Raw genomic sequence first — 71005 nt, forward strand, 5'->3', positions numbered from 1 at the left:
ATCCCAGCAGAAGATCAGGAAGTTGAGGGAGGCATTATATAAATATGCAGTCCATAGTCACTCCAATCCAGTCAGGGACCAAATGCAAATAATAATAATAATAATAATAATAATAATTTATTATTTGTAACCCGCCCATCTGGCTGGGTTTCCCCAGCCACTCTGGGCGGCTTCCACAGAAACCAAAAATACAGTAAAATCACACATTAAAAACTTCCCTGAACAGGACTGCCTTAAGATGTCTTCTGAATGTCAGGTAGTTGTTTATCGCTTTGACATCTGATGGGAGGGTGTTCCACAGGGCGGGTGCCACTACCGAGAAGGCCCTCTGCCTGGTTCCCTGTAGCTTTGCTTCTTGCAATGAGGGAACCGCCAGAAGGCCCTCGGCGCTGGATCTCAGCGTCCGGGCAGAACGATGGGGGTGGAGACGCTCCTTCAGGTATACTGGGCCGAGGCCGTTTAGGGCTTTAAAGGTCAACACCATCACTTTGAATTGTGCTCGGAAATGTACTGGGAGCCAATGTAGGTCTTTCAAGACCGGTGTTATGTGGTCTTGGCGGCCACCCCCAGTCACCAGTCTAGCTGCCGCATTCTGGATTAGTTGTAGTTTCCGGGTCACCTTCAAAGGTAGCCCCACATAGAGCGCGTTGCAGTAGTCCAAGCGGGAGATAACTAGAGCATGCACCACTCTGGCGAGACAGTCCGCGGGCAGGTAGGGTCTCAGCCTGCGTACCAGGTGGAGTTGGTAGACAGCTGCCCTGGATACAGAATTGACCTGCGCCTCCATGGACAGCTGTGAGTCCAAAATGACTCCTAGGCTGTGCACCTGATCCTTCACGGGCAGTTACCCCATTCAGGAACAGGGAGTCCTCCACACCTGCCCGCCTCCTGTCCCCCAAAAACAGTACTTCTGTCTTGTCAGGATTCAACCTCAATCTGTTAGCCGCCATCCATCCTCCAACCGCCTCCAGACACTCACACAGGACCTTCACCGCCTTCACTGGTTCTGATTTGAAAGAGAGGTAGAGCTGGGTATCATCTGCATATTGATGGACACCCAGTCCAAACCCCCTGATGATCTCTCCCAGCGGCTTCATATAGATGTTAAAAAGCATGGGGGAGAGGACGGAACCCTGAGGCACCCCACAAGTGAGGGTCCAGGGGTCTGAACACTCATCCCCCACCACCACTTTCTGAACACGGCCCAGGAGGAAGGAGCGAAACCACTGTATAACAGTGCCCCCAGCTCCCAGCCCCTCTAGACGGTCCAGAAGGATGTTATGGTTGATTGTATCAAAGGCCGCTGAGAGATCCAGCAGAACTAGGAAACAGCTCTCACCTTTCTCCCTAGCTCGCCGGAGATCATCAACCAGCGCGACCAAGGCAGTTTCAGTCCCATGATGAGGCCTGAATCCCGATTGGAAGGGATCCAAATGGTCCGCATCCTCCAGGCGTGCCTGGAGTTGTTCAGCAACCACTCGCTCAATCACCTTGCCCAAGAATGGAAGATTTGAGACTGGGCGATAGTTGGCCATACTGGCCGGGTCTAAAGATGGCTTTTTAAGAAGCGGTTTAATGACTGCCTCTTTCAGCGGATCTGGGAATGTTCCCTCACAGAGGGAAGCATTCACCACCCCGCAGAGCCCATCGCCCAGCCCTTCCCAGCTTGCTTTTATTAGCCAGGATGGGCAAGGATCAAGGAGACAGGTGGTTGGTTTCATGTGTCCAAGCAGCCTGTCCACATCCTCGGGGGTAATGGATTGAAATTGATTCCATGCAACTTGTCCAGACAGGGCTCCAGCACTCTCCCGCCCCAGCCCTGCTCCCACGGTGGTGTCTAGCTCCTTCCGAATATGAGTGATTTTATCTGCAAAAAACTTTGCAAAGTCGTTGCAGGAGATCTTGGGGTCTTTGCAAGGCCCCGGTGGTAAAGGTGGTTCCTGCAAAGAGAAGCAGATGCCCCGTATGTACCCAAAGCAGAATGAGGAAATGCACTTTTTCAGCATTCCCCCCATCCCCCCCGGAAGTGCTGTGCATGCAGATGATGGATTGGGCCAATCATATGTTTAGAAAGTCATCTGGTGGGTTAAACTATTCTCCACTCTTCTGTCCTCTCTGAACAGATGTTTGGCAGAATCATTGCTTTTTGAAGAAGGCTCTGAATAGATGCAGCCCTGGCCACTATGTGGCTACAAAGTTGGAGTGGGGCCAGCCATTGTTCTTAACCTCATTTATGAATCACAGACAATCCTGGAAGAATTCAGAAAAAGTTGTGGATGCATCCCCCTTGGGCCTAATTAAAAGCTGCAGATAAAATAGTAGTTCAATTGTGATATGACATCAACTTTGGCAAGAAGTCCACAAAGCTAATAGTTATGTATCCTTTGGAGGAAATAATTTGGCCTCCCAGGACAAGACTTCTGGTGGAGCTTAATTGTTGCTGAAAGGAGTGGTTGGTCTCCAGGTGTTTGGAACCAAGTATGTATGCTTGAGATGATTGTAAGATGCAGTAATATACATGTAATTCCTTCTTACAGCTTCCTGTTTGGTGCAAGAAGAAGCTGAGTTTCATATATGGTCAGGTGGCACAGCTTTTCTTCCTTGGGTTGAAAACATAAATGTTTAAACTCAAGAATCCTGTGGTACTGAAGGTTGGTAAAGAAGCTCTAACCTTGTAGATGATGTAAATGTCATGAACTTCACCATTGCTCTAGTGCAGGCTTGCAGCAATAAAATGAATTCATCTTGAAATCAACAGGGTAAGCGTACTTAATTGCTTCTCACCTCTGATTTCCAAGTTGTGCACTCATTACAGTACAAATGAAAATAAAGGCTGTTTCTGCAGCCTTGACTCAAAACAGAACATATTTGTTTGCTTGCTTATCAATCTGAGAACTAATGAGTACTGTTGTGCTCAATTTGCACGTCTTTGCCTTTAAATTTTTCAGGGAGGTAACACAGAAAAAATATTGGGGAGAGTTTCTGGTTAGGAAGCCACTTCTGGGTTTGAATACAGGAAAGTGGGGAAGTCTGTGAGGTTTCACATGTCTTAGGGTACCTCCATATGACCGGTTTATGATGCATACTAGGGTTGCCATGTGTCCTCTTTTTCCAGGACATGTCTTCTTTTTCAGGAGTAAAATTTCTGTCCAGGTGGATTTTTTTTAAAAAAATTGCCAAAATGTCTCTGGCTATACTTTCTGGATGAGACATAGACACAACTGGTGGCTGAAGACTTGCTTTCCTCTTCTCTTCTCCTGCCCCCCTCAGCAATATATTATAGCTTCTATAGCTTACATATAGTAGCGTTATTAAAAATGAGAGTCGTCACAGCTACCTCTTTTTTGCTCTTCAAAATATGGCAACCCTAAATATACTGATTTATTTGCAGGGAGCATTCATCCTTTCACGCATTTCTCCATCAGCTTTCAGGAAGCATCCCACAACGAAACAGGAAACTTGGGTTTGTGCAATTAAAGTGGGTTAAACATTCTGTTGCCCTAGTGCAATGAACCTGCTTTTAAAAAAGCAACAGACTTTCTGTGGTGATGGGTAAACCCATTGAAAAGTGTGGAATGAACAAATGACTAAAGGGATGATGTGTCAAAACAAATCATGATGGATGCACAGTAAAGACCTGCCATAATCTAAAGGCTTGCCCATACTTCTGCTTGCCCATGCCTAGAAAGCAAGGGACTGAGTGGTTTTCTGCTTGTCCCATGCTTTCCAGTTACAGGACCAAGCGGTTTTGCCTTTGCCTAGTCACTTTCCTTTGGAAAAATCACTCTATAACACTAAATCAGAGCGAATGTCAATCTGGAGAAAACTTGATTTACGTTTTCTCTGATTCGGCAGTAAACAGCAGGTTTTTCTGGGGGGAAACAGCAGAGCAAGCAGAAATGTGGATGAGCCCTAACTTCTGTGTCAGTTTTGTACAAGCAAATCAGGATGAGTGCTCAAAAATCTATATCTATGTTTAAATTGGATTTGTTGCACTATGGTGACAGAGCACTTTAATCCACTTTAATTGTGGAAACCTGAATTTCTGGGTATGCACTTGAACCCTTCCTGTAAAATACTGACAGTCTGGAGGCACCCTTAAGAGATTTTATGAAAGCCGTGGAACCTACTCTTGAGTAAGCACTCTGGCTTGCTGGGTGGGGTGCTTACTCACTTGCAGATCAACTTGCAGGAAAGGTTTCTTAGCTTATTCATAGAAAAGCTTTGTTAGAAGGCACTCCATTAAGCAGAATTGTATATCAATTTGAGAGCTTTTTCAAGCATTTCTTCTACTCCAATACAAAGAGAACCAGAATTTATAGAAGCCTTTGCCATGGAATTCTACTCAGTATTGATCCAGATTAGATTCCAATGTATAGTTAGCAGAGTAACAACTTAAACACGTTGCAGGATTCCCAAAAAATAGACCAGAGGCAATTGTATTTCATCTAGCAGAGCTTTACTGCTATTGAAGGCAAATGAGCATAATGGTCACAAATCCAATACATTCAGGATTGGCACCACCCATAAGAATTCCAGTTGCAGCAGACTTAACTTAAACTTACAATAACTTATAATAAGTCTGAACCTTAACACTAAGCATACTATGTACAGAACACCACACCAGACGGAAAAGAGATAGAAGGAGAGAGTGAAACCCAGGCTCCTTCTGGCCTCTTATTATAGTCAGCATGACCCTGAAGAATAGATAACAGAACCAATTTAAGCCAGCTGTACTCAGCTTCTCTGAAGAAACGACCCAAACACCATGAACCTTCTGCTTGTTTCTTTCACACAGAGAAGCTTCCAGAACCCGCTTGAATTAATTAGAATAGGAAAGATCAATACTTTCTGCACTAAGAAATGCAAACTGACCGGCTTTTCTAGAAATCACCTACAGAATGCCACTGATTATCTCAGCAGAAAAAATGGGTTAGTAATAGCTGTTTTGGGGGTGAGTGGACACACACACACACACACTAGTTGATGTCAGACTTGCCATGCAATATATTTCTGGATTTCAACTACTCATTAACACCAGACGTTACAGAGCAAACTCATCTCTTCTCATTGCAGGTGATGCAGAACATAAACAACGTGACAGAGTTCATCTTCTTTGGCCTCACCCAAAATGAACAGATTGAGAAAATATGTTTTGTGCTCTTTCTCTTCTTATATTTGGTCATTGTGTTGGGAAATCTCCTCATCATTGTCACTATCTTCTTCAGCTCCCGCCTGAATTCTCCCATGTATTTTTTCCTCAGCTACTTATCTTTCGTAGACATATGTTACTCTTCCGTTACAGCCCCCAAAATGATTGCGGGCTTCCTTGTCAAAAAGAAAACCATTTCCTTCATTGGCTGCATGACACAGCTCTTTGGGGTCCATTTCTTTGGCTGCACTGAGAGCTTCATCCTCACAGTGATGGCATATGACAGGTACATTGCAATCTGCAAACCTCTCCACTATACCACCATTATGACCAGGCGGGTTTGTGGGCAGCTGGTGGCAGCCTCGTGGGTTGGAGGGCTCATGCACTCATTGCTGGAGACAATTGCCACCAACCAACTTCCGTTTTGTGGACCCAATGAGATTGATCATTATTTCTGTGATGTCCACCCTTTAGTAAGATTGGCTTGCACAGATACCTACATTATTGGTGTCATTGTGGTTTCTAATAGTGGAGTCATTGCTCTGAGCTCCTTTATCACCTTGGTTTCATCATACATTGCCATCTTGGTCTCCTTGAGGTCTCGCTCTTCTGAAGGGCGTCTCAAGGCTCTATCTACCTGTGCTTCCCACGTCACGGTAGTCATTTTATTTTTTGGCCCATGCACCTTTATGTACATACGTCCTTCCAGTAACTTCTCAGAAGACAAGACTGTGGCTGTGCTTTATACTGTGATCACACCAATGCTCAACCCATTGATCTACACACTACGAAATGAGGAGATGAAGAAGGCCATGAAAAAATTGTGGAGCCAAAAAGCGATTTCAAGACGGAGAAGAAGAATGTGACATTTATATATTTTTTCATTTAAGCCATGTGAGTTGCAATGATTAAAATAAGCAGTGGATATTGTGCTTTAGGGAAGGGCCGAGTAGAAGGTAGATTGGAATCTAGTCATAGTTTTGCAGTAGACCAGCAAGAATTTCTGATTCCCAAATTTGTAATAATAGCAAGAACAAAAATGCTCCCTCTTATTCCCAAATTATGATATTAAAGATGCTGATTGAAGTAACTCAGCTGTCAATTTGTGCTTAGATATGCAGATCATCTCAATTAGCGCCACCCCCCGAGCTGCTGCTTTGTATCTAGCAGCCATTTGCAGATATTGGTCTCCATTGTAGTGCAGTCGCTAGAGTGTTGGACTTGGACCTGGGAGATGAGGGTTCAAATCCCCACTGAATCAAGGAGGTCACTGTCTCCCAGCCTATCCTGGGTGGTTGTAAGAATAGAATCAGGAGGCGGGAAGAACCGCACATAACACTTTGAGTTCTTTGGAAAGGTGTGAAAGGTGGGATAGAAATGTAATCAATTTTTAAAAAGTAAAAACAAAGTAAATCTCCCCAGCCTTAAGTCTGTCCACCCTTCTTTGGAGAATGACCTCTACAGGTTTTGATAGTTAAAATCTTTTCACTGCAGTTTATTGAAGTTTTGTTCCATAAAAATGACATCAACTACCTGACATTCAGAAGACATCTTAAGGCAGCCCTGTTCAGGGAAGTTTTTAATATGTAACGCTGTATTGTTTTTAACACTTGATTGGAAGCTGCCCAGAGTGGCTGGGGAAACTCAGCCAGATGGGCGGGGTATACATAATAAATTATTATTATTATTATTATTATTATTATTATTATTATTAATAACAACAAAGGATGATGAAGCACGTTTTTGCTTATGTTGTAAATCAGCAGCAGTTTCTATGATTATCGATATATTCAATATAATTTTCCTTATTCCAACAAGAGACTTCAGAGAGTTCTACGGGTGGCAGGAGTTTGGGATTTATTGGGATTATCTTTTGTCCATAGAAAAAATTCCTGCCATTGACCTTAAAAGCCATCTGTAGTGTTTTCTTGTCTAGTCGCATTAATTTATGTTGTTTAGTTTATCTAACAAATCAATATGCCAAATCGTATCTAGTGATCCTCACTCATCTGATTTCCAGTTAGTGTTACCACTAGTCTGGCTGCTGCCAGAATAAGTGACATCATGACTTTGTGAGGGAGATCCATGTTTTCCTCATCAAAGATGGTTAAAAGTTCCAGGGAGAGTTCTGTCTCAATATGCCATTTTGCTACATTCTAGAAAAATGTTTCCTAATGTTTGTGTATTGTCTCTCAACTTCACCATGTATGCAGGGAAGATCCTATGTCTTTACATTCTTTTCTCCAAAAGTAAGGGATCACAGCAGCATATATGCAGCTTATTTTGGGGTGTGTGGTATCACCAATATAAAACCTTAAGTGGACTTTTCCTAATTCTTGCTAAAACTGATATTACTGTTTCCTTCTTCCATTTTTGTACAAAGTTTCCATACTTAGAGTATGACCTGAATTCCCCTCCCCATATTATCTTTAGTGTACTGATATTACGGTATATTGTTTTGCATTTTGTGTTAACCAATACATTTCTGATACTAAATCCTTAACTTGTTCCTAAATTCAGGAACCATAATTTCTCCTTTTGTTAACAATCTTATTGCCTGTGCATCCACAATAGGCAAAGCACTAAAATATAGTATTTGATTAATGTTGTGCCAATAATGTTTAATTTTTAGAAGCTGTTATTTTATTTGTTGTCTTCTTTTCAATCTGGTTCCTCAGTATAAATATTTAATGCTGTAGAAATATTTTCCTCCATTCATTAAATTAATTTATTTTTGCAATAAAAAAGTGTGTGACAACCTAATGACTCAAGGTTAATGGTGAAACACCTAAAGTCCACTTTTTGGCATATTTAATCCACTACAGAAGCATTACCTGGTGCCACCCAATAGTGGGAAAATCTTTCAGGACAGCATCTATAGCAATTAACTTGAATGCAGTACACCTATATACTGCCTTGCTAAATCAAGATCAATGCATTTCCCCCCCAAATTGCTATTCCCCCCATTTTATTCAAAGACATTGGAAATATACAGACATTCATACCTCCAACTTTTTTTTTTTTTTTACAGATCTCCTTCATTTGTTCAGTATGTTCAATACTAACTGTTGATAGGTAACTTCACTGCCTTCCTCACTTCCACATCTTATGGTTCTTTATGGTTCAAAGAAGTCACCCCTTCAAAGAGAAGATGCCTTCAAATGGAGGGCTATTCTCTGCAATGAAGGACACATGGCCATTGTGGCTGATAGAACTCGAAATGCCTCCTTGAAATTTGTATCCTATGGTATCCCATGCTAGTGCAGCTCAGAGTAGACCTATTGAAGTTAATGGGCCTAACTTGGGACCATTAATTTCAATGGGTCTGCTCTGAGTACAGCTTGGTTGAATACAAACCTATGCATTAAAAAAGTTGAGTTGTTTCTCTAATGACTCATTTTCCACTGGAAGGCATCTCAATGCTCCTGGGAGCTTATTAAGCATCTTAGTGATTTGCTAAGAGGGCTTGATCAAAGCCACATGCTTCTAGGTTCTTAGAGCACAACAGTGTGCATGTGTGCATGTGTGAGAGACAGAGAAAGAGACAGTCAGAGAAAGAGAGGGCCCCATACAAACTTCAGCTGGTCTCCTGCTGCATCGCATCCAAGGAAGGCCGTCCAGGTAATAAATGAAGGGCTGCAACAATTGATTTAAGTGTGCAGATTGCTGATTAAAGCAAAAAATAAAATAAAATGCCCATTAGGACTCAAAGTTTTGTTCCTCCTGTTATTCTAATTTTATATATAGCCTGTCTCGTTAACCATAAGGGCAAGGGAAGGTAACAGCATTTCCCCATCTCATTTACTCTCACAAAATCCCTGTAAGATAAATATTCATTAATTGCTTTGAAGAAAGGCAAGTTAAAAAGCAGTATATAAATTTGGGAAATGATCAAATTATTATTCCTATTTTACTGCCGACAACATTTATTTCCTTGTGGAAAGCGTGTACAGATTTTTTTATGCATCCCAACAGAACCAAGTTAACATAGGGCCCAGTAAAATGAGTGTATGAATGACATTCCACTGGTTCCGTCTCCCCAGGCAAGGCTCTGTTGGAGGTTTGTTAGGCATGCTTGTATCCAGTGCTTAAAAAAAAAAAAAGAATAAAACGTGCCGGTACTCACCATGAAGTTGTTAAAGTAAGTTCTACACTTTTAACATTGGGTGGGAGGAGGTGCCGGTATTACATGCCCTTAAGTACCCCCACTGCTTGCACCCTAAAAGTTACTTTTCTTCAAAGATACAGTAGGGGTAGTTTCCTTGTCACTGCAATACAATGAACCTGTTGGATTTTGGGATGACACATTCAGCTCTTTGAAGGAACAGAACTTCCATTAGGAAAAACCGTGACATTCCATCGGGGTGAGAATGCTGCCATGTTGCTTTTTTTGTCTTGCCCTCTTGCTATTGTGGGAAAAGGTGGGAGGGTTTTGCCTGTGGATGGTTGTGGGCAAAAACTTCAAATGTGATTAATGTTAAATCCGTGTCCCCTCCGCCCTTTCGTAGGGTTCCTGTCTTTGAAACAGCTGCATGCCAGTAAAAATGTGCAACTGGTGTGGATTTTCTGGTGATGTACCAACAGGTGATGTACCAAGTGTTAGATACAGCACATTATGTATTAATGTCACACCATGCACAACATGTCCCTATGATAAATTTCACTGATGTGCATGTCCCCAAATTCCTACTATAAGACCCTGATACAAAGAAGAACTTTTAATTTGATCTTGTAATGCAGGTTTCATAACTTGAGAAACGGGATGTCATTTCTGATGGCATAAGTTTGTCAAACACTAGTCATGAAAGATCTTTTAATTAAAGGCACAAAGCTTCTATCTATAAAAATATGATTCCAATGCCAGTTAATTCTAGGCAAAGTCCTCGGAATGCATTCAAAGAGATTGTTTGTTGCCCTGGTCACATTCTCCCCATAACTAGTCAGCACTTCCAATGTACACTGTACAGTGCACCGTCCATTGTACACTGGAGATTTTAGGGACCAACTGCATGTGAGATGAAAAACACCACTCAGAAGCACATCAGACATTTGAACATTTTAATAGTATGTGTGCTCCCAATCCACATTTTTCACTGGGACCACAATGCATAGTTTAACCCTTCTCTACCCAGCTGTGAGCCATCCTGGTATTAGGAAAAAAACTCTGATAGATGCTGATGGGAACTTTCTCACTAAGACTAATAGCACTGCCTGGAGTGGGATTTTCATTGGGCTTGTGGATTACCCCCCCCCAATGTTTTGTGATCCCAATGAAAACTGCCCCACTGCCCCTGCTCTTACATTTTAAAAAACCTTGGTGTCCTTCAAAGTGGTGTGTGCAGTGTCATGTACAGTTTGGCCCTTTGCAGTATGTGGCAAAGCTGCAGACAACAATGGATTCTCAGAGTTGTTCAGAATTAATGAAAGAAGGTTCATCCCACAAGATTTCTGAACTGTCACGAAAACAACTACAGTTTTCTCAGGTTTACTTAAAAATATCACTTTTAGTTGACTCTATTCATTATTTTGTCTGATGGCAGGTTATTTTAATTCTGGATTGTAATCATCTTCTCTGCTGACTTCATGGAGAACAGAAACAATGTGTCTGAATTCATCCTCTTGGGGCTTACCCCGGATCCAAACATACAGAAAGCCTGTTTTGGGCTCTTTCTGGTCTTCTACACAGCAATAGTGTTGGGGAATCTTCTTATCATAGTCACCATCAAAAGCAGCTCCCGTCTGAACTCTCCTATGTATTTCTTCCTTAGTTACCTCTCCTTTGTGGACATCTCCTACTCCTCTGTTACTGCTCCCAAAATGATTGCAGATTTCCTTGTTGAGAAGAAGACAATCTCCTTTGTTGGTTGCATAATACAGCTATTCTTCATTCATTTCTTTGGTGGCACTGAGATCTTCCTTCTCACATCAATGGCGTATGACCGGTACATAGCCATCTGCAAACCCCTCCATTACACAACTATTATGAGCAAGAATATATGTGGTTTAATGGTGGCAGGCTCATTCCTAGGTGGGTTTCTTCATTCAATAGTCCAGGCTCTCCTTACTATACAGCTGCCCTTCTGTGGGCCCAATGAAATTGACCACTATTTCTGTGATGTTCACCCTTTACTGAAATTGGCCTGTACCAATACTTACATTGTTGGACTCATGGTCATTGCCAATAGCGGCATGATATCTCTGACCAGCTTTCTTGTCTTGGCAGTTTCATACATCAGCATTCTAGTTATGCTGAGAACTCATTCTTCCGAAGGACGCCTAAAAGCCCTCTCCACCTGTGCTTCCCACATCGCTGTTGTGATCTTATATTTTGGACCCTGCATCTTCATCTACCTGAGGCCTCCCACCACATTTTCGCAGGACAAGAGTGTGGCTTTATTTTATACTATTATCACCCCTATGCTCAATCCCTTAATTTATACACTGAGAAATGAAGAGGTGAAAAATGCCATGAGAAAATTATGGAGCAAAAAAGTATTTATGGAGTGAGAAATAACAAGAGATGCAAGTTTATAACTCTCATATGAACACTGGGGACAGGGATATTCCGCTTGCATTTACGGAAGTGGCTAATTGTTACATTGAAATCTGGAAAGGCAGTTTCCCTTAAGCTACTGCTGTGTTGGTTCTATTTTAGTAATTTTTACCTGTGTGTTTGCTCATTAAACAATCGGTACAGATTGTAGCATACATGTCTACTCAAAAGCAAGCCCCATTGAGACTTACTCTCAAGTAAGTGTGCCTTGGCTGTAGCCTTAGGGTAAGCTGGGAAATATATATTATTATTTCTTTGCCAATCCTTCCTATGAAAGATTTTGACCTTCACATATTTCTTATTTGAGAAAAAGAAGCAAGAACTCTGGAAGCTTGTGTATTAAGCTCAAATGGTCAAATCAAAGCATACAGCTCACTCGTTTTGTGCCTCGTATTCTTTTAGCTCAATACATTGCCAATCAACATGTTTCATCTAATTGTGGTCAGTTGGGAAAGAGAGAGGTCAGCTTCCTTGAAGGTTCATTCAGATAGGTTTGAAACAATCACAAATTATTTTTCTGGACTGTTTGGGGGGAAACTGCACCCCACCTCTATGCTGATGGAGAACACTAATAATGTGACAGAATTCATCCTCTTGGGACTATCCCAAAATGAGCAGGTCCAACAAGCCTGCTTTCTCCTGTTTCTGCTCATCTACTTAGTGATTGTTCTGGGGAACCTTCTGATCATGGTCACTGTGCGGTCCAGCCAGCACCTCCACACGCCCATGTACTTCTTCCTTTCTGTCCTGTCGTTTGTGGACATCTGCTATTCATCTGCTGTGGTGCCCAAGCTGATTGCAGACTTGCTTGCCAAGGAGGAAACCATTTCATTTGTGGGCTGTGTTGCTCAGCTCTTTTCTGTGCACATCTTTGGTTGCACTGAGATTCTTATCCTCACAGTGATGGCTGATGACCACTATGTCACCACCTGCAAGCGCCTTCACTACACAGCCATCATGAGCAGGCGAGTCTGCCATCAGCTGGTTGTAGCCACTTGGCTGGGAGGACTTGTGCATTCAATGGTCCAGACTATCCTCACCATAAAGCTGCCCTTTTGTGGGCCTAATGAGATTCACCACTATTTCTGTGACATCTACCCTTTGCTCAAGCTGGCCTGCAGTGACACCCACATTGCTGGAACCTTGGTTGTTGGCAACACTGGGATGATTGCTTTGGGATGTTTCCTGGTGCTGGTTGTGTCCTATGGTGTCATCTTATTCTCCACACACAGTCCTCTGAGGGGAGGCAAAAAGCCCTCTCCACCTGTGCTTCCCACATCACTGTGGTGCTCATTCTGTTTGTGCCATGCCTGTTCATCTATGTCTGCCCTACTACCTTAGCAGTGGATAAAGTGTTTGCTCTGTTCTACACTATCCTCACGCCTATGTTGAACTCAATCATTTACTCGCTGAGGAATGACGAGATGAAAAATGCCACGAAGAAGCTGTGGAGCAAGACACAGAGGCTTGGGAAGCCAAAATAAATTGGGTTAGTTCTCCTGTACTTGGAATATTTGTAATCATCTGGCCTTTCGATTGGCATACTCAACAAAGATCAAACCTGTCTTTAGTGTGGAAATATTATTTAAGAAGGAGTTATAATTCAGAAACACCCCTCCCCTTTGAAGCCCCCACTCCAAATTCAGATAATACTTTGGACATCAGCAGAGAACACATTACAGATTTTTTATGAGGATCTAGAGTGGCTGTGAGCCAGAAGCCCATCTCCACTACAGATATATGCTTCAGACATAGGTGGTGAACCTCCAGTTTGCAGGCCAAACGTAGCTCGCCGGCCTTCCTCATTTCATTTAACTTTTAATTTGTATACTGCCTTTCTGTATTACTATATGCATGGTGGTTTACAAGCTGAAGAAACAACAAAGATCACACACATTATAGCAATCTAATCCAATTCAAAAAAGTCATAATAAAAATTTAACTTATATACAACTTATATCAAACAAAGTAATATTCAATAATCCATTAGAATATAGCAGTGCACAATGAAATTAAATATCAGCTAACAACGATTAAACAGAAATTCACTCTTAACAATTGCAATAAATAATTACTAAACTATAATCAATAAAAACAACAGCAAGTCACAATGCATAAAACACTGCAATACATACAAAACCATGTAAAAGGGTCAAGTTGGGAAACAGTGACACACAATTTATAGGATGATGATGATGATTAGTATTAAATCCTGAAATCCCTTTCTCCCCATTTGGCTCACAAGGCCATTTTGGAAAACCCACAGCAACCCTTTCTACACCTGACATCAGGTGTGGGATGGGTAAGGGTAGGGCTTCAAAGGAACAATTGGGAGTTTAAAGTGAGCTCCCTATTATTCCTTTGCTGGATGGGTGATGGGACTTGATGAGTGGTGGGCACCTTTGCAGGATATGGTGGGCACCATGACACCTGCAAGAACCATGCTGGCAAGGTCAGATGTAGTCAATACTGAACTAAGGTAACCCAACAGCCTGATGGGGTGTAAGGCAGGATCTCGCGTTGTTGGCATAAGGGCCCAAATTTAAGCCTCAACATAGCATTAACAGCTGAAAGGATCTCAGACCATACTGTAAATATGTGGGGCAGGGAGGAAGGAGGAGAACCGAGGAAAGAAAATCTCCCCCTCTCCAAGACATTCGCTTGAGGTGACATTCAAACCCAGGTCTGGCTCATCATGCTCCCCACACTGAGACCCCACCAGAGGTCTTCTGGTAAAGATTTCCCCCAGGCTTTCTTTCATCCACAAGATCAGACTTATTTTAATTCCCTGAAATCCTGTTTTGATTGATTTTAACATGCTTTTATACTCCCCATGTTAAAGACTTACTGAGGACTGTGTTGAACTATCACATGGTGACTACAAAATGTGATAATTCAGGGAAGAATGAATGGATGTTCCTGTGGGAAAAGTGAGAAAAAAAATATTGGTATTCACAAACTCTCTGAAGGAATTGTGCAACATGTGCAACTTTGATCATGATTTAATTGGCTTCCTCTAGGGCCATTAAATGGGGGAAAGAAAACCTTCAAAAGCTCCCCAGATTTAAAAGTTGCTTGTAAAGCCTCTTCTTTCTGATGTAGCAGCAGTAAAGCATTTAGTGTTAATTAAGGCAATGCATTCTCATATTTTGAAACGGGATTGTACATCAACTAAGAGTGCTTCCAGACTGCTGCTATTTTTGGGGTGGGATTCAGTCCCACCATGGCAAATTCAGGCTGTGCAGTTAAATCTGATTTGGAGCCCATGCACAACAAAGCTACTTTCCTGAAAGGTCAGACTTTTTGTGATGGAAAAATGCACTGGAAAGTGTGGGGTAGCACTTGCTTGGTGCAATCTTGTTGAATCCTTCCACAAACAAATCAGGCTGAGTGATCATTAAACAGGTTGTCTGGAAGTGCCTGAGAAATAATTATCCATGCTGTATCTTGAAACTGCTTAGTGATTTTGACAATTAAGCGCCGTACAATTTTTTTAAAAAAATAATTAAAAATGTTTCTTAATCCCTGGTTGGGAGCTAACAGAGACCTGATCTGCATTTCCTGTGCTTTTGGTGAGGTTTGGAGTGGCAGACCCAGACACTTCCATCTTTTTGTAGGCAAGTGAAAAGAATGGATGGTTAAAGATTGTAGTGGCACTAGATAAACACCTGCCTAGCCAAGCTTGTAAGGAAGGAACTCCACCAATCTTCATTTATTTGGAATCCAAATTTTCATGTAAGTAACAGTTTGCTGTCCTTATGTCTAACCTACCATCTGGGTTAAGATTCTGGGAGGAAATGTGAGATGTGGATGTAACAAACCAACAAACAATTGATTTTCAGGTACCTAGGCTATGCCAGAATCTTGGCTAGGACCAGGGAATAACATCCAATGCTGCTGAAAGCCAGTTAAGCAGTGGAGAAGTAAATGTGGACACGACTAAAGCACTCTCATGCAGAGAAAGCTCGCATTTCAGCACTTCACTGGAAGCGAGTGATCGTCAGAGTTGTGAGGTTGTGACAGGGAGGATGAGCTCCTGGCTGTCACCCAGACTTAGGACATCAGAGACTGTCTTCTTTCTTTCCCATTTATCTGTAACTCCAAGCAGGACACCATGGTTGTCCCACATTGCCCTGCTCATTTGCCAAAGAGGGAGAAATATTTGGCTGTCACCTTGTTAGTAGCAGAATTCCCTGGGGCACTTAGTTTTACAGAGTGAGCTTGTAATATCCTTGTGTTATTACACTGGTCAGATGTTTCCAGCCCAATTCTGCAGCTCTGTTTTCCCCATGAAGAAAAGCAAGCTTTTTGCATACACTCAGCTGACTAGCTAGCAACCCACTGAACTCAGTTTGGATTGAGTATTAGCATATAAAACTGCAAACTTTTCACTTGGTGAGTCAGGCAGCCCATTCTCTATTAACAGGGAGCTTTGGCTGAATGAAATGGAACTATTCTGAACAGTTATGTGCTTCAATGCTTAAAAGCACTAAAAACTAACTAATAATAATAATAATAACAATAATATATAAGTGTCCCATAACATGGGTAGCTCACAAAACAATGTATTGGGCTAAACTGCAATGTGCTCTATGTGGGGCTACCTTTGAAGGTGATCCGGAAACTACAACTAATCCAGAATGCGGCAGCTAGACTGGTGACTGGGAGCGGCCGCCGAGACCACATAACACCGGTCCTGAAAGACCTACATTGGCTCCCAGTATGTTTCCGGGCACAATTCAAAGTGTTGGTGCTGACCTTTAAAGCCCTAAATGGCCTCGGCCCAGCATACCTGAAGGAGCATCTCCACCCACATCGTTCTGCCAGGACACTGAGGTCTGGCGGTTCCCTCATTGCGAGAAGCGAAGTCACAGGGAACCAGGCAGAGGGCCTTCTCAGTAGTGGCGCCTGCCCTGTGGAATGCCCTCCCATCAGATGTCAAAGACATAAACAACTATCAGACTTTTAGAAGTCATCTGAAGGCAGCCCTGTTTAGGGAAGCTTTTAATATTTGATGAATCATTGTATTTTAATATTCTGCTGGAAGCCGCCCAGAGTGGCTGGGGAAATCCAGCCAGATGGGTGCGGTATGTATGTATGTATGTATGTATGTATGTATGTATAAATAAATAATCATTAAAATAGAATACAGAAGGATAAAAAACAGTTATTTATAGTTTTAAAAAACACAATGAAAACATAGGTGTTTATACTGAGTGGGAGGGTAAATATCCCATGCTTCTGAGCACGCATATTCCCTTTGACATCTACATGCACGGTGTATCTTTTCAATGAGACATACAGCAGAAAGGACCTTTTCAACAGACAGTGATAGAAGCAGAAAGCATTATGAGGGGAGGGCTGTATCTCAGTGATAGAGAATCTGCTTTGCATGCATAAGGTCAGGGGTCGGCAAGGTTTACCTTGCCTGGGCTGGTTCACTCCAGCGGAGATCCCTCTGTGGGCCGGATTGTGCATGAGTGTGAGTGTACCCACCCGCGATTTCCTGCGTCTGCACAGATGCAATTTCTGGCACTGTGGAAGCGAGTCCCCGCACCGCGCTGTGCCAGTTTAGCGCAGTGTGTGGGGACTCGCCGAGTGCGCAGCTCGGTTCGGGGGTGGCTCGTGGGCCGGTTAAACGACCCCCATGGGCCGCTTGTGGCCCATGGGCCTTAGGTTGCCTACCCCTGCATAAGGTCTTTGGCTTATTTTCAGGTAGGATTGAGATTGTCCCCTGCCTGAAACTGTGGAACATTGCTGTCTTTCAGTGTGGGCAATGCTGAGCTTGATGGACCAATCGGCTGACTCAGTATCAGGCAGCTTCCTGTGATGTGGTTTATAATGGGCTATAAAAAGAACCATATGCCATTGATTCCTGTGGCCTTTCAGACAAATCCCTTCACAATCAAGTGAGAACAACATGGGCAATCGTCAAGGATTTCTTCAAATGCTAATTCACACAATGATGGCCCATCAAGATGCCACCTCATTTGGCTCATCTACTCAGCAGAGCTCTGATTGCTCAGAAGAATGATGGAGAGAAATAGCACCACTGTGACAGAGTTCATTCTCCAAGGATTTATGGGAAACCCAACATTACTCTTTGTAGTATTTCTTGTCATGTATCTTTTTAGCTTGATAGGGAATCTAGGGATGGTTGTCTTGATTAGGAGCAGTCCTCAGCTCCATACCCCCATGTACTTATTTCTGACACACTTTTCATTTATGGATGCATGCATAACTTCAACCATTGCCCCTAAAATGCTGCTGAACTTCCTGGTGGAGAAGAAAGCCATTTCCTACAGTGGGTGCATTCTCCAGTTTTTCACATTTTGCACTTTTACAGATGTGGAGTCCTTCATCCTGGCTGTCATGGCAATAGATCGTTATGTGGCCATCTGCAAACCATTGTCCTACACAGTCATCATGTCGAAGGCACTCTGTGTCTGGCTGCTCACTGGGGCATATGTTGGGGGGATCACGAGTTCTCTCATACACACGTGTGCATCTCTAAGACTGTCTTATTGTGGGGAGAATTCTGTCAACCATTTCTTCTGTGACTTGGCTGCCCTGATGGCTCTTGCTTGCTCAGACACATCTCTCAATGAGTGGCTTCTCTTAACTTTTGGCATCTTGGTTGAAGCGTCCAACATTGTGACTATCCTCACCTCCTATGGCTTTATCATCACAACTATCACCAGGATACACTCTGCAGGAGGCCGGCTGAAAGCCTTCTCTACATGTGCTTCTCACTTGACGACTTTTGCCCTGTTCCATGGCACCATCCTCTTCATGTACTTCCGTCCCAGTTCCAACTTCTCAATGGACACAGACAAAAGAGTCGCTGTATTTTACACTCTCGTCATCCCCGTGTTGAACCCCCTGATTTACAGCCTGAGGAATTCAGAGGTGAAGGATGCCCTAAGGAAACTGATCAGGAAAAATATAAATCCTCACTGATTATTTTAATACTGTGGACTTGAGTAACTATAACTAAGTTTTGTGTATGTACGTAGGTTGGCTGCAGCGCTAGAAGTAAAGCCATAACCAGCAATGGCTGGTCTATTTGGGCAAATGGGGCCCTGCCCCACCAACCCCAGTCTATCTTCAGCCAGCCTTCCACCTGCTTGCCTTCTTACAACAGCCCAGGAGGAGGTACTGCCCATCAACTTCCTCCTCCTTATTCTAAGTATTGTCCTTGTAGAGGGGAGAATGGAAGCAAAACTAGAAGAGTTAGCTTTGCCTGTTATTGGCTCTGGCTTCACCTGTGGTTAACCTTTCTACCTTCCACCCCACCAATCCCAATGGGAATCAGTCACTACTGGCCACAACAAAATAGGAATTTACTTAACAGAAGTGTTCCTTTGTTCATGACTTCAGTTTAACAAACCCTCCACACATCTTAATTCCAGATGCATGCATAGGCATTATTTGAAAAGGAGTTAAGTTGTGTCAGGGCTCAGTGTTTTCAGTGCTATGGTTTAATTCTAAAGCATGTGAAGTATGTAACACTAAAGAGCCCTTGAGCAAGTGCAGATAATATTTCTGTCACCAGCGAACAATGACAGAGAGTGATTAGGTGATTAGGAAGAAGGGTATCAAGATCAGTTGGTGGTGTTTTCAGACAGACTCAAACTCTGACATCTCTTTTTCTCGCAGTCATGCTCAGCACTTACCTATGGTACACTTGATGACTGGCAGGTGTATGTGTGACTCAACTTCACTGAACAGCATTCAATCTGAGGTGGTATGAAAGTTCTATCTGTGTTGATGGCCCATTCACACATGTGATGTTGTAGTCATCTGGAGATGAACATGCCAGTGGGAATCAGCTCTGGGAGAGGAAATATAGTGATGAGGGAACAAGGAAGACATGAATCCCTTAGTCTTTTGAATTGTTTCTCTGCTTCATCCACACCTGACTTTAATGTTTATTTGAAGCTGTTTGCATTCCCATTTATGTAGTGTTGTTTGCATGGCATCCTGCTCAAAACAGTTTCTTTCCCCTTGGTATCCCCTCGTAAATTTCTCTAATCCAGGGATTGTGTTAGAGAAAAGCAAATACATTTCCTTCTCTTGAGTTCATCTTTAATGCATGTGTTACTTTAAACCACTAGGGGGCACTGCTTGTGTAGCAATCTAGCCAACACTTGTTTGTAGCTCTCTGTCAAAGTTAAAACCACCCCTAAAAGCTGAGCTATTTTGTTTATTGTTCTCTCTCAAGTTGTTGAGCCATAATGTTTGTTATTTTCTCCCTCTCATTTCCACTCATCCTCTAAATAGTTCCTGCATGAATAAAGCCTTTAAATTCCAGAAAGTGTAAGTGATTATTCCAATCCAGACCATCAAGCCGCAAGGTCTGCTAAGAGTTTGAGACAACAAGGCAGAGGACCATAGGGCAAATGCAATGCTGTTAATAGTACCACACCAGTTTCAAAGGGGAACTGTTTTCCACAGAAAATAATTTAGAGATCAAGAATAATTGAGAGGGAAGAAAAACATGCAAGTGGGACTGTTTCCCATTAGATTTCTTTGCCATTTTATGCCAAAGGTCTTGATGTAGGTTATATATTGACAGCTCTTCATAGTTTCATAACTAAATTGATGAGCTATGATGAGCTGTGAATATATTATAACCAAGACCTAGGATTAACCAAAAAGAAAAAGAGAGAGAAAGAAATGGAAAAGAAAGAAAAAGGGAAAAAAAGTGCCCAAGGAAGTTCAGTGGGATTCATCATCACTGTAAACTATCTCAAATGGACACAATGACAAGCTACATCATACATCATACATCATACATCATACATCATACATCATACATCATACAAAACTTAGCCTCTCCCAGATATAGAATAGTGAAGAACAAGTGTGAGCTGCAACAAAATGTTGCAGTCTGGAATGAATAGTATGGAGTGCTCAGTGTTCCCTCCTCTGCATTTCCTTTTGGCATCTTAAAATCTTGGGTTTCCCCTAAGCCTGCTGATACCTCCATCTTGTTGGTAGGTGGTGGCTTCATAAGGACCCACACTTGGAGAATGAGTTTGCTATTAGCATTCAGGATAAAATTTCACAAACACACAAAAATACAAACACAGTAAAAACGGCATCTTTTATTGGGTCAGTCCATTTGTGTAGATTAGCTTTGGTACACAGAAAAAGGTGGGTATGAGAAAGCAGGTATCATACCCTCCAAGTGTTCTGGGACAGTCCTGGAATCATGAAAGCCATTGATTTGATCCCGGAATATCCCTATTTCCCCTTGCCAGTGCTGTTGCCCACCAAGTTTGGTGAGGAGAATGAGCCGGCACTTTTCCTGGGGAGCAGCAATGAGGGAGCATCCTGTTGCCTCTCCATGGCTTCTCCATAGCCGCTGCAGCTAGACTCCTTCCTTGGGCAGTTGACAGTGGCACTGGCTCTGAGGGGCAGGCAGAGGGCAGGGGAGTCCTGGGTGGGAAGAAAGGGGGAGTGGAGAGGAGCACAAGGAGCCTTGACTTTTTTATTTTTATGCTTTGTGCATTTGTGTCTAATCTTGCCCCTCTCTTTATTTATTGGTGTGTGTTTTTCTTTTTGCAAATCTACCAAAGAATAAATTTTTAAACAGGGGTTAAGGGATTTTTTCAGGATGGTGTAGGCACGGGTGGAGGAAGGGGGGTGCGGTGGGTGCAGGCTGCACCACTGGGGGGGGGGGCGACAAAATGCCGGGCGGCACTCATCGCGAGGCCTGCAGTGTGCCTGAGCCATGCGTCTCTAGTGGGAGAGATGGGGTGGCTTGGGCGCACACAGGCTCCGCGCTGCCCAAACGGTCCGCCTGCTGCCCGCCCCCAGCTGTAGGGTGGTAGAGTGGGAGGAGGCAGGCAGACTATGGAGGCCCCACAGTGCACCCCATCCCTATGGGTGGCTTGCCCCGCCCCAGGCGCGCTGCCCCAGTCACCTGAGCGGCTTCCTCTGCTGCTGGGTATAGGGCATGTGTGCTGTATCCTATTGGTGTAGTAGTGGCGGTGGCAGGCAGGGGACTAGTTCAACTCTGTGGGGGGGGGTGCCAGCGGCACTGGGTGGCAGTGTATTTTGCTTGAAGTGGCAAAACATCCGGGGCTAGACCTGAGGAAGTATCTCACCCAGTGCTGATCTGAAGTTCTGAAGTCGTGTGCATGCACACGAAAGCTCATACCAATAACAAACTTAGTTGGTCTCTAAGGTGCTACTGGAACGAATTTTTTTAAATATTTTGTTTCGAGTACTGATCTCGTCTCTGATAAAGCCCTGGTAAGATACCAAGAAATCCTAAGGATTCCCAGAACACAGCTTTACAAACATGGCATACAACTCCTTTGAGGCAAAACTATTCCCTTTCAAAAGCCTTAAGTTGGCAAGTGCTTTTGTCAGGGCAGCCTTCACATCCTTGTTCCTTAGACTGTAGATCAGAGGATTGAGCATGGGGATCACTACCGTATAGAACACCGAGGCCCATTTGTCTTGGTCCAAGGAATAGCTGGAGCTGGGCCGAAAATACACGAAGAGCATCGTCCCATGGAATAGCCCAACAGCTGTAAGGTGGGAGGCACAGGTAGAAAAGGCTTTGCGTCTGCCTTCAGCAGAGCGCATTCTCACGATTGTGCCCAAGATGTAGATGTAGGAAACAAGAACCATGCCAATGCTGCTGGCTAAAATGCAGCCAAAGAAGATAAATACCATAAGCTCATTGTTGTATGTGTCAGAGCAAGAGAGCAATAGAAGAGGAGGCTCATCACAGAAGAAGTGATTGATGATATTAGACTTGCAGAATGGTAGTTGGAATGTACAGCAAGTGTGTATCATTGCATCCACAATGCCTATGAAGTAAGCCATAGCCATCAAGCGTCCGCAGACTCTTTTGGACATAAGGACTGAGTAGTGAAGGGGATTGCAGATGGCCATGTATCTGTCATAGGCCATCAAAGCCAGCAAAAGGCAATCAACATCTACAAAAAGGGAAAGTATATATAGCTGTATAGCACAGGCATTGAATGAAATCCTTTTGGTCTCAACTAAGAGGTCAGCCAGCATTTTGGGAGCAATGGCTGAGGAGTAGCAGAGGTCAGCAAAAGAGAGGTTGCCCAGGAAAAAATACATGGGGTTGTGAAGCTGAGGCTCAGCGCAAATTAAGACAATCATCCCCACATTCCAGATTACAGTGACGACATAAATCAGTAGGAAGAGCATAAAAAGAGGGAGCTGCATTTTTGGATCATCTGTGAATCCCAGAAGAATGAATTCTGTTGTGACAGAATTATTTCCTTGATCCATCATTTCCCTCAATCAGTGCTGGGTTCAGGATGATTCTTTCTTTTCCTTGAGAAGGGAAGAAAGGAGATTTGCGTTTTTGACCGCTCCATCCAACTTCCTTTTTGTTTAGAAACAACAGCAGTCCTGGATTCAAGATAATGGCCATCACAAGCTCAACTGCATTAGTTCAACACAACACCAGCTATCCTCCATATCCCTGGCACATCGCTGTTTCAGCCGTTCTCAAGAGACTTTTTTTTTTGAAAAATCCATAACTATAGAGGCAGATTCAAGGCTTTAGCCCCATGTACCAGAGGTCTGGTGATGCTATTGCAGACCCATACACTAAATATTTCTTTCTGAATTAGTGAACTTACCTAAGGTGTGGTCTGGAAGTTTTCCCTGCTTTCAAAAACTGAGTAGGGGGAGAGACCTTAAATGCTAGCTGCTAGGCACCTGGGACATCATCCCTGATGCTGATAAATACCCCAGATATCCATGGTTGTTTTGATTATTACTTTTTAATTGGCTGCTTGCATGCAAGAGAACTCTAAGACTTCCCTTCTGATTTTTGTATAGTCAATTTTAACTATCTAGGTCTAGTATAACTTCTACACACTGGTCTGGATTGTTTCTGTCAATGGTTTTGAGAGTTCCTCACCAAGCCATGATAACTCCTACAGATTCTGCCAAAATACTAAGGCATGCACTCTCTTTCATTCCATGATGGCATGGTACAAATTGTAATTTGTTTGCTTCCTCAAGAAATCCAGTGGAACAATGCAGGAGGAAGCATGAACAAAAGTAAAAATTGTTATGTTTGTCCTCTTTGTGCTTCACTGTCCTCAGATTATCATTTCCTTTGTGAAATGACATTGTGGGCCCAAGTACTGGTATTTGGGCAAACAAACAAACAGTCAGATAAATAAATAAGTACCATATTTTTCGCCCTATAGGACGCACTTTTTCCCCTCCAAAAATGAAGGGGAAATGTGTGCGCGTCCTATGGGGCGAATGCAGGCTTTCGCTGAAGCCTGGAGAGCAAGAGGGGTCGGTGCGCTTCTTCCAAATATTTCGAAAAACAAAGGCTTTAGTTAATGTTATTTCGACACAGTTTATATTTTCCAATCTCACTTGCTATAAGTAGTAAAAGACGGTTCTTCTGGGGGGGGGGGTTGTTAGGTAGTATCGTAGTAGGAAAAAAAAAAGTTTTATCCCCCCCTCCTTTCCATTCCGTTTCAACATACCGACTTAGCTGTTGTTCTTTGATGTTATCTTTCTTCCAATCCGTCACTCTTAGCATCTCAGTGGCTGGCTTAATTAGCAGATAAAATACCCTTTCTTCGCTCGAAGCATGTTCATAAATCTTATATCCAATCTTTTATCTTAAGAAATGGAACTTGGAGTGCTTATAGAGACAGCGTCCAGGAGATCCGAGCTCACTCGAGGGCTTTCCATCTAGTGCCCCCACCCCCTCCTTCTTTTCGAACTTGGGGGTGGTTTGTGGGCAGCTGCGGATGAACTGCATCTTCCCTTCCACTGGGAAGAAACCTGGGAGGCTGATTACTCCCATCTCAGCCTCTTAATTACCTCATGTGAGCTGGAGAGATGGCATTGTCGGCCATCTTCCGTGGTGCCCCTAGCAGAGCCCCGCCCCACCCATGTTTCCTAAGGAGGTTTAACAAACTGAAGGACACTGTCCTCCTTCTTTGCTCCTCCCAATGGAAACATGCAGATGAGGATAGTTAAGTTTCTATAGAGATTTTTTGTATTAGTGGGACTGGGGGTATTAACTATAGATGTGCAAATAGACTAGTTATTGTCTCACTTTTATTCTTGTAGATATACTCCTGCTTTAAGTGTTTACATAATGTCTTCTCTTGTATATTATTTACTACAAAGGTATGTCTTAATTATGCATTCTCAACGTATTTTTAATTTTCCTTATTCTACAGTACTTGTTAATTCAGTGCAATTCTGTTACAACTGATTTTGACAGCTTGATGACTAAGCTCTTTAGTTATGAAATGTCTGATTACCGGAATGACATCAAGCACTGAACCACTGGTATATTACAAGTGGACTCTTTATTATTGTGTTTGCAATTGTTTAAGAAAAAATCTAATTTTGAAATAAACTACTTTTGCCATTTTTATGGATGTTTATTGTTTGTTTACAGATATTATCTTGGTGATATTATCTTGTGTCGATTGCAGTAGTCATTGTAAAAGGTCATTGTAAAGGACCCCTGGACGGTTAAGTCCAGTTAAAGGCGACTATGGGGTTGTGGCACTCATCTCACTTTCAGGCCGAGGGAGTCAGCATTTGTCCACAGACAGCTTTCCAGGTCATGTGGCCTCATGACTAAACTGCTTCTGGCGCAATGGGACACCGTGATGGAAGCCAGAGTGCATGGAAACACTGTTTACCTTCCTGCCACAGCGGTACCTATTTATTTACTTGCACTGGCATGCTTTTGGACTGCTTGGTTGGCAGGAGCTATGACAAAGCAACAGGAGCTTGCCCCATTGCAGGAATTTGAACCGCCAACCTTCTGATTGGCAAAACCAAGAGGCTCAGTGATTTACACCACAGCGCCACCCTGATCATTGTTTTATTGTTATGAACTGTGAACTATGACAAACTACATCATACAAAAGTTAGTTAGCCTCTCCCAGATATTGAATAGTGAAGAACAAGTATGAGCTGCAACAAAATGTTGCAGTCTGAATAGTATGGAGTGCTCAGTGTTGCAGCCAGCCAGGCAACATTCCTTTCCCCAGGATACTCCATTTTATTTCCCCCAAGATTTCATTTCCCCTGCACAACAATCAGTCAGTATTCCGTGATCATGCCCAGTCTTCTTTGCGCTGTTCCCTCCTCCACATTTCCTTTTGGCATCTTAAAATTTTGGGTTTTCCCTAAGGCTGCTGATACCTCCGCCTTGTTGGTAGGTGTGGTCCTTTTGACTTCATAAGGACTCACACTTGAAGAATGAGTTTGCTATTAGTATATAGGATAAAGCTACACAAACCCATCAAAATACAAACACAGTAGAGTGGCATCTTTTATTTTGTCAGTTCATTTGCATAGATTAGTTTTAGGTACACAGAGACATGGTGGTGTGAGAAAGCAAATATGTACAGGGTTCTGGGTTGTTGGGTTTTTGTTTTTTGTTTTGCTTTTTTATTTTTATTTTATTATCTTCTTTCAACCCTTGGAATATAATGAGTCACATGGTCAGCCGAAGTCATTTGGCTCCTGAAGTATGAAATTTAAACCCCCACCCCAAGTTTGAGATGGCTGATTAGGGGCACCATTAAACAGCAAAGGAGCAGCAGTGATCTATATTTTGTAAAATGCTTTGAACTTCTATTACAATCAAATGGCATGCAAATATTGAGCAAAAATAAATAAATCAAATATACCAAACTGCAAAAGCATGTCTCTTTAAAAAATAGAGTGCAATCCAGCCAAAGTTAAGAACCTTTTAAGTCTCATTGACTCATTTCAACAGGGTACAGTTTAGCATTTGCCTGTCTATCCCAGTGAAATGAAGTGATTCAAATCTGCTCAACCCTGGGGACAGACAGGATCTGGGGAAATAGCTGGATTACAACATACTAACAAGATAGTTCGAAGAAGACAGAAGAGACACACATATTTTGCTGATGTATGAACTGTTACATATGGGCATTTTTAAAAAAATGTATGGTTTGTACAGCCAGTGGTTTTTCCTTTCTGCCTTCTGGGAGACGTCTCCACATTATCTGTCAAGGAACCACTGCTTGCTGTAGAAAATTCTGGGGAGTGTTTTAGCAAACATACCATTTAGTGTGAGTGGTGGCCAAGCTTGCTGGGCCTCAAAATTGTTCTAGGTGAACTGAGTGTGCTCAGGGACTTGCCCACTGCCCTCTTGCAGCCACATATAGCACAGAAAGTTTGGCAGTGGTCGGCACATTCATTTCAAAGAAAATGGGCCCACCACTGCAGTTCTCCACACAGATGAAGCATTATTCTTAAACCGAAGAGCAAAAGAAGGGGTGCTTAAAGGAAAGATTACTCATTTTTTTAAGTAGCAGGAAAGTTGTCTTTTCAGGAAGCACAGGTCTGGCCTCTTCATGAGGTGAGGTGAAGCTGTTGTCTCAGGCAGTGGATCTGGGCCCGAGGAGCACACTGTTTACCTCCTTGTCTGTGCCTGGGCCTCTGTGGTTGTGCTCCTGCTGCTACACCCTCCTTGTTGTGCCTGAGGTGCACTATGGCAGTGCTGGCAAGGGGGCAGCGGTGGCAGCACAATATGAGGGGGCAGTGGCAGTGGTGGTGGGCAGGTTCAAATCTGTGGGGAGGGGCCAGTGGCATTGGGTGGCCATGCATTTTGCTTGAAATACTAAAACATCCGTGGTCAGATGTGAGGAAGTATCTCTTCCAGTGCTGATATCCTCTCTGATAAAGCCCTGATAAGATACTTATCAATACCAGGGGTCATCAGAACACAGCTTTGCAAAACTTAAGACTCCCTTCCAAAAGCCTGAAGCTAGCAAGTGCTTTTGTCAGGGCATCTTTCACATCCTTGTTCCTCAGACTGTAGATCAGAGGATTGAGCATGGGGATCACTACCGTATAGAACACCGAAGCCCATTTGTCTTGGTCCAAGGAAAGAGTGGAGCTGGGCCGAAAATACATGAAGAGTATTGTCCCATGAAATATCCCAACGGCTGTAAGGTGGGAGGCACAGGTAGAAAAGGCTTTGCGTCTGCCTTCAGCAGAGCGCATTCTTACGATTGTGCCTAAGATGTAGATGTAGGAAACAAGAACCATGCCAAGGCTGCTGGCTAAAATACAACCAAACAAGACAAATAACATGAGCTCATTTTTGTATGTGTCAGAGCAAGAGAGCAATAGAAGAGCAGGCTCATCACAGAAGAAATGATTGATGATATTCGACTTGCAGAATGGTAGTTGGAATGTACAGCAAGTGTGTATCATTGCATCCACAATGCCTATGAAGTAAGCCATAGCCATCAAGCGTCCGCAGACTCTTTTGGACATAAGGACTGAATAGTGAAGGGGATTGCAGATGGCCATGTACCTGTCATAGGCCATCAAAGCCAGCAAAAGGCAATCAACATCTACAAAAAAGGAAAGTATATATAGCTGTATAGCACAGGCATTGAATGAAATCCTTTTGGTCTCAACTAAGAGGTCAGCCAGCATTTTGGGAGCAATGGCTGAGGAGTAGCAGAGGTCAGCAAAAGAGAGGTTGCCCAGGAAAAAATACATGGGGTTGTGAAGCTGAGGCTCAGCGCAAATTAAGACAATCATCCCCACATTCCAGATTACAGTGACGACATAAATCAGTAGGAAAAGCATAAAAAGAGGGAGCTGCATTTTTGTATCATCTGTGAATCCCAGAAGAATGAATTCTGTTATGACAGAATTATTTCCTTGATCCATCATTTCCCCCAATCAGTGCTGGGTTCAGGATGATTCTGTTCTTTTCCCTGACTTTTCCTTGAGAAGGGAAGAAAGAAGATTTGCGTTTTTGACCGCTCCATCCAACTTCCTTTTTGTTTAGAAACAACAGCAGTCCTGGATTCAAGATAATGGCCATCACAAGCTCACTGCACTAGTTTAACACAGCACTAGCGGTGGTCCACATCCCTGGCACATCCCTGTTTCAGCCTTCCTTTGGGAGGCTAATGTATATACACCCGCAAAGCCGGAGCAAAACCTACCTAAAGTTTGCCATATTTGAAGAGGTAAAAATCCAGACACAAAAAGTTCTTGAGCTTTTTTAAGGGCAATTGCCAAAGAATCCCTCAGCCACTGCCGAGCCCAAGCTGCCCACGCCAGAATCCCATCCATATGACAATCCTATCTATATCTTTAATGTACAAAGTTGTGGCCAATTTTCAATCCCAACAGTTGTCTTTTGTTCCACCTACCTTTGCTATCATCTTCGTCCATGGGAGTGTGGGGCTCTTCAAGTGTGTCCGCAAGAGAGTTTTTTTTTCTTTTGAAGAACAGTGTCAATGGAGGACAGATTCAGGGCTTTAGCCCCTTTACCAGAGGTCTGGTGATGCTATAGCAGAACCATGCACTAAATATCTCTTTCTGATTTAGTGAACTTACCTGAGATGCAGACTGGGAGGTTTCTCTGCTTTCAGAAAGTGAGTAGGGGGAGAGACCTTAAATGCTAGTTGCTAGCACCTGGGACATCATCCCTGATGCTACTGAATACCCCAGATATCTGTGGTTGTTTTGAGTAATAATTACATTTTAATTGGCTGCTTGAATGCAAGAAACCTCTAAAACTTCCCTTCTGATTTTTGTATAGTCAGTTTCAACTATCTAGGTCTACTATAACTTCTACACCCTGGTCTGGATTCTTCTTGTCAATGATAGTGAGGCCTCACCACCACTCAATGGCAAGGCTCGTGGATTCTGCCAAAATACTAAGGCGTGCACTCTCTTTCAGTCCATGATGGCAAATTGTACTTTGTTTGCTTCCTCATCAAATCCAGTTGGACCATGTAGGACCCAGCAGCAGCAAATTTGTTCTGTTTGTCCTCTTTGTGCTTCACAGCCCTCTGACGATCATTTCCTTTGTGAAGATATCACATCATGAACCTAAGTACTGATACTTGGGCAAACAAACAAACAAACACACACACACACACACACACACACACACAAACACACACACACACTACTGTGGTGTTTTAAGATGGTGGTTGAGATGCCTCTTGCATTGGCAACAAGATTTGCATGTTATATTCATGAATATCTATATGTGTATATCTATCTATCTATCTCTATCTATCTATCTATATCTATCATCTATCTATCTATCTATCATCTATCTATCATCTATCTATCTATCTATCTATCTATCTATCTATCTATCATCTATCTATCTAATCTATCTATCATCTGTCTATCATCTATCTATCATCTATCTATCTATCTATCTATCATCTATCTATCTATCTATCTATCTATCTATCTATCTATCTATCTATCTATCTATCATCTATCTATATCTATCTATCTATCTATCACCTATCTATCTATATCATCTATCTATCTATCTATCTATCTATCTATCTATCTATCATCTATCTATCTTTCTATCTATCTATCTATCTATCTATCTGCACACGTTTGAAGGGAAGCTTTGCTTCTGCACATGACTGTGGCATGATGGGAAGTTTTGCTTCTAAGATTTGCTTCTGCACATGATTCTGCACAAACCGTTCTAATGCTAAGACATTCCCTCATCACCCTAGAATGTTCAGTTCACATTGAGTTCATGAAAACATTATACTCTGACCTGTTCTTAATGCATAGTTGACCACATCTATCGGAACGTAATTGTTTAAGTCTTGCTATATCAATCACTAGTTATAATTTAATTAGGAGGTTTTCATGCCTGTCTAGTTCTGTGCTCCCTTTCCCAGCCTTTAATCTATTGGTGATTAATGCCTATATGCAACCTTTGCTTTGTACTTGTGTTAACCAATCAGCAATAAGCACATATGTGGCAATGCTGTAATATTCAATAAAAGGGACTCCCCGAGACATGCTCGAGAGATGCCTCCCACATGACACTTGCTACTCGTCTGTCGTTTATTTCAACCCAACATACGTTATCTCAGTGTCTCTGTTTTTGCAGATGTGGTGGACCCTCAGTTGGGGCGGCAGGCTCGGCCATGCCTCTTGCGTTGACCTCTCGGCAGCTTCAGTTGCTAGGGCCTCCTCCAGAGCGACCTTGAACGTTAGGTCCTTCTTGGCATAGAGGCATCGTTGCAGCTTCTCATCCTTCAGGCCCCCGATGAAGTGGTCATGAGGCATGTTCTCCAACTCTGAGAAGTTGCAGAACGGGGGGCTTGGCAGAGGGATGTCACGAACCCAGTTATGGCTTCTCCAGGGGCTTGCCACTTTGCGTAGAAGGCATTTTGATGAGCCAGCACCGAGGGCTGCGGCGAGAAGTGCCCCTTCCGCCGTTCCATTATTGTTTTGTAAGGAACAGTAGTGATGTCTTCAGGCGCAAGGAGAGCCCGGGTGATTTTGAACGTCTCCTCTCCACAGACGCTGAAGAATATCGCCCTCTTTTTGGCGTCTTCTTCGTTGGTGATCCCTTTGGTTTCTAGGAGGAAGGTGAAACGGGAGGCATATGCTTCCCAGTCTCCTGACGTTGGGTTGAATGGCAAGAAGCTGCTGTTGGTTGCCATTCTGAGTTCCTTGGGGCCCGGAGCTGAAGCATGGATACACGGTGTGAGGCAGCGGTGTGGCAGGTGTCGGTACTGTGGTGCTGTGTGTGGCGGTCATCTCAGCGGGATCCCACCTTTGTCGCCAGTGAAATATACTCGGAGTCGAGAGTGGATTTCATGCTTTTTATTCAGCTCATAGTGGTGAGGAGGAATGGAAGTTCCCCCACAATATCTGCTTTATATACATTATTTACACAATGGGCCCCACCTGATTGGCTAATTCCAGGATTCTCCTGTAGGCCAATCAGGTTGCGGATTCACTTCCACCTGGAGCTGGATTAGGTGGCTCCTGTGGACCAATCAGACTGCTGCATTCTGAATCCAATTGTTCTAGGACCAATCAGACTGCTGTATTTTGGATCCTATTCAACTCAGTACATAATACCAGCAAACACGTACATAAATATATAAACCACATATCTGAAGCAGCGTAGGAAGACAGTCCTGAAACCATTTTGATTCCCAAACTGACCAAATGTTTCTCTGCAAGGAGAGAGGGGGTGAGGGAACCTTCCCATTGTCTCAGGAATTAAGTAATTACCATCTCAAAGGAATGGCCAGACTACCAGAAAAGGCAATCAGATAAGGCATTATCAGATAACCTGCCAGACAGGAAAAACAACAACATTCAAATGTTTGTTGTAGACCCCCTTTTCTGTGATGTAGGTATGATGTTTGTGGGGGGTGGTCTTGGGCTACACCCCTTCTGTGATGTATGTATGATGTATGGAGGGGTGGTCTGGAGCTCCAGGGCAGGGAATTTCAAAATGCCTATATAAGGGCGGGCACACCTTTGTTCTGGGTACTCCTCCTCCTCCGTGTGAGGGGAGCACCCTGTTGCAACAGCTTTAATAAAGATCAGGCGTACTAGCTGCTTTGCTTCACAATATTCTCTGGTTGGCCTCTGTTATTTTCTCCTACCAATAGGGAACCTACGTAGGGCTCTTGTGTACCCCATAAGGGAATAAGGGCAGATTTTGTTTACAACACTCCTATGAGGCAGTTGGGGAGACTGAAGCTACCTGACTTCCTACAGCTGCCTAAGTCCTCTTGTCTCCAGGTGTTAGGGATGTGGCTGAATCGAATGCCTGGGAAGGGTCAGATTCTGGAGATGAAGGGATGCAGAGGGAGACAGAGTCTGACTCTGGAGATGAGGAATTGCAGCCACAGTCAGAGCAGGAGTGGGCTAGTTCGGCCCCCCCTTTCACCAAGAGTTCCCAGGCTCGGAAGGCTCATAGGCAGAGGGAGGGGAGGAGATAGATGACACTGAGGGGGTTGCTATGCATCCAGGAAACAGGTAGCTTTTAGAAGGATCTTCGTTTGATAGCAGGAAGGGGGTGACCAACTCGTAGCTAATGGCAGAAGACTTGGAGCCACTTTCTGGATGTAAATAAATGTACATAAAACTGCCAGAGACTCATGAATTCTTATTGGAGCTTGCTTGCCTGCCTGAGATGATTACACCAGGGTTTCATCCAAGCAATCTGAGATTGTACCTGCATGTCTGTCTTGCCTCTCTTGGTCCTTGGAGACCGGAAGGGGAGGGAAGGGGAGCGTGTCACAGCAGGAGGGGGTAGACACCCATGTTTCTTCACCAGCCTGACTCATCTCTGCCTCTTGGAGTCCCTCATCCCACTCTCCTGCTTCTACTTCTGGACTCCTCTGTCACAGACTCTCCCAGCTCACTAACTCCTGTTACATCTTCAGCTTCTGACACCTCCTCCTTTCAGTCTTCTCCCTCTGACCACTCATTGTCATCCCACCACCACATCCTGGGTATACCCTCCAACATTTCTCATTCCCATTCCACAATGATAATTTTACTATTTATACCCCACACATACTACTGGGTCGCCCCAGCCACTTTGGGCAGCTTCCAACATATATTAAAACATTAAAAACATTAAACATTAAAAAACTATACAGGATTGCCTTCAAATGGCCTGATAACTCCATACCCTCCAACATTTCTCCAATGAAAATAGGGACATCCTAAGGAAAAGTGGGGCATTCTGGGATCAAATCAGAAACTGGGACGGCTTTTCTAAGTCAGGGATGTCCCTGGAAAATAGGGACACTTGGAGGGTCTGCCTGGGCTCTGAGCCTTTCCCTCTTGGGGTTCCCCAGCTGGTTCCTCCCGCTATTCCTCTGCATCCAACAAGCCCCTGACAGTGTCCCACTAAAGGGATTCAGGAAGGTGTGCTTTGTCCAGGAGCCCAGATGAGGGACCATGGGCTATAGCACACATCCAAAATGGCAGTCCTGGAGGGATTGATCTGATTTTATGTCTGTCATAGGGTGACTCTTAACCTAGAGTTAACCCAACTGAAAATAATAAACCAGAAGGCTGGGTGGCTGATTCAGGATACATATCTGATGCCTTTTCCAAAACCTACTTAATCAAGTTTTGATTTGCAATCAATAAAGTTGTGGCCACTTCGAACCCAATACCAGTTGTCTCGTGCCTTATTGTTTCCCTCTCTTTAGGCTCCATTGGCCACATGGTCCCTGCGCCTGGGTCCACAGTTGGTGTCTGAATTTGTTCCCGCACTGCACTGCACTGTCCCATTCCCTTTTTGTGTCCTGTCTTTTAGATTTTATGGACTGTATTGTTAGAACTGACTGGGAAAAAGCCATTCCAGAAACAAGGAACAATTGCTCCACACAAATAAATAAATAAATAAATAAATAAATAAATAAATAAATTTCTATGATTCTTCTTTCAACGGTCTCTCAGTTATGAGACTCTCGAACAAAGACTTTAGTGACTATTGTTCTCCGGAGGGCATTCTTCACATCTTTGTTCCTCAGACTGTAGATTAAGGGGTTCAGTACAGGGATAACAATGGTGTAGAAGACAGAGATATATTTGTCAGAGGTGGGTGAGTACCAGGAGCTGGGGCGGGAATAGATGAAGAGGAGTGTTCCTTCATAGATGATGACAGAGGTCAAGTGAGAGGCACAGGTGGAGAACGTTTTGCTTCTTGCCGTAGCGGAGTGCATCTTCAGGACCGAGATGACAATGAGGACGTAGGAGATGATGATGATGATGGAGGACATGATTTCCACTGAGCTCCCATATGTGTAGAGCAGGAGCTCATTGAGGGAGGTGTCTGAGCACGACAGCTTCAGAAGCAATGGGAGGTCACAGAAGAAGTGGTTGATGACATTTGGGCCACAGAAGGAGAGTCTGAAGGCAAAGCAGGTGTGGACCAGGGCACTCAATGTACCACCAAGGTAAGAGAGGGCAACCAGCAGGAAGCAGAGCCTTGGTGACATGATGACAGTATAAAGAAGTGGGTTACAGATGGCTACGTACCGATCATATGCCATAGTAGCGAGGATGAAAGACTCAGTGTCAGCAAAAGTGCAGAAGAAATAAAACTGCAGTCCGCAGCCAGCATAAGAAATACCCTTTTTCGTTACCAAGAAATTGACGAGCATCTTTGGGACAATCACAGAGCAATAGCAGAGATCGACCAATGACAAATTGCTAAGGAAGAAGTACATAGGGGACTGGAGCTGGGGGCTGGTTCTGATCAGAACCATCAGCCCAATGTTTCCCAGCAGAACCAAGCTGTAGAGCATCAGGAATACCATGAAGAGGACGACTTGAATAGCTGGGCTGCTGGCAAAGCCCAAGAGGACAAAGTGGGTCACTGTGGTTTCATTACCATCTGACATCTCTTTGCAATACGTTAGGTACTGGAAGGAGGTAGAAGCTGGACTGCAGAACTCAGTGTGCTTAGGGAAAGAAAGGCAACAGGCTTTTCAGTAAAGCAGGCACCACAAAAGTAGGTCAGCAGCTATGACAATAAAGAAAGGAAGGTGTCAATTTCAAATGGGCAGCACCGTATAATTAGAAAGTAGCAGTGTTAGGTGGTCATGGGAACAAATGTTCAGAGGATGGAAATCAGTTATAGTCACCGACCTGTATCAGGAAACGATATGGGCCATTGTTTCTCTCCTTTCCTTTCATCTGTTGTTGTCTTCTGCTAACTAGCACACAGCTGGGGAAGGAACTCCACCCCCCTCCTTATTTGATGCTGAATGTCTCGGCTTTTGTCAGGATTCTAAACAAACAAACAAATTTGTATACTGCCCTGCATGTGCAGGTCTCAGGGTGTTTACAACATAAAATCACAATATCAAAATACATAACGAAAACAAAAACCAACCCAGTAACCCCTCCCTCCTGAACACATTTTAAAATGGCATTGGATGTTAATCAGCCAAAGGCCTGGTTAAAGAGTAACCTTTTTGCCTGGATGAAGAAGCCATCCAGGATGTGGATGGATGGTTGTGAAAGGAATCTTTCCTAGTTTCAACAAAAAGAACTCACTCAGTACTCCCAAGGTATCTGCACACATCCACTCCACCTTAAGGACAGGACTCTGTGTATGCACAGAGGCTATGTTTCTCGAATCTAAAAAACATACAAATATGCTGGTCATAATATAGAAATGGAAGCATGGGAATGACTGTGGAACACAGATTTAAAATTTACAGCATGTTATGGTTTAAAGAGAGAGTTATATGAAAATGCTATATAAATGGTACCTAACACCCAGCAGATGGGCAAAAATGTATACAAATGTAATCTTACAGATTGTTCCATGAAATTCAGTTAGTCATCAGATGGTGCATAGGTTCTGTTGCTGTTGCCACAAAGGGCCTCAATATTAGTTAATTAATGCTGAAAAATAAAATTGTGATAGTTAGTTTTCTGAACAAAAATGCAGACCCATTCAACATACCTTTGGCTCTGTTATTTTCCTTCTCTGAATTCACAATTTGCTCCTAAGCTGGAAAAAATGCTATATATGCTCCTTTTTCGAGCCCTTGGGGCATAACCTCTGAAGGATATGGCACTATAAGACCTCAGGAGTATTGTCTGCAGAGCATGGTAATTAAACCCTGACAGTTTTGTGCATTTTGCAGAGTTATTTTAAAGATAATGAAGTGCTTCTTATGAATCATACAATGAAATCTGTTTTAAGCTCCAATTTTTACAGTTGAGATCCCATGCTTAATTGTGACAATCAATCAATAGTCTCTGGACTTGCTGATACAAAGCAAGCATTCCTTGCCGCACATATGCTCAACTACCCCTTACAGTCAAGCTCTCCTGCTTGCCATGAGGCTATTCAGAAGGTTCTGAAGTGGGACTATTAAACAGCTGCCCCCTTCCCCCAGTCAGACTGCTGCTTCCTTTCCATTAAGCTACAGCAGGGGGAGAGATGGAATTGTAGAAGCTCTCTATAAGCTCAGCAGAGGGATCAGTGACTTTCAGCTTCCTGAGCTCATTCCTTTCCAGCAGGTTGTTCCAAGAATGCTGCAATTAAAAACTAGTGCTGAGTTTGTCCCCCCGCCCCATTCTTCTCAAACCCTCTTCCTTCGTGTTATCCCTTTTTAGATTGCATTATTGATATCTGTGAGCTGCTGTGGGAACCTTTGATTTTGGATGAAGAGTAGAGTAAATATTATCCATAGGCTCTGCTTCGAGGCATTATGGACCATGTCTGTAGCAGAGAGCCTGCCTTATAGGTGTATGCTCATCCTGTGATGTGGATTTCTGTTTGCACTGGGTTCCACATCACAGTCTATGCATGGAAATCAGATAGTCCTCTGTAGAGGGACAACAAGGGATGCAGCTGATGGGGATGCAAAGGCAGAGGTGGGATCAGCAGGTGGAACCCTTCTCTTCTCTACTTTTGGGATGCTAATCTAATGAGGGGAATGCTTTGAGCAGGACTAGAGAAACATGTTTCTCCCTCTCACCCTCTCTTAGGTCCTGGGTGCAGGTATGAGAGGTCAACGGGATGCAACAGCCAAACTTCTGGCGGTGGCGGAGCTTCATGCTCTGGCATTGCGGAGAGCAGGCAGGGGCGGGGCTGGTGTGTGTCTTGGGGGCGTGGTGTCCAGGGGGCATGGCGCTCCACCCGTAGGGGCGTGGCACGCATCCTGGGGGCTTGGCGTGCCTGTGGGAATATTCCGTTCCACCTTAAGAACAGACGTGTGGAATTGTTGTATGTCACCTGTCTGTTTACACTCCAGCACAGCTTGCTGGGAACTTCCATTTTGTGTATAGCTAGCTTTTGCTTTTGCTGTCTTGCTTTGGACATGAAGGAGATCGGACATGTTTTCCTTTTGTCCTGATGCATGCTGAATAAACTGCTTGTAAATATGCTCACACATACTTTTCTGCCACTTCTGTTGCATTGCGTTATACCTGCTGATTAGAGCGTGGCCTAGCTTTTGAAGTTCGGGTCCTGATTCATGCTGCAGATATCTGCCCGAAGCCCTGGGTGCGCTGCAAAGCGCTCCCCGGGCTTTGGGAAGCAGGCTGCTATCCGCAAGTCTTGGGAGCCCGGCGGGAACTCCCGCCAGGCTCCCAAGGCTTGCGGATAGCTTCCTGAAGCCTGGAGAGCGAGAGGGGTTGGTGCGCACCGACCCTTCTCGCTCTCCAGGCTTCAGCGAAAGCCTGCATTCGCTCCATAGGACGCACACACATTCCCCCTTCATTTTTGGAGGGGAAAAAGTGCGTCCTATAGAGCATAAAATACGGTACCTTTGTTTTGCCCATTTTATTTTATTTTCTACTTCCTTATTTAATATACTAGAGATATGGAATTGCAATATCTTTATTTTTTGTAATATTTCATGACTTTTTGGATTTTTGGTCAATTCTTTTTCATTAATTCTTATCTGTTTAGTTAGCTCGTGATTGTTATTGTCTTTTTTCTTCTTCAGCCTAGCAATTTGTTGTATTCCAAGACCCCTCATGTACGCTTTACTTGCGTCCCAAACTACATTTATATCTGTATTTTGTTTTCCATTTATCTTGAAAAATTCCGCTAACTTGTTTTTTTGCATGTGTCACCCATTGTTCATCTCTCCATATCTCATCATTCATCCTCCACTTCCCTTTGTTTGCTTTTTAATTTCCATATGTATTGTTACTGGATTATGATCTGATATAGTCCTTCCCAGAATTTTTGCTTTTTCTAAGAAGAGGGTCAGCCCTTTAGAAATCCAAATAGCATCTAACCTCCTCCCTGATTTTTTAGCTTCCAAGAAGTGTGTAATATCTTTCCCATTAGGGTGTTTAATTCTCCATCAGTCATAGAGGTCAAAATTGTCCACCATCTGGAAAAAGGAGAGCGGTAGTTTACCTTCATTGGTAAGTTTCCCTCTAAAAGTTCTATCCCATTCAATCGAGACCACTCCAATCCAATCTCCCATAAGAACAATATTCTCCCCAATATAGTTCCATAACTTCTTTCCTAGCTCCTTAAAAAACTCTGATTTATTATTGTTCAGGGCATATATGCCCACTATGATTATTTCCCCCCCTTCTATAGTAATCCACACTCCTACAGTTCTACCTTCTTCAGCCACAAAAAGTAATTGGGGGTCTAGGCTTGCTTTAACATAAATCACAACACCCCCTTTCTCTCTGTTCCTGATGCAATAAACTCTAGCCCCAGGTTTCTATTCTGTAAGACCCTTGTATGACTTTTGGAGATATGGGTCTCTTGTAGGCATATGATATCCCATTTTTTCCTCTTTAATACATGATTTATTTTAACCCTTTTAAGTTTACTGTTTAACCCATTTACGTTCCAAGAAATGCACTTTAGTACCATAAAGTCTTAATGTTCATACGTCACCTTTTCAAAATTAAAGTTTAAAAATAAAGTCCTATTTTCCAGTTCTGTTACAATCTTGCTTCTTCGGTTTCTTGTGGTTTCTCCCCCACAAGTCTTTCCAGTTTTTTTTACGAAAAGAGTCTGCTTCGTCTGCCAATCTGAAGGTCTTGCGTCTTCCTTTATAGGTAAAAGTTAACCCTTTGTGGAATTCCCATCTAAATAAAATTTTGTTTTTCTTTAGAGCACTTGTCAGGGGTTTGTAGTTTTCCCTTTTCTTCAGGAGGTGGGTCGGGACCTCTTTCATTATTTCTATGACTTTGTCATCTATACATAAGGCATTACTTCTACTTTTCAATAATATTTTTTCTTTGAGAAGTCTTGAGTTCAAGACCAGGCAGTCTCCTGGTCCTTTTTTGGTTTTAGATTTATGTAGTTTTATCCTGAAAATTTTATCAATATCTAGTGATAAGTCCTCCTCCTGGAGCCTCAACCAGTCTGCCAGGACTTTTAATAATTTTGTCGAAATGTCCTCATCCTGGCTCTCTGGTATTCCTCTCAGACGGAGAATCATTTCTTTTTGTCTCAAGACAAGGACCGCCAATTCATCCCAAATCTCCTCTTGCATCTTCCTTAGGTCCTCTATTTCCCCCTTGTTTTTGTCTTGGATTTTTTTCAGTTCTTTTTGCTCAGCCCCCATCTTTTTGGTTATTTCTTCTTGCTTCAATGTCTTTGCCTTCACTTCTTGCACTGTCTTATCAATTTCTTTATTCTTCGTTGTCAATTGGTTCATTTGATGTGTAAGGTCCATTATAAGAGCTGAGGTTTTTTTCAGTTTTATTGCCCATAGTTACTACTTTCTCTTCCAGTGATTTTATGTTTCCGTCTACTGAGTTTATTCTGTCGCCTAAGTCTTTCTGCATGGCAATAATCAAATCCTTTACATCCATACTTGCTTCACCTTCTGCCACTGAAGTTCTCCTTGCTTGGCTGGCAATTAAAGTTTGGCCATTTGTTGATTGCGTTCTCTTTGAACCCATTTGGGTATTTGGATATTTTTGGATGGCTGGTAATTTTGAGATTGAGTTCAATTGTCTTTCGATTCCGCTTCTCTGGCTTGGATTCTATATAGTCTCCAAAGATTAAAACTATTGGGAGCTCCCCTGTGGGAAGTTTAATTGGATCTAATTTTTATGGGTAATTAATTTTATCTTTATGCTGGATATATTTGGAATTTTAATTTTTCCCTTTATTTGTATCTGATGTTTATGCTTTAAAGTTCCTCTAAGCAAGTATTGGCGTTGCGGGTATGGCTATATACTTTTCCTCTTGGCTGTTATATCTTTTCCTTCCACTAGTGGCCGCTGTGGCGCTCTTCCTACTATTCTTGAGTATTATGTCTCTTGGCTGTTATGTCTTCTTCTTCCACTAGTGGCCACTGTGTAGCTCTTCCTGCCATTCCTATTTGCCATTATCTGTTTGTTAGTTTCCCCCCTTTTTTGTTTCTGATGTATTGTTGGGGCTTAAATAACCCCTTTCTCACTGTATACATGGGTGGGGGAATGTTCCTTGAATTTGTGTCAATATCTTACTGGAGTGTCCAGCACTAGCTCATGGGGTCTGGAGTTGAAGGCACCGGAGGGCAGTCTTGCTCCCTTGCACTGAGGTTCTCTCCTAAATTTCTTATTTTTAAAGTGTCTTAAAGTCCAGTTCTAGTGTGGGGAAACCCCTTTTTGAGCTGCTGAGCCTCTGCTCCCGGGAAATCCACCCGAGTAGGGGCAACTTATGCCTCCTGTTGCTCCTGCTTCACCTCTCCAGGTGCCGAGTCTGTCTCGAGCAGCTCAGAGCTCAAACTCCAACCCGACGCTGAGCGCACTAGTAATTTCATATCAGGTCATGTATTCCAACATAGCAGCAAATAGTACAATAAAGCCAATTTTGACCTGAGTCCATGATTTGGATAAATGCAGTGTTCCTTGCTGCCAGTTCCAGATCAAAGGATGGCAACCAACAAAATAGTTCTGTTATTGCAAAGGCTTCTGGCTGTGCAATGGAACTTAACTTCTCTCTCCACTTCCCATGTCCATCCCCTAAATAAGCTCTGGGGGTTCTCCAGCCCTCTGGAGCAGATTTGAAGGAAGTAAAAGGGTATGCAGGGAGAGAAGAGGGAGAAAAAATTCTATAGTGCCAATGGAAATCTTTGAGCCAATGGAACTTCTTCATTGGACAGCACCCCAAGGGTGTGACAACACTCTGCAGGATGATAGTATGTTCCACCCTTCTGATGGCTGGGTGAGGTCTGTGCTTGTTTTTGGAGGCGGGTGGCGCTGTGGGTTAAACCACAGAGCCTAGGGCTTGCTGATCAGAAGGTTGGCGGTTCGAATCCCCATGACGGGGTGAGCTCCCGTTGCTTGGTCCCAGTTCCTGCCAACCTAGCAGTTCGAAAGCACATCAAAGTGCAAGTAGATAAATAGGTACCGCTCTGGTGGGAAGGTAAACAGCGTTTCTGTGTGCTGCTCTGGTTCTCCAGAAGCAGCTTAGTCATGCTGGCCACATGACCCGGAAGCTGTATGCCGGCTTTCTCGGCCAGTAAAGCGAGATGAGTGCTGCAACCCCAGAGTCGTCTGTGACTGGACCTAATGGGCAGGGGTCCCTTTACCTTTACCTTCTATGCAGTGGAGTTCACCTCAGCCTCAATACTCAAGTTAAATTGCTCCATTTGAGCACCCCTCATTATTTTTGTTGAATGTGCTGGACTAGAGATTTGTCCCACCCTGTATATTGCAGTGTGTAGAGCAAATAACCAAAGCCCAATGCTGCGCTCCCTCAACCCTTGCTTGTGGGACTGGCATTGCACCCAGAAGCTATTTTGTCTACTAGCAATCAAGATGTATTTTGGATGGTCCACCACTGAACTTGCTTAAAGGAGAAGTGGTGAGAAGGAAGCACAGCGGACCATTCTTTGAATCCTTCAGCCAATCAGAAAGAGATCAGATAAGTCAGATTTTCTGACTAGCCAACCTCTAACCAAGTATTGCTGCTGTTATTTCTTTGTCTGTTTTATTTTTGTTTTCCTCTTTGCTTTTCCCCTAAATGTTCTTTGTGTGTATGTGTTGAATTTAAACCAATAAACATTAATAAATAAAAAACCAAAACACACCCACTAAATATTGCTTTAAGGATAAGGCTGACTTTCAGATACAGATACTACTACTACTGTACTACTACCACTAATTTATTTATACCCTGCCCAACTGGCTGGGTTTCCCCAGCCACTCTGGGTGACTCCCAATAGAATATTAAAAACATGAAAAAACATCAAGCATTAAAAACTTCCCTAAATAATGATGTGTAAGGTTGGGAGCTTTTCTCTGTCTTTCCCCAAATGTTCAGGTTTTGGAAATATTTTAAAATATATTTTCCTAAAAGAAATTATGAAAGGCAAACCTAGATTTATTCATGTCATATTTGAGTTCAGAAAGAACCAGATTTTTATTTTTAAAGCCATTTTATTGGATTTTATAATCTCATGACACTAAAAATGAAAACCATTAAGTAAGACCTAGATTTTCAGCTGGTCAGGACAGTGTCCTTTGTGTGTGTTAGGTCTCTAGCAATCATTCCTTCATGAATCCCAGATGCTCAAGCAATCAAGGGTGACCAGTTCTTCATGTCATGCGTATCTTTACAGAAGTTGCAGAATCATAACTTATTCTACAGTGTACTACATAGTAATTTTTGTCTAGGTTAATTTATTCAAACGATTGTTTTGGGTACAATCCTGCATACAAGCCACTGCATTTAGCACTACTTATTTCTATCCCCCCAATTTCTTAAACACTCTCAACAGTGCATTAGATCACACACTTCAATAAAATTGTCAGAGTTTAGTATTTATAAGCTTCTCATGCTCCACCTGAAAGATAATTTCAGTGTTTGAAATCTTCTCAAGGCATTTTTCACTTCCTTATTTCTCAGGCTGTAGATCAAGGGGTTAAGCATGGGAATCACCACAGTGTAGAAGACAGAAACCCATTTGTCCTGGTCCATGGCATAGCTAGAACTTGGCCGCAGATACATGAAGATCGTCGTTCCATAGAAGACAATGACAGCCACCAAGTGTGAGGCGCATGTTGAAAAAGCCTTTTGCTTCCCCTCTGTCGAGTGGATTCGCAGGATTGCAGAAAGGATGAAGGCGTATGACACCACAATTTCCACTGAAGTGAATATGCCCAGGACTGTGGCAAATACAAAGAGAACCATTTCATGGATGCTTGTGTCAGTGCAGGAAAGCGCCAATAGCGGGGGAACATCACAGAAGAAATGGTTGATGACAGAGCCACAAAAAGATAGCATGAAAGTGGAAATCGTTTGGGTCATTGCATTCATGAAGCCAAGCAGGTAGGATCCAGCCACCATCAGAGAACACATATTGGGAGACATAGTAGCCATATACAGCAGAGGATTGCAGATAGCCACATACCGGTCATATGCCATTGCTGCCAGGAGGATGCACTCGGTGCTTGCGCAGAAGACGAAAAAATACATCTGCACAGCGCAGCCTTTGTAGGAAATGGTTTTCTTCCCTGCTAAAAAATTCTCCAGCATTTTAGGGGCAATGGCTGAGGAATATCCAAAATCTAGGAAGGACAAATGGCTGAGGAAGAAATACATTGGTTTCTGGAGTTGAGGGTCGATCCTGATAAGGAAGATCATCCCAACATTCCCGGCCAGGGTGACTAAATACATAAGTAATATCACAATAAAGCAGAGTGGTTTCAGTTCACGACTGTTCACTAATCCCAAGAGGACAAACTCATTTACCTTTGTATGGTTTTTGCTATCCATTTCTCTGCTATGTCTATCATCTGTTGATAGTATCCAGTTTGCTGATGAAATCTGATCTGTAATTCAGAAAAAGGGTACATTGGTAGGGCTTGCAGCCTGGAGCTGTGAGAGCAGAATTCTTTTCTGCTACTGGAGGTGGCAAAGAAAAGCACAATGCTAATGCAGGCTAATGCAGACTCTTGAGAGTCCCATGGACTGCAAGAAGAACAAACCTATCCATTCTTAAGGAAATCAGCCCTGAGTGCTCACTGGAAGGACAGATCATGAAGCTGAGGCTCCAATACTTTGGCCACCTCATGAGAAGAGAAGACTCCCTGGAAAAGACCCTGATGTTGGGAAAGATGGAGGGCACAAGGAGAAGGGGATGACAGAAAACGAGATGGTTGGATAGTGTTCTCGAAGCTACCAGCATGAGTTTGACCAAAGTGCGGGAGCCAGTGGAAGACAGGAGTGCCTGGCGTGCTCTGGTCCATGGGGTCACGAAGAGTCGGACACGACTAAATGACTAAACAACAACAACAACAAATGCAGGCAGACATGAGGTTGTCTGGATGAGACAGAAGTGGATAGAATTTGCAGGCACTTGGGCCTTCCTTCATGGTGAATGAAGCCTGTCTGATTACAGGCAAAGTCTATAACTTTTTTAAAAAATTGGGGGCAGAACTAAATTAAGTTTGAAGGAAAGTGCTCTGCGGGCATGAATCCTGTCAAATTTCAAAAGGATAGCTACAGTGCTAGGTACCCTTAAATTTGAGTTTGGGGTGGAAAGTACTAAAAGGGATTGATTTTTTCTGGTAAAATCATCGCCTCTCATTACAAACTGGACCTGTCAGTCATAGTGGAGCTTTCTCTCTGCTCCCTTCTCACAGTGGCGTATGATCTCCCTTCTTCGACAACCCCACTCTAGTGTTATGGCACTATGGTATACTTAGAGACATCATGATAGCTTTCAGAAGACACTTGTCTGCATTTTTTAAATGCCTCAAGCACCACAGCATGCTTCAGGGGTGTCCAGTTCAAGCTATGCCACCGTGTACAGATCCTACTTTACACCCCTTTGCCTCAAGATTCAGGAATCACTCTTCTATTAGATGCACCACTGATCTGATTTGGTATAAAGTAGCTATTCTCCTATGCAATTGGAAGTCTGCAAGAAGAATCTCTATCTCACTAAAAGACTCCTGCATTGCAGAGAGTTGGACTAGATGACCCTTTTGGTTCCTTCCAACTCTACAATTCTGATTCTGTGAAAAGCTTTATGCACTGTGGATAACTGAGCTTTGTGCCACTTCTCTTGCATGCTGCAAACTGTGTCCTGTTTCCAGGTTTAATCAAAATTGTCTGACATAAAGAAGTCTGCGAAAATCTTTCCCTCTGCTCAATATTTCCCCCTCTGCTCAGTACAATCTAGCTTTTCACAATTTGCAAATCTGTATTAGACGTGCTACTCTAGGGCACATTTTCTGCAATAGATTAAAGCAAGGGAGATAATTTATCACTGCCTCTCATGTGTAGTGCCCAGTTTGCACATTGCAAAACATTCATTATCTCTCATAAGTAAATATAATATTGACTCACTTTTGTTCTGCGGCATTCCTGAATTATTTTAAACAACATGGATATCGGTGGTATAATCTTTTCATTTGCTAGGGATCTCTGGAAACCATTTTGTGTCCACAACAAGAGAGTAGTAGAAGTGATCTTGAAATTTCTGATATTAAAGCAGCATTCATAGGGATAGAATGGCTCTTAGAGACCTCTCTCATATCCCTTGTGATCAAATCTCCTGATTCCTTCTAATGTTCACTAAACAAAGTGATAAAATTGATTCTCAAGGGCTATTGCACTGATGCTCTATGAAATCTTCACAGATTCAGAGAAATGTTGGTCACTGAATGTTACCAAGATGGTAATTTTCTTTGCAAAATGTGGAATATAGGAAGCTGTCATTTGCTGAATCAGGCCCTTGCTTCATTTATCTCAATACTTTCCCCCCTAGAAGATAAGGTGTTTGTAGTCACCACACAAGGGAGGGCTGTCAGACCCTGCCAGAGAATGCTCTGGGCAGAAGCTTCCTGGGCTTTGGGAAGGAGGTGAAAAAAAGTGCCAGTAATGTGTACTGGTGTGTACCGCCAGAAAAAAGCACGAAGTATTAGATATTAGATAGGGACGCGGGTGGCGCTGTGGGTAAAACCTCAGCGCCTAGGACTTGGTGTGTACCGCCAGAAAAAAGCATGAAGTATTAGATACACCAGATACAGGAGCAGGATGATAGTATGTTCCACCCTTTTGCTGGCTGGGTGAGGACTGTGCTTGTTTTTGGAGGCGGGTGGCACTATGGGTTAAACCACAGGGCCTAGGGCTTCCTGATCAGAAGGTCGGTGGTTCAAATCCCCACGATGGGGTGAGCACCCGTTGCTTGGTCCCTGTTCCTGCCAACCTAGCAGTTCAAAAGCATGTCAAAGTGCAAGTAGATAAATATGTACTGCTCCGGAGGGAAGGTAAATGGCATTTCTGTGTGCTGCTCTGGTTCTCCAGAAGTGGCTTAGTCATGCTGGCCACATGACCTGGAAGCTATACGCCAGCTCCCTTGTCCAGTAAAGCGAGATGAGCGCTGCAACCCCAGAATCGTCCATGACTGGACCTAATGGTCACGGGTCCCTTTACCTTTACCTTCACCTTTTATGCAGTGGAGTTCACCTCAGCCTCAATACTCAAGTTAAATTGCTCCATTTGAGCACCCCTCATTTTTTTTTTTTTAGTGTGCTGGACTAGAGATTTGTCCCACCCTGTATATTGCAGTGTGTAGAGCAAATAACCAAAGCCCAATGCTGCGCTTCCTCCACCCTTGCTCGTGGGACTGGCATTGCACCCAGAAGCTATTTTGTCTACTAGCAATTAAGATGGATCTTGGATGGTCCCCCACTGAACCTGCTTAAAGGGGAACTGATGACAAGGAAGCACAGTGGACCATTCTTTGACTCCTTCAGCCAATCAGAAAGAGATCAGATAAGTCAGATTTTCTGACTAGCCAACCTCTAACCAAGTATTGCTGCTGTTATTTCTTTGTCTGTTTTATTTTTGTTTTCTTCTTTGCTTTCCCCCTAAATGTTCTTTGTGTCTGTATGTGTTGAATTTAAACCAATAAACATCAATAAATAAAAAACCAAAACACACCCACCAAGTATTGCTTTAAGGATAAGGCTGACTTTCAAAATGCAATCACCAGATAATACTACTAGTGTACTACTACTACTAATTTATTTATACCCTGCCCATCTGGCTGGGTTTCCCCAGCCACTCTGGGCAGCTCCCAATAGAATATTAAAAAAATGTGTCAGGGAACTGCCATCAGCTCAGAGGCGAGAGGTGGAAGGGCAGTTGTGTTACTGCAGAGATGTTTTCTCAGTATAACTTTAAGATACAATACGTCTCTGGGGGGCAAAACGTGAGGGCGGATGCACTTTCCAGGAAACCAGAGTACATGGAAGAGGAAGGGCCACCCGTGGCCAGGCAAATGTTCCAAGAGGACAAATGGTCATGTGGGGGAGCAATGACAGGGGAGGAGGAAATGATTGGGCTCACCAGACACGATGAGCTTGCTCAAACTAAAATTAGGGAACTTAGAGATGGTCAGGGAGAAAATTGGGGGTTTGAGGAGAAAGGAGGGCTCTTGTTCTACAAAGGGGCACTGTATGTACCAGGAGAACCATTGAGGGCCAAAATCCTTAGACAGCTCCATGGCAACCCCACAGCTGGGCATTTTGGGCAACATAAGACCATGTTGCTAGTCACCAGGCAGTTCTGGTGGCCCAAGCTAAGATGTACGGGGATATGTCCGAGGGTGTGACAGGTGTCAGAGGGCCAAAGGGCCAAGAGCAGCACCGGCGGGGTTACTTACTCCCCTTACCGACACCGGGGGGCCCTGGGAGGTGGGGTCCATAGATTTCATGACGAATCTACCCAGGTCACGAGGTAAGACGGCGGTGATGGTGGTGGTCGATCTGCTGACCAAAATGTGCCACTTCGTGGCATGTTCTCATTCGGTGATGGCTGAGGAAACAGCCAAGTTGTTCGTGGACCATGTTTTTCGGCTGCATGGGGCCCCATTGAGGGTAATTTCCGATCGCGGAAGACAGTTCACCTTGCGGTTCTGGCGTAAACTCATGAGCTTGTTGCAGGTAGAGGTGAGCTTCTTGATGGCAAGACACCCAGAGACCAACGGGCAGGCCGAGAGAGCTAACGCCATTTTCTAGCAGTACTTACGCTGCTACGTCAGTCAGAGGCAGAATGATTGGGTGGAGAAATTAGCACTAGCTGAGTTTGCATATAATAATGCGCAACACGTGTCCACGGGGATGAGCCCCTTTATGGCCAACTACAGGTGTCACCCCAGGGCCTTCCCAGGATGGGGGGAGGAGGAATGAAGTGTTCCGGCGGCAGAGCAGTTTGCAGAAGAGATGGAGGCTTTGCACTGGCAGCTACAATTAAACCTGGAGAGGGCCAAAGAGGTATATAAAAGGCAGGCAGACAAGCATCACAGACCAGGGGAGGTCATACAGGAGGGGGACAGAGTGTGGTTGTCATCCCAGGGGTTGCCCTTAAGGGTGTGTGTGCAAAAAACTGCAGCCTAGACGGCTGGGGCCCTTTGAGGCAATCCATCAGGTCAACCCAGGGACGTTCAGGCTAAAACTGCCAGACAGCATGAGAATACATCCGGTGTTTCATAGGTCCTTGATTTTGCCTTACAGGGAGGGGCACAGCTTCCTGGGAAGGGAGGAAGGGGTGTCCACCCATCCACACGTAGAGGAGAGGGAACTCTGTAATGAAGTGACGGAAATACTTGACTCCAGGTGGAAAGGGCACCAGCTAGAATACTTGGTTGCCTGGGAGGGGGAGCCCAGTTCAGAAAACACATGGGTTCCTGCAGAATCCATCATGGAGGAGTATCTGGTGGAGGAATTCCGTGCTCTTTTCCCACACAAGCCAAAACCCCAGGGGAGGTTCTTTGAGGAAGTGTTCGGACCCACAGAGGACGAGGGGGACTTTGTAGGCTTTCCATCCACGGGGAGGAGGAGGGACTACGGGACGAAGTCGCGGAGCTGTCTGAGGGGGAGGAACATGACTGGGACTTCCTGCCGGGGAGGGGGAACACGGGAGAATGGGAAGCAGTTTTTGAATCCACAGAGGAAGACAACTATTCTTTCCAGGGTTTCCCCCCCTCTCCTACCAACGCCCAGGAGGGGGATGCTGTTCAAGACCCCACCAGCGGGGAGGGGAGCCTTGAAGGTGGGATGGATGTCAGGGAACTGCCATCAGCTCAGAGGCAAGAGGTGGAAGGGCAGTTGTGTTACAGGGAGCCTCCGAAGGTCTTGTGAAGCAGTTCCTCCTCTGGCGAGGAGGAAAGCCCTGCCTCCAGTGGGGAAGGGGCGCATGGATCAGAAGATGCTAGGGAGAGCTGCAAGACCGAGCCTGAGCAAAGTGGAGGGGAGGCAAGTCCTCCTTTGCCAGTGCCCATTCTGCGCAGTAGTCTTCGGCGCAGAGACGGGAGGAGAAGGACGGGGGTTATGCTGGGGAAGGTATAAGGACCGCCCACTCCCAGATTCTGCTAGCGACTGAGCAGACATGGACTTGCAGCGCTCTGCACTGTAAATAGTTTGTACAGATAATAAAGCCTGAAAAAGACAGGTTGGAGTCTTGCCTGTTTGCTCTTGAGCAACCACAGCAGCATCTGACAACATGATAAAACATCAAACATTAAAAACTTCCCTAAATAATGATGTGTAAGGTTGGGAGCTTTTCTCACTCTTCCCCCAAAATAAACAGGTTTTGGTAATAATTTAAACTATATTTTCTTAAAAGAAATTATGAAAGGCAAACCTAGATTTATTCATGTCATATTTCAATTAAGAAAGAACCAGATTTTTTTTTTTAAAAAACCATTTTATTGGGTTTTTATAATTTTATGACACTAAAAATGAAAACCATTAAGTAAGACCTAGATTTTCAGCTGGTCAGGACAGTGTTCTTTGTGTGTGTTAGTTCTTCAGCAAGCATTCCTTCATGAATCCCAGATGCTCAAGCAATCAAGGGTAACCAGTTCTTCATGTCATGTGTATCTTTACAGAAGTTGCAGAATCATAACTTACTCTACAGTGTGCTATATAGTAATTTTTGTCTAGGTTAATTTATTCAAATGATTGTTTTGGGTACAATCCTGCATACATACCACTGCATTTAGCACTACTTATTTCTATCCCCCAATTTCTTAAACACTCTTAAGAGTGCATTAGATCACACACTTCAATAAAATGGCTCAGTTTGTAAGAGTTTATAAGCTTCTCATGCTCCACTTGAAAGATAATTTCAGTGTTTGAAATCTTCTCAAGGCATTTTTCACTTCCTTATTCCTCAGGCTGTAGATCAAGGGGTTAAGCATGGGAATCACCACAGTGTAGAAGACAGAAACCCATTTGTCCTGGTCCATGGCATAGCTAGAACTTGGCCGCAGATACATGAAGATCGTCGTTCCATAGAAGACAATGACAGCCACCAAGTGTGAGGCGCATGTTGAAAAAGCCTTTTGCTTCCCCTCTGTCGAGTGGATTCGCAGGATTGCAGACAGGATGAAGGCGTATGACACCACAATTTCCACTGAAGTGAATATGCTCAGGACTGTGGCAAATACAAAGAGAACCATTTCATGGATGCTTGTGTCAGTGCAGGAAAGCGCCAATAGCGGGGGAACATCACAGAAGAAATGGTTGATGACAGAGCCACAAAAAGATAGCATGAAAGTGGAAATCGTTTGGGTCATTGCATTCATGAAGCCAAGCAGGTAGGATCCGGCCACCATCAGAGAACACATATTGGGAGACATAGTAGCCATATACAGCAGAGGATTGCAGATAGCCACATACCGGTCATATGCCATTGCTGCCAGGAGGATGCACTCGGTGCTTGCGCAGAAGACGAAAAAATACATCTGCACAGCGCAGCCTTTGTAGGAAATGGTTTTCTTCCCTGCTAAAAAATTCTCCAGCATTTTAGGGGCTATGGCTGAAGAATATCCAAAATCTAGGAAGGACAAATGGCTGAGGAAGAAATACATTGGTTTCTGGAGTTGAGGGTCGATCCTGATAAGGAAGATCATCCCAATATTCCCGGTCAGGGTGACTAAATACATAATTAATATCACAATAAAGCAGAGTGGCTTCAGTTCACGACTGTTCACTAATCCCAAGAGGACAAACTCATTCACCTTTGTATGGTTTTTGCTATCCATTTCTCTGCTATGTCTATCATCTGTTGATATTATCCACTTTGCTGATGATATCTGATCTGTAATTCAGAAAAAAGGTAAGTTGGTAAGGAATCATGCTTGCAGCCTGGAGCTCTGAGAACAGAATTCTTTGGCTGCTAGCGGAGGTGGCAAAGAAAAGCACAATGCTAATGCAGGCAGACATGAGGTTGACTGGATGAGACAGAAGTGGATAGAATTTGCATGCACTTTAGCCTCCCTTCATATGATCTCCCTTCTTCCACAACCCCACTCTAGTGTTATGGCACTATGGTATACTTATGATAGCTTTCAGAAGACACTTGTCTGCATTTTTTAAATGCCTCAAGCACCACAGCATGCTTCAGGGGTGTCCAGTTCAACCTATGCGACCGTGTACAGATCCTACTTTACACCCCTTTGCCTCAAGATTCAGGAATCACTCTTCTATTAGATGCACCACTGATCTGATTTGGTATAAAGTAGCTATTCTCCTATGCAATTGGAAGTCTGCAAGAAGAATCTATATCTCACTAAAAGACTCCTGCATTGCAGAGAGTTGGACTAGATGACCCTTTTGGTTCCTTCCAACTCTACAATTCTGATTCTGTGAAAAGCTTTATGCACTGTGGATAACTGAGCTTTGTGCCACTTCTCTTGCATGCTGCAAACTGTGTCCTGTTTCCAGGTTTAATCAAAATTGTCTGACATAAAGAAGTCTGCGAAAATCTTTCCCTCTGCTCAATATTTCCCCCTCTGCTCAGTACAGTCTAGCTTTTCACAATTTGCAAATCTGTATTAGACGTGCTACTCTAGGGCACATTTTCTGCAATAGATTAAAGCAAGGGAGATAATTTATCACTGCCTCTCATGTGTAGTGCCCAGTTTGCACATTGCAAAGCATTCATTATCTCTCATAAGTAAATATAATATTGACTCACTTTTGTTCTGCGGCATTCCTAAATTATTTTAAACAACATGGATATTGGTGGTATAATCTTTTCATTTGCTAGGGATCTCTGGAAACCATTTTGTGTCCACAACAAGAGAGTAGTAGAAGTGATCTTGAAATTTCTGATATTAAAGCAGCATTCATAGTGATAGAATGGCTCTTAGAGACCTCTCTCATGTGGAATATCCCTTGTGATCAAATCTCCTGATTCCTTCTAATGTTCACTAAACAAAGTGATAAAATTGATTCTCAAGGGCTATTGCACTGATGCTCTATGAAATCTTCACAGATTCAGAGAAATGTTGGTCACTGAATGTTACCAAGATGATAATTTTCTTTGCAAAATGTGGAATATAGGAAGCTATCATTTGCTGAATCAGGCTATTGCTTCATTTATCTCAATACTTTCCCCCCTAGAAGATAAGGTGTTTGTAGTCACCACACAAGGGAGGGCTGTCAGACCCTGCCAGAGAATGCTCTGGGCAGAAGCTTCCTGGGCTTTGGGAAGGAGGTGAAAAAAAGTGCCAGTATTGTGTACTGGTGTGTACTGCCAGAAAAAAGCATGACATATTAGATACACCAGATACAGGAGCAGGATGATAGTATGTTCTACCCTTTTGCTGGCTGGGTGTGGACTGTGCTTGTTTTTGGAGGCGGGTGGCACTATGGGTTAAACCACAGAGCCTAGGGCTTCCTGATCAGAAGGCCGGTGGTTCAAATCCCCACGACGGGGTGAGCACCCGTTGCTTGGTCCCAGCTCCTGCCAACCTAGCAGTTCAAAAGCATGTCAAAGTGCAAGTAGATAAATATGTACTGCTCTGGAGGGAAGGTAAATGGCATTTCTGTGTGCTGCTCTGGTTCTCCAGAAGTGGCTTAGTCATGCTGGCCACATGACCTGGAAGCTGTACACCAGCTCCCTTGTCCAGTAAAGCGAGATGAGCGCTGCAACCCCAGAATCGTCCATGACTGGACCTAATGGTCAGGGGTCCCTTTACCTTTACCTTCACCTTTTATGCAGTGGAGTTCACCTCAGCCTCAATACTCAAGTTAAATTGCTCCATTTGAGATGGTAATTTTCTTTGCAAAATGAGGAATATAGGAAGCTGTCATTTGCTGAATCAGGCCCTTGCTTCATTTGTCTCAGTACTCTTTTTTTTTGTAGAAGATAAGGTGTTTGTAGTCACCACACAAGGGAGGGCTGTCAGACCCTGCCAGAGAATGCTCTGGGCAGAAGCTTCCCGGGCTTTGGGAAGGAGGGGGGAAAAAGTGCCAGTATTGTGTACTGGTGTGTACCGCCAGAAAAAAAGCACGAAGTATTAGATATTAGATAGGGACGCGGGTGGCGCTGTGGGTAAAACCTCAGCGCCTAGGACTTGCCGATTGTATGGTCGGCGGTTCGAATCTCCGTGGCGGGGTGAGCTCCCGTTGTTCAGTCCCAGCTCCTGCCCACCTAGCAGTTCGAAAGCACCCCTAAGTGCAAGTAGATAAATAGGTACCGCTTTATAGCAGGAAGGTAAACGGCGTTTCTGTGTGCGGCACTGGTGCTGGCTCGCCAGTGCAGCTTCGTCACGCTGGCCACGTGACCCGGAAGTGTCTCTGGACAGCGCTGGCCCCTGGCCTCTTAAGTGAGATGGGCGCACAACCCTAGAGTCGGACACGACTGGCCTGTACGGGCAGGGCTACCTTTACCTTTACTTTATTAGATACACCAGATACAGAGAAAATATCTGACATGCTGACAGGAGCGGATGGGAATTATAATAGAACAATATCTGGAGTATTGCAGGTTCACCACTCCTGATTTACTCAGACTGGCACTGTCTCAAGCAGGGGTCCTTCCTAGTCCTACTTGGCAAACTAGGGATTGAAATGGAGCCCTGAAAGCAAAGTGTGTACTCTACTCTTCCTAGCTCTGATTCTGTTGTGCAAGGCTTACATCTAATAATTCCACGGAGGTATTTCCAAAATCACCCCAAGTTTGGTTCACTGGGATCCCAAGGGGAGACCCAGTATTACATTATAGGCTAAGCTACAAATGTCAACACAACTCACATAGTCTGTCTGTGTAGAGGTGGAGTGGGACCACATCTGCTGGTTCCATCTTCAACCTCCACGCATTCAGAGTAAGATGAGAACTGGCTCTGTGCGTGTACATAAGAACAATGGCCCATCTAGTCCAGCATTCTGTATTTACAGTGGTCAACCAGATGCCAGAGGGAAACTCCCAAGCAGGAGTCAAGGACAAGAGTAGTTTCCAGCAACTGGTTTTCAGAAGCAATGCTGTATCTAACTGTGGAGTCAGAGCATAGCTATCGACTAGTAGGCTAGTAGCCATCAATAGCCCTTTCTTCCATGAATTTGTCTAATCCTCTTTGAAAGTCATCTCATTAATTCCAATGAGGACTTAGTCACACTTCCTCTTGTCCTGCTCTTGTTCTCCTGGGGAAAACCACTCTTTAGCGATCAATCAGAGCAAACAGCAATTTGGGTTTTCTCCAGATGGATGTTTGCTCTGATTTTAGCACTAAAGAGTGAGTTTTTTTCCCTAGGAAAGGAGTAGGGCGAGGAGAAAACTGTTTGCACCCATGCTCTCAAGGCATGGGGCAAGTGGAAAAGTGGACAAACCCTGAGTCTACTTTAAGTAAAACTTAATTGAACATACATACACACATTCCTCCTATTTCCTATACTCCCCAGTGCCCCTAAATATTGGCTCCAGAGTGTGGGGTGGTCTCCCAGAAGAAGAAAGGGGCTGCAAGGGGGAGAGCAAATTGGCAAAACTCCCTTCCCTCCCTGTTAACAGAGGTATCTGCTAAAGCAATGGTCCTTCAGTGAATGCACGAGTATCAACTGGCTCATCACCTTCTCTGTGTGCCTCCTCCACAAGATGTCTGGAGGGTGGCAACATGAGAATGGGCCTTTTCTGCAGTTGCTCCCTGTTTGTGGAATGCTCTCTCCAGGGAGACTCGCCTGGCACCTTCATTCTACACCTTTAGGGGCCAGGCAAAAACATGCCTTTTCTCCCAGGACTTTGGACTTTGCGTTTCAGGGACTGGGCAGAGGAGGAATGGTGGAGACTGCCTCCCCAGCCTGACCCTTCCAGAGATGAAGAAGACAGTTCAAAATTACAACAGGGGTTTGAGGGAGATGACAGCTCAGAGGCAGATGAGGGGAAAAGCTGGGAAATAATGGGAGAAGAGGGGTGACAACTGACGGACACAGTGTCTTTAGAAAGCATTCCATTCTAAAAACCTTTGTCAAAAAACCAGAATCTTTCCTGCTCAGAATTTTAGATCATGATATAAGAGAGGGAAATTGGAGATTATTTATGTATGTGACAAAAGCAGCAATAATCTTATTAGCACAAGTACGGAAAACAGAGAAAACGCCAACATAGGAAGAATGGCAAGCCAAGCTTATAGACTACACAGAACTGGCTATGCTGACAGAGAGGATACATGAGAGAGACAACATCGATTTCAAAAAGGAGTGGGAACCATTTATAAACTATATAAAAAGACAATATAAAGACTTGGACCCATTGGCAGGTTATGACTAAACTTTCACAACAATATAAAAGGTAAAATCAGCAGGGTATAGAATTTGTTTAATAAATTAGTACAGAAATATGGGGGAAGCCAAAGGGTGGGGGGGAGAAATATGGATATATAAATTGTTCAGTTAAGATTTGTGGAAAATTTCTTGTTATAATTTGAAAATTCAATAATTAATTTTTTTTAAAGAAAGCATTCCAGACCCCCCTCTCCCAGAATCCAGAGAACATTGAAAGTAGGAGAGCAGAGAGCTCAGAGGCAGAGGGCACTTCTCAGCACCTGTAGTGATGATGCATGAAGAGAGAGAGGGAGGAGGTGAAGACTCACTCGGGGCAACGCCATTATTCCAAGAGGTTGCATTTCCAAGTCTATCTTTGTGGATATTGAATAAAAAGCAGTTGGTAAGAACTTTTCCTTGTCTTATCCATTCCTGGCAACCTGCGTGGGGGGGGGTGGGGGTTGGATCCTCTAATGCCTGACACTTCGTGCTTTTTTCTTCTTCATGCATTGATTCTGAATTGGGACCCAGCATGGTACATACAGAAGCAGAGCTTTGCATGAGAGAAAAAGGTGGAAGGGAAATAATAACTGTGATGGGATGTTGAGCTGCTTGTGCGTAAAGTTCCTAATCCCTCAGTGTTTGGCTAAGTCCACAAACCACTGTCTGTAACGGAGCGCCATAAGCATGGCTCCGTCAGTCGCTGGCAGAATCCGACAGTGGGCGTTTACGGAATTTCTTCCAGCATAACAGCTCCTTAACGGAAACACGTCTTCTGGACTCTCTACGTGACAATTTCCGGCGAGGAGTGGGTGTCCCTAATGGAGGTCCTGAAACCTCCTCGCTGTTCTCGCTGGAATTGTCTCTGAGCCAATCTTCTGACTCGCCTTCCCTTGGAGCTCTTTCTCGCCCCCTGCTGGTTCCCTCCTCCGCTGATAAGTCTCTCTCAACCTCTGGGAGCCCCTCCACCACCTGTTCTTCCGATGACAGTTCCCTGACATCCACCTCCCCTCCAGGGCCCCCTCCACCCCCTCCCCTCCCTTCCTCTGCTGGAGGCGAGGGAGCAAAACCCCTGAAAGAACTTCCCTCATCTTCCGAAGTCTCGAACATTTTCCTCCACCGGTTGCTGTTTTGGGTTTCTAAGTACTCATCCTCCTCGGAATCTATTCCTTCTTCCCACTCTGACCCCGTGAATCCTTCCAATTCCTCCTCCTCGTCGGTGGTGCCAAAGTACTCTCTCCGGAACCTCGCTACTGACTGAGGTTTCCTGGGGAACCTTTGATGGAACGCTTCGATCAAGACCTCGTCATTGACTTCCTCTGCCGTCACCCAGGTGTTTTCTGACTCCGGTTCCCCTTCCCACGCTACCAAATACTCCACCTGATTACCCTTCCACCTGGAGTCGAGGATTTCCGCCACATGGTTGCTGCTTTCCCTCTCTTCTAAGACAGGTCCCTGTGGGAAAACCCCTTCTTTTCCCCCCCTATACGGTGACAGTAATGACCTGTGGAACACTGGATGCAGTTTCATGTGGTTCGGTAACCGGAGTCTGAAAGCTACGGGGTTAACCTGTTGAATGACCTCAAATGGTCCCAATCTTTTAGGTCTTAATTTCTTGCAACCCCCCTTGAACGGCAGTCCTTGGGTGGACAGCCACACCTGATCCCCCACCCTTATGGTTTCACCTTCCCTTCTGTTCTTGTCTGCCTGCTTCTTATATTGTTCTTTGGCCCTTTCTAAGTTGAGTTGGAGTTGACGATGGATCGCTTCCATTTCTTCTACAAAAAGTTCTGCGGCTGGGACGCTCCATCTCTCCCCTCCTCCCCCTGGAAATGCCCTGGGGTGGCACCCATAATTAGCCAAAAAGGGGCTCATCCCGGTGGACACATTCTCCGCATTATTGTAGGCAAATTCCGCCAGCGCCAACTTTTCCTTTTTTTTTTATAATATTTTTATTTTTTCCATATAAACACAACATACATAAACATACAAAGACAAAAACAGAACAAAAAACATGTATCATTTCATATCCTAATTTCTTATACCTTTCTTCCCCGACTTCCTCATGCCTCCCTTTTCTGTATTCCAAATTTTTATCAATTGTTCAGCAAATCTTCCCTTATTTTAATTTAAATTTAGACTAATCTTCCTTATTCTCCTTGTCTTAACCATAGCTAATAGTAACCATTTACTTTCCAGTCCAACATCATTCTAACTTTCATTAATTTTGTAATATTTCTTTAAATAGTCTTTAAATTTTTTCCATTCTTCTTGCGCTGCTTCTCTTCCCTGGTTTCGGATTCTGCTCGTCATTTCTGCCAAGCCCATGTAGTCTATCACCTTCATCTGCCATTCTTCCAGTGTGGGTAGCTCTTGCGTCTTCCAGTACTTCGCAATGAGTATTCTAGCTGCTGTTGTAGCATACATAAAGAAAGTTATATCCGTCTTTAACACCCCTTGGTCGACAATACCCAAGAGAAAGGCCTCTGGTTTCTTGGGGAAAGTATATTTAAATACCTTTTTAAGTTCATTATAGATCATTTCCCAGAAAACCTTAATCTTCGGGCAAGTCCACCAAAGATGAAAAAATGTACCTTCAATTTCTTTACATTTCCAACATTTATTGTCAGGCAAATGGTAAATCTTTGCAAGCTTGACTGGGGTTATGTACCACCTATATATCATTTTCATAATGTTTTCTCTTAAGGCATTACATGCCGTAAATTTCATCCCGGCGCCAACTTTTCCACCCAATCGTTCTCTCTGTCATTGACATAACACCTCAGATATTGTTGGAGGATACCGTTTGCTCTTTCCGCCTGCCCGTTGGTTTCTGGGTGCCGGGCAGTCGAAAAATTGACCTCCACGTGCAGTAAGCTCATGAGCTTCCTCCAGAACCTGGACGTGAATTGTTTGCCCCGGTCTGAGACCACCCTCAAGGGGGCGCCATGCAGTCTAAAAATATGTTCTACAAACAATTTAGCTGTCTCTTCCGCCGTGACTGCATGTGAGCAAGCTACAAAGTGGCCCATCTTAGTTAACAGGTCTACTACTACCAGTATGGCGGTTTTCCCCTTGGATTTCGGCAGATCAGTCATAAAATCTATCGATACCGCCTCCCATGGCCTCTCTGGTGTGGGCAACGGTTCTAACAACCCCGCCGGTGCCCGCCTTTCTCCCTTGGCTCGCTGGCATTGGTCACACCCTCTTACATACTCCCTTACATCTTCCCTCACTCTGGGCCACCAAAATTCCCTGGTAACCAACCACATGGTTTTGTGTTGCCCAAAATGCCCTGCTGTAGGGCTGTCGTGCATCTGTTTGAGTACTCTCCCTCTCAATTCCCCTTCGGGTATATATAGTGCCCCTTTGTAATACAATGCCCCGTTTCTTTCTTCAAAACCTCCGGAGTTTTCTCCCTCCCTCCTTAGACCTTGGAGCTTATTCTGGGCGTATTCATCATTCTGCGTCTCCTCTACCAGTTCCCTTTGCCCCACCAACGCCGCCCCACACACCCAGTGGTCCTCTGGGATGATATGTCTCTCTTCGGGTGCTCCCTCCCCCTCCAAATACTCTGGTTTGCGTGAGAGAGCGTCCGCCCTGACGTTTTCCGGGCCTGGCACATAGCAAATTTCAAAATAAAATTTGGAGAACTCCTGTGCCCATCTCACTTGCCGTTGGTTGAGCACTCGTGCCGTTCTCCAGTACTCTAAATTCTTGTGGTCCGTGCATACTTGCACCTTGTGTTGTGCACCAATTAGTAAGTGTCTCCATTTCCGGAACGCTTCGTGAATGGCGAGTAGTTCTCGGTCATATACCGTGTAGTTCTTCTCGGATTTGTTCAACTTCCGCGAGAAGAAGGCACACGGTCTCCACTCCGACTTATCCTTTCCCGGCTGAAGAAGCACCGCCCCCACCGCCCGGTCTGATGCGTCAGTTTCCACTCTCATGGGTTTTTGTAAATCCACATGCAGGAGCTGTTCTTCCGAAGCGAAGGCCTTTTTCAATTCTTCGAATGCTTGCTCCGCTTCTGCCGTCCAAACAAATTTCTTCTTGCTGCTGAGACAGTCCGTGATGGGAGCCGTTAAATGGGCAAAGTTCTTGATGAACTTCCGATAAAAGTTCCCAAACCCTAAGAATCTTTGCACATCCTTTTCCGTTTTCGGTCTCTTCCATTCCAGTACCGCCTGGACCTTGCCTGGATCCATGGCTAACCCCTTGTCTGACAAGCGGTACCCCAGGAATTCCACCTCCTTGGTGTGAAACTGACACTTCTCTAATTTCACCCACAGTTGGTTTGCTTGCAGTCGGCTCAACACTTCTCTGACGTCCTTTACATGCTGCTCCTCATTCTCTGAATAGACTAATACGTCATCTAGGAAGGCCACACAATTCTTGTAGAGCAGAGGCCCCAGCACGTGGTTCATGAACGATTGAAAACATGCTGAGCCTGCTTGTAATCCAAAGGGCATAACGAGATATTCGAAAGCCCCTAGGGGGGTGAACATCGTTGTCTTCCATTCATCCCCCCCCCTTATCCGTATCAGGTTGTATGCCCCCCTTAAGTCCAGTTTAGTGAAAATTTTTCCCTTCCTCACCCGGGTCAAAATGTCATCAATCCTGGGCATGGGAAAGGCCACTGGTTCCGACACTGCATTTATGCTCCGGAAGTCCACTACAAGTCTAGGTTTATTCGTGTTTTTTTTGTCCACAAAAAACACTGGGCTGCCCCCCACCGCTCTGGACTCTCTGATGAAACCTCTCTTCAGGTTTTTGTCAATAAACTCCCTCAACTCCTGCATTTCCCTGTCTGACATGGCATACAGCTTGCCCACAGGGAGCTGGGCTCCAGGGACTAGATTGATCTGGCAGTCAAAGGGTCTATGCGGTGGTAGTTTGTCTGCTTCCCTTTCGCTGAAGACATTGCTCAGGTCAGCGTATTGTTTGGGCACCTTTCCTTTGTCCGTTACTTCTGTTCCTGCTAGAAAGGCCTTTGCCCCTTCTGCAGCCTTGCCCTCTTTGCAATGTTCTAGGCAATGTGCTGACCCAAAGGAGACCACTCTCTGATGCCAACCCACTAGCGGATCATGCAACGCTAGCCAGCTCATCCCCAAAATAATGGGAGCCCCTCCCAAGGTGGCCACATGGAACGCTATTCTTTCGGTGTGCCTGGCTACCCTCATTACCATTGGGACGGTCTGTAAGCTGACTCCTCCTCCCAACAGCTCTCTCCCATCGATCGTGGTCACCTGCAAGGGGTTGCTTAAAGGGATAGTCTGTATCTGGTGTTCTGCTGCAAACTCCTTGCTCATAAAATTACAGGAGCTGCCTGAGTCCAATAGCGCCCTTATCTTTAATGGATGTCCGTTTGGCAGCTCTAGCAACACCTCTATCACTAGGGCTGGTCTCGGAGGTTCAGGCGTGGGCACTTTTACTGCTCCTTGGCCTGACTGCTGTGCCCTGATGGTGGCAGTCAGGCGCTGGCTTTTACTTGGTCCTGTCCTTCCTCCTCCTTCCCCCCAACAGCTCCTGCCATCCCTTGCCATTCCTTTCTTTGTGGACAGACTCTGGCAAAATGACCTGGCTGCTGGCAGAGATAACATTTCTTGGGGCTCTTCCCCTCCTTCTTCCGCCCTTCACTGGGATTTGAAACTGCCCGCACGCGCGCTGTTCCAACTTCCATCGGCTCTGCGGGCGGGAAAGCTGGCTCCGGAATCTCTGGAATGCGGAAATCTCTCCAACGCTCCCCTTTCCCTTCCCGCTTCTCCAAGGCTCGGGCCTCCTGGCGCGCTCCAATGGTCAGCGCTGATTTGGTCAGCTGGTCCATAGACTCCGCCCTGGGTGCCTGGGAAAGTTCATCTTTCACAGCCGAGGAAAGTCCCTCTTCGAAAAGCATTTGAATGGGTTCCGCTGACAGATCCCACCCCAATTTGTGTATCAACATAGTAAACTCAGTCCAGTACTCACGGACAGATCGGCTCCCCTGTTTACAAGCCATCAACTGTCTGCGCACCACTCCCTGTTCAATGTCGCTGAAAAACATCAGGTCCATGGCGCGAAAAAACTTCCGTGCGTCTTTCAAGACTTCATTATGCCCTGCCATCAGGGGTCTAACCCAGTCTCTCGCCCCTCCTTCGAGATGGCTAATCACAAACGCCACTCGCGATTCCTCATCGGGAAAGTCATCAAACTGCAGATTAAGAGCATACTGCATCTCTGTCCTAAAGGCTTCATAGTTCCTGGGATCCCCCCCAAACTTCTGCACCAATCCTGGCATCTTTCTTGCTTGTGGGGGGGCCTTTGCCTTTTCTGCATCCTGAGCCCTCCTCTCATCGAGCCTCGCCGTTTGCAGCGCTAGCTGGACCTCCAACACCCGGTACCTTTCTTCGAGGCTTGGACCGGCTCCAGCTCCTCCTGCTTCTCCGGTTCCGGCTGGGTTGCTCATGATGCCTTCTCTGCACAAGCTGCTTTCAGGGACTGTCGGATTGCTGTGATGGGATGTTGAGCTGCTTGTGCGTAAAGTTCCTAATCCCTCAGTGTTTGGCTAAGTCCACAAACCACTGTCTGTAACGGAGCGCCATAAGCATGGCTCCGTCAGTCGCTGGCAGAATCCGACAGTGGGCGTTTACGGAATTTCTTCCAGCATAACAGCTCCTTAACGGAAACACGTCTTCTGGACTCTCTACGTGACAATTTCCGGCGAGGAGTGGGTGTCCCTAATGGAGGTCCTGAAACCTCCTCGCTGTTCTCGCTGGAATTGTCTCTGAGCCAATCTTCTGACTCGCCTTCCCTTGGAGCTCTTTCTCGCCCCCTGCTGGTTCCCTCCTCCGCTGATAAGTCTCTCTCAACCTCTGGGAGCCCCTCCACCACCTGTTCTTCCGATGACAGTTCCCTGACAATAACACTTTACCCAGTTACTTTCGCCAAATAAGATTTTTATACAGTGGTACCTCGGGTTAAGAACTTAATTCGTTCCGGAGGTCCATTCTTAACCTGAAACTGTTCTTAACCTGAGGTATCACTTTAGCTAATGGGGCCTCCTGCACGATTTCTATTCTCATCCTGAAGCAAAGTTCTTAACCTGAGGTACTATTTCTGGGTTAGTGGAGTCTGTAACCTGAAGATATAGATATCCTGTATTTGAAATTTAAAATAAAAAAATAAAAAAATTCTACCCTGCTTCTTTTCCCTGGATTGTCTCACTAGATCTGGTTGTGGATGTATTCCATATAGTATGAGCTAAGCACCTCCCTTGCCATTTTGGTAGCATTCATTAGTTGCCCTTGACTGGGGAGCTAGTTACTACTGTTGATGGAAATTACAGAGGCATATATGCGAAACTGTCAGTAGAGCTGGTTAGCTGATTCTGACTATAAAGCGATCAGGGAGGCAAGCAACCCACAACTTAAAAAATCTATGAAAACAAAATAGGAAGTTTAATTGCTAGGATATTCACACAACAGTGTATGCAATTCCCAGGATCAGGGGTATTCAGGTGCCTCAGGGACACTATCCCAGAAGCCACCAAATTGCATTTAAGACCTCTTGGTCTACTTACAGATTCTGAAAGCAGAGAAGAAACCACACAGTATACTCCAGGTAAGTTTGCTAATTGAGGAGCAGAAATCTAAGGCTAGACTTACATGTTTTGCCACTTTGAGGTAAATGTTTGCAATCATTTGACCGTGGTGAACCATGTGGGATTTTATGTTGAGAACATTAACATCACAGACCAGCTTGATTACTGAGAGTTACCAAATCCAGAGTGATTCAAAATCCTCCCAAACCATTCTCTGAGCCAGTGTGGTATAGTGGTTAAGAGCGGTAGATTCGTAATCTGGGGAACCGGGTTCGCGTCTCCGCTCCTCCACATGCAGCTGCTGGGTGACCTTGGGCTGGTCACACTTCTCTGAAGTCTCTCAGCCCCACTCACCTCACAGAGTGTTTGTTGTGGGGGAGGAAAGGAAAGGAGATTGTTAGCCGCTTTGAGACTCCTTCGGGTAGTGATAAAGCAGGTTATCAAATCCAAACTCCTCCTCCTCCTCCTCCTCCTCTTCTCAGAATCTTATTTCATGAAGACTATTCTGAAACATGAATCCATCCAGGCACACTGGCTTGGCTCTGGAACCATGGGTGCCTGGGGCTGTGCACGCTATGGGGGCATGTGCGGTTGATGTCCCATGTGCCCGCTGCTGCATTTTGTAGGTGTCCGATTCCTATATGGGGAATTTTGTGGGTGTTTGGGCACCCAAGACCTTGACACCTATGAATCTATCTTGAGCCCAGTCTAACAGCCAAATATGATTGAGTTACTTGTACACAACTTAAAAGAGCAGAACTGAGTCTTCTAGTGATTAAATGTCACTGACTCTCCACAGTGTTTATTGCCTCACTTCAGCTGCGGGAAATTCTACAGTGCTTATTTTTATCTTTACGCATTTATAAAAATCATTCAGTTTAGTAAAAATGATGAGAATTACATGCAATGAAATAAATAATATATTTGTACCATTTAAATCAGGGGTGACTAACTTTCATCCTAAGGGCCAAACTGATGGTAAGCCATCTCTCTGTGGGAAATATGCCAAAGTTGGTTGTGGCCATTGTATATGTGCATCAACACATGCATACATGTTTATTGTGCATACAGATCCCACACACAATAATAAATAATAATAAAATTTTATTTATATCCCGCCCTCCCCAGCCGAAGCCGGGCTCAGAGCAACTAACGACCATAAAAGTAACACAGTTTACATAAAATCACAATCAATTAATTGAAATGCATTCTAAAATCAATTCATTCTAAAATCAATTCAAAATCAAATTAATGGCAACCATTGGGCTAGAGTTCTATGAGGATTACAGAAGGAGAGAGGGGGTCAGACTGTGCCTTGGCCAAAGGCCTGGTGGAACAGCTCTGTCTTGCAGGCCCTGCGGAAAGATGTCAAGTCCCGCAGGGCCCTAGTCTCTTGTGACAGAGCGTTCCACCAGATTGGGGCCATGGCTGAAAAAGCCCTGGCTCTGGTTGAGGCCAGCCTAACCTCCCTGTGGCCCGGGATCTCCAAGATGTTTTTATTTGAAGACCGTAAGGTCCTCCTTCGGACATACCAGGAGAGGCGGTCCCGTAGGTACAAGGGTCCTAAGCTGTATAGGGCTTTAAAGGTTAAAACCAGCACCTTAAACCTGATCCTGTACTCCACTGTATAGCACTGGGTGAATGTGATCCCACGGCGAGGACCCCGTAAGGAGTCTCTCCGCGGCATTCTGCACCTCCTGGAGTATCTGGGTCAGTCTCAAGGGCACCCCCACGTAGAGAGAGTTACAATAATTAAGTCTGGAGGTGACTGTCGCGTGGATCACAGTGGCTAGGTCAGGGCAAGAGAGGTAAGGAGCCAACTGCTTAGCTTGGCGGACATGAAAAAATGCCGCCTTTGTTATAGCTGCAATATGCCCTTCCATGGAAAGGGAGGTGTCGAAGATTACACCCAAACTCTTAATGGATGGTGCTGACACTAATTGCACGCCTCCCAAGAGATGGGAAGCGCATTTACGTCTGCCACATTCACAGCTCAAACACATTGCAAGTTTTTTTACAATGGGACTGACATATGAAAATGGTGTGAACCCAATAGGATGTGAACCCATAACCCCCATTCCAGGATTGTACTCAAGTAAACTGTTAAAAAGCACATTTGTTTGCTTTTTTTTCTTGCCTTGCTAGGAAAAGTCAGAAAGAAAATTCCAGAGAAAGCAAACGTCCTTATCTCAGCATCCATTGCAAAAAATAATGGATAAAGGAAATTATTCGGTGATAACAGCATTCATTTTTCGGGGATTCACAGATAATCCAAAAATGCAGCTCCCTCTTTTTATGGTCTTCCTACTGATTTATGTCATCACTGTAATCTGGAACGTTGGGATGATTGTCTTAATTTGTGTTGAACCTCAGCTTCACAACCCCATGTATTTTTTCCTGGGCAACCTCTCATTTGTTGACCTCTGTTATTCCTCAGTTATTGCTCCCAAAATGCTGGCTGACCTCTTAGCTGAGAGTAAAAGTATTGCTTATAATTCTTGTGCTATACAGCTATATTTATTTGGCTTATTTGCTGATGTAGAATGCTTTTTGCTGGCTTTGATGGCCTATGACAGGTACGTGGCCATCTGCAAGCCCCTTCACTATTCGGTTCTTATGTCCAAGAGAGTGTGCAGACAGCTGATGGCTGTAGCTTACTTTATGGGCATTGTGGATTCAATGATACACACTTGCTGTACATTCCGGCTACCATTCTGCAGGTCTAATGCCATCAATCATTTCTTTTGTGATATACCTCCCCTACTGGCACTCTCCTGTTCTGACACATACATCAATGAGATTCTGATATTTACCTTCCTTAGTTTCATTATAGGAGGCAGCATTGGCATGATTCTTGTTTCCTACATCTATATCTTAGGCACAATCACAAAAATGCACTCCACTGCAGGCAGGCAGAAAGCCTTTTCTACCTGCGCCTCCCACCTTACGGCTGTTGGGCTATTCCATGGGACAATGCTCTTCATGTATTTTCGGCCCAGCTCCAGCTATTCCTTGGACCAAGACAAATGGGCTTCGGTGTTCTATACGGTAGTGATCCCTATGCTCAATCCTCTGATCTACAGTCTGAGGAACAAGGATGTGAAGGATGCCCTGACAAAAGTACTTGACCACATAGAAGTGGTTTTGCTTCAGTATAGTCCTTGGCACATAGAAAGAAAAGGGAATGGTGAAAGGTAAAAGACCCATGGATGGTTAAGACTAAGAGGTGTGACACTCATCTCGCTTCAGGCCAAGGGAGATGGCGTTTGTCCACAGACAGCTTTCCAGGTCATGTGGCCGGCATGACTAAACTGCTTTTGGCACAACGGAACACTAAGGTGGTAACAACCCCGTCACATATACCATGGGATGCTTCAAAGGCAGTTTGAAATGAAAACAGGGAGCAGTACCATGTGGTGTATGTATGAGGCATCCAACTCTTTCCCCCCTGTAATATTTCTTTTCTCTCAAATTCCCATTAATTTCTCTTGAATATAAAGATAAATACAAATATATGTGTAATCTGTAACATTACAAATAAACAAGTTACATCTTTTCAAGAATGAGCTCTAGCATGCTAAAAATTATTTAGTTTCCCTCTGTATCAATTTCTTATGCTCGTGTCTGCCTTTTGTAACTCCTATATGACTAGTTAGGTTTATCATGGAGGAGGGCAGGACCCTGACTGACTCCAGCTGCAAAAGCTGAGGCTGCTAGAGACCTTCTTGGTCATGAGTCCTGGAAAACCTGCTCCCTGCCTTGCAGACCTCTTTCCACCTGGCCTGGGAGTGTGAAGCCCAGATTGACTCCAGCTACAAAAGCTGAGGCTGCTGAAAAGAATCTTAGGCTGGTGTATTGTTTAGGGGGTTAATTATTTTTGAAATGTTCTTCTTTTCTTTAAGAATCTGGACTTAAAACTCAGGGATTATATGGATTACAAATTGATTTTAATGGGAAATTTTAATGGAGTAGCATCAACATTAATGGATAAAACACAGGGACAGAAAAACCCAAATTCTGGCAGATTACCAAAGATTTTCTTTGATATGACTGATAAATACGATTTGTCGGACATATGGAGGCTACGAAATCCAATGGAGAGAGACTATACTTTTTCTCAAATTCAAATCAATCTTTCTCGAGAATCAATTATTTATGGATATCCAGAGACTTGGTTCCTAGGGTCACTAAAACAGAAATTTGCCCCAAGACTTGCTCAGATCATAATGCAGTGTTTTTGGAGATGAAATTATACCTGCAGGGCTCCTTTAGATGGAGGATGAATGATGAGTTGTTGAGGAATGAACAGACGATTAGTAAGGCCAAAAAGACTCTAAAAGATTATTTTGAACTAAATATGAATACAGAGGTAGAAACAAGAGTCATTTGGGATGCAAGTAAGGCAGTAATGAGAGGTTTCCTCATATAACAGAATTCGATAAAGAAAAAGATACAGAATGAGAAAAAAGAGAAAATTCTTACTCAAATAAAAGACAAAGAGAAGAGTTTAAGATCAATGCCAAAGAGTCAGCAGATTCCAAAAGAAATTAAAGCATTGCAGATTCAATTTTCTCAAATTATTAACCAGGAAATAGAATGGAAAATTAAAATGATGAATCAGACAAATTTTGAATCCACAAATAAATATGGGAAATTGTTGGCCTGGCAATTAAAAAAGAGACAGAAGCAAAGCACTATTACAAATATTGTATCTGATGGAAAATCTATGGAAAACCCTGCAGATATAAGAAAATGTTTTCAGAAATACTTTAAACAGCTGTATAAAAAAGGTAAAGAAGAGAAGGATAAAATTGAGCAATTTCTTGAGGCAAACGAAATGCAGAAAATTCCCGAGGATAAAAGGTTCCTACTAAATGGCATGATTACAAGACTGACTTGTAATCGAGATGGCAATAAATAAGATGCAGTTAGGCAAAGCCCCGGGACCAGATGGTCTTTCTGCAAAATACTATAAAATATTGAAAGATTGGTTAATTCAACCGTTGGCAGATGTGTGCAATAAAATTCTAAGAGGGGACAAAGCTCCCGAAACCTGGAAAGATGCATTTATTACTCTGATTCCAAAAATAGATCAAGATTCATCTGATGTAAAAAACTATAGACCAATCTCATTACTTAATGTGGACTATAAAATTTTTGCAAATATTTTGGCCAACAGATTGAAAAAGGTTCTATCAGATCATATACATAAGGATCAGGCAGGATTTCTGCCTGGGAGACATATGAAAGATAACATTAGAAATATAATTGATATATTAAAAGACTGGAAGCAAAAAGAAATTGTAAAGCAATGTTAATGTTTATTAATGCTGAAAAGGCCTTTGATAATATTTCTTGGTTATTTATGATGAAAAATTTAGAAAGAATTGAGGTTGGCCAGGAATTTCTAAATGGTATTAATGCGATCTATTTTGAGCAAAAAGCAAAAATCATAGTTAATAATGTGGTCTCAGAGGAAATCAGAATTGAGAAAGCAACCAGGCAAGGGTGCCCGCTTTCCCCTCTGCTATTTATTTCTGTTCTGGAGGTTTTGTTAAATATGTTGAGGAAAGAGGAGGAGGTTAAAGGCATTGTAGTAGGATCCAAGCAATATAAATTAAAGGCCTTTGCTGATGACTTGGTTTTAGCTTTACAAGATCCAGAAACCAGTGCAGTAAAAGCACTGGAGCTGATTCAAGAGTTTGGGCAGGTAGCAGGATTTAAATTAAACAAGAGCAAAACCAAAGTTTTAGGGGAAAAAATTAGATAATGAGGAAAGAAAAACCCTTTTTGAAAGGACAGGCCTTGTTTCTGCAAAAAAAGTTAAATATTTGGGTGTGAATTTATTGTAAAGAATTTGAATCTGTATAAAAATAACTATGAAAAATTATGGAATGAAATCAAGAGAGATCTTGAGATATGGTCAAATCTAAAACTTTCATTGATGGGCCGAATATCGGTGGTTAAGATGAATGTATTGCCAAAGATGTTGTTTTTATTTCAAGCTCTACCAATCATTGATAATGTTAAATGTTTTAAAGAATGGCAGAAGGCATTGTCTAAATTTATTTGCCAGGGGGGGAAACCTAGAATGAAATATAAATTACTTACAGATATAAAAGAAAGAGGGGTTTTTTCCCTACCAGACCTTAAGATATACTTTGAAGCTGCTGCCTTCTGCTGGATCAAGGATTTGATTCAGTTAGAGAACAATGATGTGTTAGATTTGGAGGGACTGGATAATCGATTTGGATGGCATGCATATCTATGGTATGACAAGATAAAGGCCCACAGTGGCTTTAAGAATCATGTAATTAGAAAGGCGTTATACAATGTATGGACTAGATATAAAGATCTCTTAGTAAGAAAAACACCAAAATGGATTTTGCCAATGGAAGCACAGGCCCCCAAAAAGTTAAATATGGAAAACAAATGGTTGAGGTACTCAGATTTGTTGTTGGAGGATCAGGAAGGTTTTAAATTAAAACCATTTGAACAAATTAAAGATAAAGTGAATTGGTTGCAATATTATCAAATTAATGAATTAAGATGGATAAGAGAAATGGTTTTGCAACCGAAAAAACCAAATTGGGAATGGAGTTGTTAGATACTAAAGTTAAGAATATGTCTAAAATGTATAATTTGTTGTTGGAGTGGCATACAAAGGATGAACAAGTTAAATCGGTTATGATTGATTGGGCAAGAGTTGTGGGACATAATATAATGATGGAGGATTGGGAGAGGCTATGGAAGAAAGGGATTAAGTTCACTGCATGTACGATGTTAAAGGAAAATATTATGAAGATGATGTATAGATGGTACTTGACCCCTGTAAAACTAGCAAAGATTTATCACAATAGTGATAACCTTTGTTGGAAATGTAAAGAAAAAGAAGGTACTTTTTTCCATATGTGGTGGACTTGTCCCAAGGTGAAAGACTTCTGGGAGATTTATAATGAACTGAAAAAAAGTTGAAATATACCGGTACATTTATTAAGAAACCAGAGACCTTTCTTCTTGGAATAACAGGTTTGGAATTGCCCAAAAAAGATGTTAAATTATTTTTGTATGCCACAATGGCCGCCTGAATATTACTTGCTAAAAATTGGAAATCACAAGAATTACCAACAGTGGAAGATGATGGACTTTTCGGAGCTAGCTGACCTGACTGGAAGAATCCACGACCAGAAAGAAGAGGAGTTTCAAGAGGACTGGAGGAAATTTAAGGACTATATGAATAAATATTGAAATATAAAAAATAGAAATTACTTGAAAGAAACAAATAGGCCTAGGATTAAACTAAGTTATAATTAAATAAATGGGATTTAGAATATTAAGAAAAGTGAATAAGATGGGCTATAATTGGAAACTGTTTTAGTTTAATAATGATATTGGAAAGCTGTTACTTTTAACTACAAGGAAACTCAGAAGGGAGGGACTAGAGGAAGTCAACCAAGATGTTTAATAGGTTGGATTTGTAAAGAATTAAGTTTGATGTTATTGTTTATCTGTTTATTGTTCCTTTTTTCTTCTTTCATTCATTGATGTATTTTTCTTTTTTCTTTTTTTCTGTTTTTGTGTGTCATTCTGCTTTGTGGTTTTTGTTATCTAATAAATTTTTATTAGAAAAAAAGAGTCATCTAGTCCACCCCGCTGCAATGCAGGAATCCTTTGTCCAATGTTGGGTTCGAACCCATGACCTTGAGATTAGGAGTCTCATGCTCTACCAACTGAGCTAGGTGCATTGCATAGGACTATGAAAAAGGCATTAATCAATTTATTATGTTTGGCACAGAAGCAGAACCAAAGTCAAAGTGAAATATGCTGTGCTGTGCAGAGGAAAAATACTGTAATTGGACTTGTGGGAACCAATCTCAAAGGCCCTACAGATTTCATATGGGGTGAA

General features: G+C 43.6%; 8 protein-coding genes and 1 pseudogene across 10 annotated transcripts; 4 read left to right on the forward strand and 5 right to left on the reverse strand.

The window, feature by feature from the left end:
• Window positions 1-5079: 5079 nt before the first annotated feature.
• LOC310747129 (olfactory receptor 4S2-like) lies at window positions 5080-6018 on the forward strand (the record flags this gene model as incomplete). The annotated part of the gene is made up of 1 exon (XM_083581474.1): window positions 5080-6018. One exon carries the CDS (start codon window positions 5080-5082, stop codon window positions 6016-6018), a length of 939 nt encoding a protein of 312 aa, XP_083437600.1.
• A 4717-nt stretch (window positions 6019-10735) lies between these two features.
• LOC310743634 (olfactory receptor 4S2-like) lies at window positions 10736-11659 on the forward strand (the record flags this gene model as incomplete). The annotated part of the gene is made up of 1 exon (XM_083574011.1): window positions 10736-11659. The coding sequence occupies one exon, from the start codon at window positions 10736-10738 to the stop codon at window positions 11657-11659; it is 924 nt and encodes a 307-aa protein (XP_083430137.1).
• A 733-nt stretch (window positions 11660-12392) lies between these two features.
• On the forward strand, window positions 12393-18665 carry LOC310747135 (olfactory receptor 4S2-like; annotated as a pseudogene). Its single transcript has 2 exons — window positions 12393-13157; window positions 18052-18665. The product of its transcript is annotated as an olfactory receptor 4S2-like (transcript).
• A 3321-nt stretch (window positions 18666-21986) lies between these two features.
• Window positions 21987-22991, reverse strand: LOC310747144 (olfactory receptor 5AR1-like; the record flags this gene model as incomplete). Its single annotated transcript, XM_083581496.1, has 1 exon — window positions 21987-22991. The coding sequence occupies one exon, from the start codon at window positions 22989-22991 to the stop codon at window positions 21987-21989; it is 1005 nt and encodes a 334-aa protein (XP_083437622.1).
• Window positions 22992-27452: 4461 nt separating this feature from the next.
• LOC310747155 (olfactory receptor 5AR1-like) lies at window positions 27453-28424 on the reverse strand (the record flags this gene model as incomplete). The annotated part of the gene is made up of 1 exon (XM_083581508.1): window positions 27453-28424. One exon carries the CDS (start codon window positions 28422-28424, stop codon window positions 27453-27455), a length of 972 nt encoding a protein of 323 aa, XP_083437634.1.
• A 5508-nt stretch (window positions 28425-33932) lies between these two features.
• Window positions 33933-35350, reverse strand: LOC310768654 (olfactory receptor 5I1-like). 2 transcript variants are annotated; one of them, XM_083627229.1, is made up of 2 exons: window positions 35172-35350; window positions 33933-34984 (listed from the first exon to the last, which is right to left on the reverse strand). In XM_083627229.1, exons 1-2 carry the CDS (start codon window positions 35217-35219, stop codon window positions 33974-33976), a joined length of 1059 nt encoding a protein of 352 aa, XP_083483355.1. In that variant the 5' UTR covers window positions 35220-35350; the 3' UTR covers window positions 33933-33973. The 2 variants fall into 2 exon arrangements, with proteins under 2 accessions (XP_083483355.1, XP_083483356.1); XM_083627230.1 differs by having other exon boundaries at window positions 33933-35046; window positions 35172-35299.
• A 7433-nt stretch (window positions 35351-42783) lies between these two features.
• On the reverse strand, window positions 42784-43737 carry LOC310747165 (olfactory receptor 5AR1-like; the record flags this gene model as incomplete). The annotated part of the gene is made up of 1 exon (XM_083581519.1): window positions 42784-43737. The coding sequence occupies one exon, from the start codon at window positions 43735-43737 to the stop codon at window positions 42784-42786; it is 954 nt and encodes a 317-aa protein (XP_083437645.1).
• A 6331-nt stretch (window positions 43738-50068) lies between these two features.
• LOC310747174 (olfactory receptor 5AR1-like) lies at window positions 50069-51973 on the reverse strand (the record flags this gene model as incomplete). Its single annotated transcript, XM_083581530.1, has 2 exons — window positions 50069-51078; window positions 51958-51973. The coding sequence occupies 2 exons, from the start codon at window positions 51971-51973 to the stop codon at window positions 50069-50071; spliced, it is 1026 nt and encodes a 341-aa protein (XP_083437656.1).
• Window positions 51974-65310: 13337 nt separating this feature from the next.
• LOC310747182 (olfactory receptor 5AR1-like) lies at window positions 65311-66297 on the forward strand (the record flags this gene model as incomplete). The annotated part of the gene is made up of 1 exon (XM_083581540.1): window positions 65311-66297. One exon carries the CDS (start codon window positions 65311-65313, stop codon window positions 66295-66297), a length of 987 nt encoding a protein of 328 aa, XP_083437666.1.
• Between the last annotated feature and the right edge of the window lie 4708 nt (window positions 66298-71005).

The sequence above is a fragment of the Podarcis filfolensis genome (assembly GCF_964270895.1).
Source record: "Podarcis filfolensis genome assembly, chromosome: 1".
NCBI lineage: Eukaryota > Metazoa > Chordata > Lepidosauria > Squamata > Lacertidae > Podarcis > Podarcis filfolensis.

Bases quoted from the DNA above. Each gene is read 5' to 3' on its own strand.
- LOC310768654 (XM_083627229.1), bottom strand. From the start codon at position 35,219: ATGAAAGGAAAGGAGAGAAACAATGGCCCATATCGTTTCCTGATACAG. The intron at 34,985-35,171 runs GTCGGTGACTAT...TCTTTCCCTAAG, and splicing joins CATATCGTTTCCTGATACAG to CACACTGAGTTCTGCAGTCC.